Below are 59,951 nucleotides of genomic sequence, written 5' to 3'. Positions count from 1 at the left end.
TCCCCTTTGTTTCTTCCAATTATAGTTAAAATATCCTAAAGGCAAAGTATATTGTTATCTAATCACTCAAAGTATTGCTTTAACTCTGAAAGTCCAACCTTCAGTTTGGAAGGACAGTTCTGTGCAACAGTCTTTCTGGCATTTGTGTGATGGTGTGATGAATCTTTCTTGCATTTTGAAGGTCTTTCAAAGGTTTCAAAGGTCCAGTAGAGTAAAAGCATACCTGGTTTCTGTGGACTGTGGCTGCTTTTTCAATCCAATTTTTATATCAGTGTTTTTTAAGACTTATCGCTTAAAACAAAACAAACAAAAAAACTCAAGGGATGAACCAGTGTTATAGCTGGACATAATAACAAATTAGTCAAGAACCCATCTTAAATTTTATCTTTAGACATTTTGTTACTATATGATTTGGTTGTACTTTCTTTAGTTGAACCTATGAAAAATACCAACGGTAACACAGTTTGACAGGAATAAAATAGTGGTTTTGTACCAATAGGGTGATTTCCAAACAACTATTAGCTGAAACTGGACAAGTGGAGTGCAAAAAAGGGGAAAAGACAGACCTAAAAAAACTATCTGGAATAGATAAACAGTATCTGAAAAATGGAGAAAAAAATCCTGCAAAGGCCCTAAATATGACCTGAGAGATGCAGCTGACCCTCCAGTAGATCCATCTAAATCTACAATGAAGCCTTAGTAGACCAGAAATGATCTAAGTGTGAGGGTGGTTTTCAAGAAGCCATTTTTAAGAAAGGGAAACAGTGAGAAAAGGCTGAGGTATGGCAAATCACAAAAGAGCCAGACTAAAAATCAGTGGTAGCAGGTCTGACGGTGTGATGAATCAAAATGTAACATTTTTGGATCAACACATCAACATGTACGGAGGAGGTCGGGAGAAAGTTACAAGAGTAATTGTCTCCAATCTGTCCCACAGGACGGCTTTGGAAAATGTGATGAAAGGCATAAACTTTAGACCTTTAACTGTATTTTCACAAGTTTTACAGCTTTTGCTACTAATAAAGATCTCCCACGTGATCATTCACATGGCACCAAAGTAATTATGAATGAGATAAACAATTACTTATATATTTCAGGTTTTTACAATGATTCCACAGTAACATAAATAAATAAATGCATAAATAAATAGATAATACATTTTCTGTGAATGACTGTGACTGGGTAGGCTGGTGATGAGCTACCAGAGCTTTTTCTGCAGTTTTAAACATTTATTCATCACAATTTAGGTCCAAAGAGCCATGTTGTTAGATTTCTTTCATTGCTTTATCATTTAGAAAAAAATGAGGCCTCCTGTTAATATTGACATTACAAAATTGGCATGACAGTGATCCCAAACACACTGCCAGTGCAGAAAAACCAAAAACACACAATGGAACGCTATCAGTCATGGATTGGCCTCCCCAGAGCCCGAACCTCAACATTATTGAAGCAGCTGATAGAGAATAGAACACGAGGCAGCCAAGAACCAAAGAAGAGCTTTGGATGTCCTTTAAGAAGCCCGGAGAACTGTTCCTAAACACTACATAAAGAAATTACAAGAAAGCGGCCTAACAAATGTCAGATGGTGACGAAGAATAAAGGTACTAAATATTTACTTTCAAGCTCATTGCAAAGCTCTCTGTATATGCATTTCCATGTATATGTGCACTCTTTTCAATAAATCTCTAAATCTTTTAAAATTTTCTAGCAAAATATGAACAAATGAGGGGTGGTCAAACTTCACAATGCTGTACTTCCATGTACAACACTGCAGCTTTACAGAGATGACATGAATGTCTACAGGATGCACGTGCATGCACTTTCCCCTATTTTCCGTGCTGTAACTGCTCGTGCAGTTATCATTTAATACTCCCTTATCAAGAAGATATTCAGATTTGTCAGCAACATGTGGCTCCTTTTATTATCACCAATCATTGTGAAACAGGCAATCGGCACACTGTAAAAAATATATGCTTTAAACACTTCTGCGGATCAAATGTAGAAAATGTGGAAAGAGAGGTGACGCTCTTCTTACATCCCGGAGGAGCTTCTCTCATCTGTAGTCTGAAGATTTATTGCTGTTTTATTCTTCTATTGGCTATGATTCTAAATTGTTTAATTAATGCATTTATGACACATTTTATGATATCCTGTACTGATGAAATTGGCAACTGCATTAATTCCTTTGGATGACTCCGTTCCTGTATTACATGACACATTGTGCTATATCAGCAGTGTAGTCTTTTAGTATTTTACTGTTGATATCAGTTAGCCAGAACTAAATGAAAGTCTCGGCAGATTTAATTTTTTAATTAATTTATTATTTATTTGTATTATCAGCCTACACTTTCAGATCCAGACTCAGACCCTCCAGGAGGGGGCGACACATTTCCACTCACTCTACTCCAACCTTCATGGTGTAACCAAATTTTATTCAAGCCATAGGATCTGATTTAATAAATATAAATTTACAGTGCATTTTTAAAAAATTATAATATTAGTTATTATATTATGTTTTCTGTTATTTCTGTCTTTCTTTTGGTTGGGAATCACAGGAAAGAGGAGACATGATCCTCAGTACTTTTCTATTATATTACACACAAATAACTTAACTGGTTTATCAGAAAACTGAAGTATGCATCACAAGTTTAGGTCAAATAGTTTCACTGTAAATGCTGCATAGCAGACTTTGACGGATCAATAGATTTGTTGTAAAACTCATCTTAAGTCTGATTTAGATTTTTATGCACTAAATGAGATCTAGTCAGTCCGATTTCATCCGGTCCCTGCAGCGTATTTTCACGCTGATACAAATTTACTACACAGCTCAGGTCTGACCTCTGGTGAGAAACTGTGCGCACTGCATCAGTATGGTGCACACATCCATCGGATGTGAGTCCTGCACAGCCTTGACTGTCTTTGAATGTCCTTCAGCTTTTTTTGTTTGTTTATTTTTGTGTTAAATCTCCCTTTTTCAGGTTTGATTTGCACATATACAGTTTTTAACAGTCATGAAGTATTAGATGATTTCTGGTACCTGCCTAACTACTTACATAAACAGCTGATAAACCTTTGGAAGAAGGGTGGTCAGCAGCATTATCTGTTTGTTTTTATGGTTTTTTCTATGCTTTTCCTGCAGCTTAAATATTTTATTCAGATCACGTGGATGGTGGTGGGATTCCACCGTTGGAGTATTAATGCTTTAATAAATGCCGTATTTTATTTGGGACTTCTGCCGACGGATTAGCTGCATAACTTTCTCAGCACCAGGAGATGCAAGGAAGATTTAGCTCATACTTGTTGATGACATGTGTTTTATCTTTGGTCTTTGACTTTGATCAGTGTAACTTTGTGCTGAACATTGGGGGGGGGGGGGGGGGGGGGGGGGGGGTGTCAAAATCTGTGTCTAAAAAAATAAATAAATCTGGGTAAATTCCAGGTGATTATACATGCAACTGTTTTGCTGGTAATAACTGAAATGAGTAAAGAAAATCAACAGCCTATTTACACAAGATAATTCATAATTTTCTTGGGGGGGGGACCCCCCTGGAAATTACACCCCTGAATTCAGGTGATGCACTGCCTGATTAAGTGGAAAAAAGAGTGACACCCAAGAAGAAGACCTTTCTGATGCACTCAGTGATCTTAAGCGTCTTGCAGAGGTAACAGCAGGATCTCAGGTTCAGGTCTCACGTGTAAAAGCTAAACTATTAAAGATACTATTCAATAACAGTGACAGAAATCTGACCAAAGTGAGACAAATGATGAAGCCCATAAGTCTATTAACTGAGCTTCCTCCTTCTGCTGCTTACATTTCTGACAAAGTGGACCAATGAGCTAATCTTTTCTCTCCGTACAGACAGAATCTCAGACTATCCTGTGAGCAAACATTCTGTGGCACTGTGCTGAGCACTGCACCACATCATTGGCTTTGCACACCCGTCTGGTTAGAGCAGCAGTGATGCTAAAATCCAGTGGAGATCTGCAAGTAATATTTAGATACACGTTAGGATTATACAGTTAAAAGTCCATGTAGATCAACTGAAATATGTAGCAAATCAGCGCTATATTTTTTCTATATCATCTCTTCTGTCATTATGTAGCATGTGCACATATGTATTGTATTCCTGGACCTACCTTATTACTACAGGCCTCTGGACTGTGCTTAAATTGTAAACTGTATAAGCCTCTGTTGTGTTTTCATATCACACACTGCACACCGGTGTATTTTAAATCAAACACTCAATATGTGATCGAAGTGCAGACTTTAACATTTAAACAAAGGTTTTCATTGACTGTTTTGCAACCACAGCCCTTTTCATTCATACTGGCACAAATATGTGAAAGCAAGGGTGATATGCAGAGCAATAGGAACGACATGGTATGATGGCTCATAACATGAAGATATGGGAAAGAGCTGATGATCAGTAAGCAGCAGTCTGGCTTCACGCAGAGAAAGGGCACTACAGATGTGATGTTTCCTTTGAGAGTGTTGGTGCACTGTGTCTGTGGATAAAGAAAGACCTAGTGGGGTGCCAAGAGAGAAAATGTGATACTGTATGAGGAAGCCAGCAATGGCAGAGAAGTGTGTGAGGATGGTGGAGGATATATATGAGGATGGCTAGACATTGTGCAATAGGAGTAACAGATGGGTTCAGGGTGAAGATAGGATTACATCAGGGATCGGCTTTAAACTCCTTCTTGTTCGCAGTGGTGACAGGCAGGTGAACAGGAGAGTGCAGGCAGGGTGGCGTGGGTGGAGACGAGTGTCAGAGGTGATTTGTGACAGAAGGATGGCAGCAAGAGGGAAAGAGAAAGTAGGGAGACCTGTTATGATTCATGGCTTGGAGACAGTGTCACTGACAAAAAGACAGGAGGCCGAGCTGGAGATGGCAGAGTTAAGGTTTTCATTGGGAGTCATAGTTGAGCAGTTTGGAGACAAAGTTAGAGGCAGGGCTGAGGTGGTTTGGACATGTGGCGAGGAAGGATAGTGGATACACTGGACAAAGGATGGAAAAGAGGAAGACCACAGAGAAGATTCATGGATGCAGAGGGTTGGTGTGACAGTTTCTGTATTTATTAACTAAAAAGCTACTCTATTGGATGACTGACTTTGGCCATTATTCGGTTATCCTGCTACTTCTATCAGAAATCTCCTTATCAATAAACTCTACATGTTTGTTTCCACTGGCAGCCATGCATGCCACTACCATAAAATTGCATCCACCACGTTTGACAGATGATGTGATATGCTTCAGATCAGGAGCAGTTTTTCTCCTGCTCCATGCTTTTCTCTTTCCACCATTCTGGTACAAGTTAACCTGGGTTTCATCTCTCCAAATATATATATTTTTTCTACAACTATGTAAGCTTGATTTAAAATCCACTGTGATGGTGGAAATTTAACTGCCCAAAGGGTTATGAATCCAACAGTACACCAGATTTAAGACTATTGGGGAAATCATTATTAAAAGAAATTAGGTAAACAAGTAAAAGCTAGCTGAAACGTCCAAGAATGATGTCCATGTGGGACACTTATTATAAATTCATAAGGTAGGGTCTTTAAAGGATGTTCAAATAAGTTATTAAAAGATAAACATATTGTAGTCTGATGTAGACGAAAAATATTTGTACCCCTGAAAATTATCAAGGTAGCCTATATTGGATTAATTGGTGTACAGTGAAAGAATCAGCTTAAATCTGCTTAATATTATTATCGATATGCGCGGGAAACGTCCAGTATTTCCACTCAAACCACGTGTTTTTTGACAAAAGTAAAAAGGTGTAAAGGGTTAAGGATAATCTCAGCAGCAGATTCAGATTCAGCAGCTTTGCTCTCTGCTCTCAGCAGTCGCGCTCTGCGAGCAGCGCTGGCTCGCTCCGATATTTCAACTCGCTGTGGATTGTGGGAGACGGGGACACTGCCCAGGCTTGTTACCGGAGACCGAGAGGAAAATTTTTCCGCTCCTCTCTCGCATTTGTAAGTAATCCGCCAGCTTCGCGCACAGCCGTGTCAGCTCTGGTGTTGGCGTTTCGTGTCGATCGAGCCGGTCTCCGTTACCCCGGCTGAGACGTTAACGTTGCCATTTCGTGCTTTTTTTTTTCCCTGGCATGGAGGCCGATAGGGAGACCGTGTTGCTGGGGCTGACGGGCAGGAAGGGGAGGGAAGGAGCGGGCAGCTGCCGCCACTCTCGGGTGGAAATAACCCCGGTAGAGCCCGCTGACCCGAGCATTAAAATCGTCCTCGGGTCGTCTGACAGCTCGGTATTTGGCGTTAGTCACGCGCACGGACTGTGGGGGAATTAAACGCACGCGCGCTAGGCATCCGGCGGGCTGTTGACACGCGGAAATAGCTGTCAGTGGCGGTTCAGCCCACCTTACACCTGGTCAGAGTAGAAAAATGCCGCAGATGTTGCGGGAGAAATAAAACGTGCTTGCTGTGTGTTGGTGGGGGGGAAAAAGCTGAAGAGCCGCGGGAAACGGGGGCTTGGACACTGTATCGCGCGCGGAGTGTTTGCGTTGGGAGAAGGGGTTTTTTTGGGGAGGGGTGGCGTGGCCTGTGCTGTGGGCTAATTGATTACCACACAGCTAATTGGTGTCTGCATCTGGTGCAGCAGCATTGATTTCGCTCGCAGTAATCTTTACGTTTCGTAAAGCGGCGGGGTGACTTGCGAAGTTTTTATTGCCTTACCGCGTGCGTATCACGTTTACGTTTGATGAGCGACCTCTCTCGAGATGTCTGGACCGTAAAATGTCACATTTGGGTTGCGCAATTTCCCCATGGTGACATAAAATGAAAGGCTTATTTGGGTCCTCTGCAGTTTCTCATCAAATGGTCAAAAGAGTAGGAGTCCCGAGGGAAAGCGGCATACTGTGTGTACTAAACCCCCCCCCCCCCCCCCCCCCCCCCCTTCTTTAAGAAGCACCCATGACATCAAACTCATTTATGTCTGGAATTTAATGGCTGTTCCACCCAGTCCTTGTTATCTGTGTATTTATTTATAATTTTTACTTTGTAAATCCAAGAAAGGGGCTCCAATCACAGGAAAGTTAAAGCAGGGGTACGTTTTCCTATCAAAGGATTACTCTGTTTATTGGCAGATTGCTTAATAGAGTACTGGGTCTGGTCCACAATGTTTGCAGCAATTTAAGAAGCTGATAAAGATAAATCTTTTTGATATTTGGCTATGGGTATTGGTCTTTTTGTCATGCACAAATTATTGTTTGTAATAAAGGAGATCAGTGTTGTTCAGATTTGTCAATGGATCGTGGCTGATGTGCCCGTGCAGAGCCTGACGCTGGTAGCAGTGACAGCATCATGTCCAGCCGAGGAGGAAAGAAGAAGTCGACCAAGACCTCGCGGTCCACCAAGGCCGGGGTCATCTTCCCCGTGGGGCGTATGCTGCGCTACATCAAGAGGGGATTGCCTAAATACCGCATCGGGGTGGGAGCTCCTGTCTACCTGGCTGCTGTCCTCGAGTATCTTACTGGTGAGATTTATTTTGCAATGGAAGAGAGTGGTTAAATATTAACAGACAGCAACACAAGGACTGACTCCAGAATCAAGACAATAGAACTACCAAATGACTACTTTAAAATCATTTTAGGGGTATGTAAGGGCACTTTAAGAAAGAAAAATCCCTGTGACGAAGCATGCTTTGTTATTTACATATTTGTAAATCTATTGGATAGCAATAGATGGATATCCAATAGAATGCAAAGTGCTGCAGATTAGCTGCTATTAGCGATGGTGATGCTAGAGGATACTGATGAGGAAGCACTGGAAATCTGTTTATTGAGGGATTTCACAGTTCAGAGATCACCCATGTTTGTCCTGATGTTTGCTTCAAATGACATTCGGAGGCACATTTACTCTTTGAAGACCTCATGAAAGTTAATCAGGTTCACTCATACATTCAGCATTCAGGACACAAAGCTGTTTTTTTTTAAAGCACCCTTGATTATTTTTTCTTCTTTTTCTTTTAAAAAAATCCATGTAGCTGAGATTCTGGAGTTGGCAGGTAACGCGGCCAGAGACAATAAAAAAGGCCGTGTGACACCACGACACATCCTGCTGGCCATCGCCAACGATGAGGAGCTGAACCAGGTGAGCTGCTCTATAAATAATGATCCTAACTTCCAGGTGGTGCAGGGCATCATGGACATTGTCTTGGTTTGTCTAATTTCACATTTGCAACTGTTTCAGTTGCTAAAAGGCGTGACCATTGCAGCAGGTGGAGTCCTGCCCAACATCCATCCAGAGCTGCTGGCCAAGAAGAGAGGCGCCAAGGGGAAACTGGAGACGCCTGTCTCACCTGCCCCCGAGAAGAAACCCAAGTCGGTCAAGAAAACGACAGCTAAGAAACTGAGTGGGAAAAAGGCAGGAGGCAAGGCTAAGGTATGCCTTAATGTGAACAAGACTGATGCCTTTAAGAGCGACTGTGACTGAATTTAACTGTTTGAAGTGTATCATTAGTCGTTACTGCGCTTAATTGTCGGGCATGTCTCAAAATCAGTCCAGACTATTGGGTTGTTTTTTTTTTTTTTTTAAAAAGCATCCATACTGACCATAGCGGCAGATGCTAGACGCTCCACTGCTGATTGCAGGGAAGCTATTCCTGTCCAAAGTGCTTGCAGCTCTCCTGCTGATAGCTGTGGAGCTGCACCACTTCACAAACACACGTTTGACCCATTGTGGCTGTAAGAGAGGAAATACACCCTCTTTACACAAACCAAGCAAATTGAGACTAATCAAATTTGGAAAGACAAGTAGGAGCAGAAAACCCCCAGCCTTCAACAAAACATACACAATGTTTAAGCAAACCTTTTTGCCCCAGTTATGTCTGGAGTGGATTTAACACTTCTGGAGCTTAAGTTTGGAACAAAATAATTTGCATTCAGGTAACATCAGGAAATTATTATTAAAAATTGAGATTTCATCCTTTTCCACATTGTAGGAAAATAAAACGGGAACTAATGGCACTGCAGGATTTACTGTTTTAACTTTCAGAAATATATGCAACTGAAGGCACAAAACTGAGGCAAGATATTATTAAAAACTGCAGCTTTAACACAGAGGCAGTAGCTGACCTCTGACCCTCCCATGGTGGGGGCATTATTGCTGCAGTGTCACATGTCAACATGTATTCTGTGTCCTCAACAGAAACAGGGTGAGGTGAGCAAGGCGGCGTCAGCAGACAGCACTACAGAGGGATCTCCATCTGACAGCTTCACCGTGCTCTCCACCAAGAGCCTTTTCCTGGGTCAAAAGGTCAGTCCTCTGTCAATTCAGACATGCACTAACCTCAACACAGGTCACTGCTAATTATACAGAGTCGAGTTCAAGTTTTAGATGGTGATTCATGAGGCTTACGAAGAAAGTCTACACAAATCTTTTATAGATGCAGTAAAACATACGTAGAGCCATACGTTGGATATTAAAGGCTGGTGAGGGTTTTAAGGGGACTCTATTGTGCTAAAAAGCAATGCTGAGGTCAGCGTTTAATAACTTTTCATTTAAAGGATGGACAGCTTGAGATAATGTTTTTCTTATTTCAGTTGTGAGTTTTCTTCTGTTTTCAATGTGACCTGTGTTTCTTTAGCAACCAAATGCTCTGTGTGTACAACTCAAATCAGATAAGAAGCAGAAAAGAATCCTTCATGCGCTGCCACAGGGTCTCTCAGGCTCTTGGTAGACTCAATAGACTACAAACTGTTGCCTCCATATTACATCCGACTGTTTTTATTCAGTCTTTTATCTGTGCTGCTCCCTCATGACTGAACTAGATCTAACACGGGAAATCTGACAAAGATGATTTGATAACATCGAAGCCATTCAGTTGGTGTCTTAAAAGGAAGTTTAAGTTTCTGTTTAATATAAGTTTCCTCACACTGAACATTGTGATAGTTTTGTTGTAACTCACGTGAAGGTCTAATAGGCTTAAATTGGAGTATAGATAGATAGTTAGATAGATAAAGATATGAATGACAGAGATATTTTGTGATCCGTTAGCTCCCATTGCTTTGGTCCTGCTGAGCATTAAAAACTGCTTTTTAACCCTTTGGCTGAGCTGAAACCTGAAAGTAAGTTTGCAACAAGTCATAATCAGAATTCCTTCAAAAGATTTTTTTTTTTCAGAATATACTTCAAGAGCATAAGACTGTCATCAGATCAGATGCTCATGAAAATCACTGGAGGTTTAAAAAAAAACACATAAAAGGCACTGAAGTGACACTGTATTAGAGAATGAATGACTCAAGAATGATGCAAGAAGTGCCACCGGTTCCCTTTTTATTAATTTCACACATTGAGAATTGAAGATAACTGCTGATTTAATATGAATCTGACCCTTATTCTTACCCTTTGTGCTAACTTTTTTTTCTTTGATGTGTAGACAAATATTTGAATGAACAGCATTCCTGTTTGTCAACACCAGTCTGACTTTTTTCACCTTTCACTAAATGTTTTGGTACTTTATCACAAATTAAACACACAATGGTAATGACATAACAACATCTGGACACTTTACTTGTATTAGACAGTAGTAGCAGTTAGACCACCACCACACAGAATCACCGATATGAGGCAGGGTGGATCCATGCTTTAGTTTTTAGGCCTAATGTCACAGCAGAAATCAGGACTTATGAGACCAGGCAACGTTTTTCTAGATTCATGTTGTCCAGTTTTGGTGAGCCAGTTCAAACTGAAGCTTCAGTTTCCTGTTTGTAGCTGACAGGAGGGGCACCTGGTGTGGTCTTCTGCTGCTGTAGCCCATCTACTTCAAGGTTTGATGTGTTGTGCATTCAGAGATGCTCTTCTGCGTACCCTAAGTTGTAACAAAAGGGTGTATCTGAGTTACTGTTGCCTTTGTATCAGCTTAAAGCAGTCTTCTCTGACCTGGCTCACTTGATATTTCTTCTTTTTTGGCTATTCTCTGTAAATCCTTGTGCAGGAAAATCCTGGTAGACCTGGAAGTCAGCCACGCCATATTCAGTACCCCTTTTAAATCAGCTGTCTTTCAACCATTCTGATGCTCAGTTTGAATGTCGGCAGGTCATTTTGACCATATCTACATGTGCAGAACAGGTTTACCCAACAAAGTGTCCACTAAGTGTACTCATTTTTATTTTGCAAATTCTTGAATCATAAAATATGTTCTTACACTGTTTTAATGCAAAAAAAAACAAAAAAAAAACGCATTGGGAGAAGTAATTTACTTTAAGGTTTCACCTCAGGCCTCAGTCACACAGACTTGGAACCAGTCAGCAACAATCTGGCAACAACCGGTTGCGAAGGAAAAATGCGCCAGGGAGTTGCTTCTCTGTCCCGGTGTGACCGAGGGTTTAGCTTTCACCTGGCAGTTGGCAGCTCTGCATGCTTTGTTCTGCCCTGCGTATGTTGATGCTAATATGTCATTTCATTCTAATTAACTTGACATTTTCTTGCTAGTGAATTAGAATTGATTCTGCCCTGATTTAGCTGCCGTCTTCTGCTACCGCTGGTACTTTAAAAGCATAATGACTCTTGGCACCGTGCTTGTGAATCTTTTATGAGCTGTAACAATGAACAAAGAACAATGAAGTGCTTGCATTCCTTGATGATGCATGTAGTGTACTGTAGTGTTTTAGTGAAGGATTAAAAAAATGATTAGATGCTGAAAATATTAAAAGCTTTCAGCTTTTCATTTGCGGATTGGAAATATTATACTCGGCAGCAGCAGAGTATTAGTGCTTGATTGTGTAGCTGACCAAAGATTACAGCAGCAGTTATCATCAGTGGATGATAATTAATCAGATGAATGCAATAAACCTCCCACTGACTATGATAATGAAGTCATTAATAGAAAATCTAGTCTTTTATTCTGTGTGTTTTTTAAGATTCAATTGTTGTAACTGCTATCGTTCTTTCTGATCTTCTTGGCTTCTGTTTTTCTTTGGCACAATCTGGGCGTTTATCATCAACTCTGACTTTCAAATGCTTGTTGCTGAAATATAGTGTCTGGGGAATAGCAGATGACTATTGAATCTTAAGCTGAGAGGTGCTTTTACTGGATGTCTGTTTGAAATGATAAACATTCAGAGGAATACCTTGACATTTTCAATTCTTTTTCTTGAAACTGTTGGTCCTGCTGCCATGAAATAAAACTTTAAAATCAAGTCAACAAAGAAGCAAATTTATCTTTTCCAGTTAATGCAGCAGGATTCTCCTTTGTACTCTACAAAGATTATTGCAGGACATGTAGGAGTTGGAAACCTTGTGGGACACCACGGGACATCCTACTAATATAAGCTTGTTTTAAAATGCGTTCAATAAAAAGAAGTCATTGCATTTAGATGTAGAATACCATAGGCTGCATCCCCTCTGGACAATATACAGTTGCAAATGAAAGCACTTTATCATGTCATTTAAAGGACCAGTGTGCTTATAGTTGGCTTTCAACTAGATACGGTAACATTCAGCTTTAAAGTAGTGTTTAATAAATGCATATAAGGTTTGCAAACTAAATCATTTTCAGGGAGTTTTCAGGTGTTTTCTTGCATGCCCTGTGCAAAATTGGCTTTGAATCTAAATTTAGGAAACAAAGTGCACTGTGTCCATTTCTGTAATTCACCAGAAAGTCAAGGTATCCCTACTGAGCTGCAGTGTTACTCTGGTTTTAATGGCTTTGCTTCCTGACCTCTTCCTTCTTGTCCACCTCCTCCTTGGCATGCCTGCTCCCCCCCTTTGCTCTCCGCCTCGCAGCTCAACCTCATCCACAGCGAGGTCAGTAACTTGGCTGGCTTTGACGTGGAGGGGGTCATCAACCCCACCAATGCTGAACTTGAACTTAAAGATGATCTAGGTGAGCTCCTCAACTCCCTGCCCTCCTTCCTTCACCCCCTCTCGTCCGCGTGGGCTTAGATATTCAAAATCATTGAAGGTTCAACAGTACAGCTTCTTCTAACTTAAATCCTTACTGGGTTAAAAAATATCAAAGTTTCAAGCTTCTTAGAGGGCCTTTTTCCACCCGTTCCATTCTTTCACACTGTGAGCAGCTCGGTTCAGATGGTGGACAGTGGAAGAGATATTTTAGGTTTCGGTTTAACAGAAGGTGAAAATCAGGTTTTTAAAATGCAATTTGTAGCACAACCAGTCTGTAGTTTCGACATTAATTGTATTAAACTGTGATTTCTAATCAGCAGGTATTTGAGATGCATTTTTATCTACATTTTCTGTTCCTTAAGACATTTCTATGCTGACGCTACTGCAAAAAGGCTTTAGTTATGTTCACCCATGGCCATTGGGGGAAAATCAGAAAAGATTTTTATCATTGTTTCCTCTGGGTTGATTGCTTTGAGGTGGCAGGTGGTCCTCTGCAGCAGTTGCACTGTTCAGCTGTCATTCAAAGACAGAGGTTCTTTAGTGCTGTAGCTCTCCAAAAAGGTGATTCTGTTCATCTGGACGTAGCGTTTTGTGGGTGAATCCAAGTGACTTTAGGCTGAATGACGAAACGTTTCTCCCACTAAACGCTACGTCCAGATGAACAGAATCAACTTTTTGGAGATTTCCTTCCCTGGATGATTGAGAATGCATCGAGACGTTTAGTGCTGTAGCTAAAACTTCCCTGCCATAAGATTTGTATGACATCAGCTGTTCGTCTTTGGTTTGGGGCAAATTAATACTTCAATAGTTTGTTTTTCTGCTGACATTAGGTCAACAGTTTCAGAGAAACTTAAGTAACACTGCCTCTTTTCTGCTACATGGAGAAAATGGTTTCTCCTGTGTCTCCCTCATACATGCACTAAAGAGAACTGTGGGGTAAACTAGCATTTAAAAGTAGATACACTCACAATGCACTGAAATGAAACAAGTGCACACAAATTGGGGAAATAAAATAAAATTAATAATCTAATTTTGTTTATTGGTTTCATGGGGAGACACACCGTTTGTGGCAGCAGTCTGAAAACACTGAAGTAATGAAATTTTCTAAATTATATGTAAATGAAATATAACATTATAATTGTATAATGTTCTATTTAATAGAAATAGAAGATCAGATATATTAAAGCTTAGTAAACGCCAAATGTTAGATTAGATCTTTTTTGGGGTGTGGGTTTAAATAACTGCGTCTTGTTTTTATTTATGCTTATAATCTATTTGGTTAATGCTCCTGTAAACGTTCCTTAGTAGACTTATTCGATGCTTGCTGGATGGTCAGCTCCTTGGAAGTAACAGAACTGCTCACAGTGTGAATAAACTATGAGATGCTTTGATTCTTAAAGTAGCCGTTCCTGCTCTTTGACTCGTGAATATAAGAGCAGAAAGGTGGAAATTTTCCTTCAAATCAATAGAAAAGCATGGATAAAATGCCGCTTCTAGGAGAAGAAAGCGATTTCTGTGGAGACTTTCAAGGATTTTCTCAAAGCTCCTCAGAGCAGCGATCCTGCTTGCTCCTCCTGTTGTGTAAATGTGTTGCGGTTCATTCCAGGTTGTCCTCCTTTCAAAGGGCTGCAGGACCTTTTGTAATGCTTGAAGATCAGTGTAGTGCACTGAAGTAGAGCGAGAGAAAACCCGACACGAGCCTCATTTAGGCGCTCACTTCAGCCTGACTGTGAGGTTGTTCACCTGGAGTGCGATCATAACATTCAGGACTCGGGATGACACAGTTGGACGGAATAAATTCTGCTGCTGGAAAACTGTAGGAATAAAAATATTTTGGGGTGTGGTTATATGCCCTGACGATTACACGCTTTTGGATTATTTACTCTATTCTTGTTTTATTTTAAGCAAATCTAGCCAACTGTGCAGTCCTGCTTCCTGATTACATACTGTAACATGACCTACCATTCCCTCAGTTGCCTCCTTGTTCCCTGTGATGTCCTCAGCCAATAAGGAGCGTGCTCACTTTCTCTTTTCTTCTTCTCTTTCATTCATTTATTTCTTTTCTTTTTGCCATCTTATTGCTCCTGGTCACTCACTGTGTTTTTTACCACCATGTTTGTTTGCCTGTCGTTGTTGTTGTCTGTAGTTGCAAGTTGTCCAAGCCGACATTTCCATCGTGGAGAGCGACGCTGTCGTTCACCCGACCAACTCCTCCCTCTATACAGGTGGTGAAGTAGGTAAAGGAACCACTGACACTGCAGACACCACGACTGCCTGTCTGCTCTCCCTCTGCATATCCAGATGGTCAGCGCTGCAGTCTGTGGGCAAACATCACAGCAGCAGCACAGTTTTTATTCTTTAATGAAGCGCTTTTTAGACCACGACCAAGGTCCCTGCTGTTCTTACTGTAAAAGCATAACCACAGAATATATGATCAGAATTGCTCGATGGTTAAAAATTGAAAAGGGAGGAAAAACCATCCTTCATTATCAGTGAAAAATTAACTTGCAGAGGCTTGAAAAGTGCAAGTAAAGGCTTTAAGATTAGTGCAATGAGGTACTTGTGGGTAACTGCCAAGATCTGAAAGTTGGCCGCCAAAAAAATGTTCTGCATTCACACGCGATGTTTTCCACAAACCGAAGCCAGTAGGCAAACAAAATGTGGACACTCAACTCAATTGGTTCATGTAAATTTTGGTTTTCATCTCGACTCAGAATGTTTCGAAACTGGTTCCCGCTCGTTCTCATTCGCAAAGCAGTGTAACTGTAGTTAGCTGGGTGACCTCGAACTCCCACGTCAGCACCAGGGGTCGAAGCGCTGACACTGTGTGAGGTTTATATGTGGATGAAAAGCTGGACTGCCACATACTTCTGTGACAGCTTTTCAGAGATGTATCTGGAGCGTAGCGTGTTATAAGCTTTTTGTAAGCGTGTTCAACAAGCTTTCAGAGTCATATCATATCTTCTGCCTAAATTATTCCTCCTGCTTTGTGAGTCTGGCTCCTTGCCACAAAATCTTAAATCAGACTGCATTAAACGTTCATGGTCTCGGCTAACTTTCAAATCTTTGCCAGTTTATTATCACATCATCCAGGTATTATTTCCAGCTGGCCTGCAGAATGTGTAACAATTAACCTGGGTAGCGCATATTTTTGTGCTGTGCTCTCTCCAACAACCTTTTGTAGTTATTCCCACCAAAGACAATGTACACAATGTTTATGCTTCTCCTAGTGATTCTCTTAGTCCAAGCATCAAGTAATGCATACACACACTTTCTCAGTGTGATCCTAACACAGTGCTGCTGCTTGTTGTTGCTTTGTTCCACTCGACTGAAACGCAGACAGTCTGGGACTCGCTTCATTTCCTGTGACATTTAACCTCTCTGACTGTGCTGTCAGTTCAGACGGTTAGAAAGAGAGAAAATGTCTAAGACGCTGTTTCCTGAAGCTTCATATTAAAACCCGTCAGGGTTGATTTGTGGCAATTTGGATTAATGACTGAACAAATATTAACTAGCTCTTTACCTATGAGGACCATCACCCTTTGTCTGCTTTTCTTGTAATGACTGTTAAATGATTTCAGGGGCTTTTCTTTAAAATGCTGACTTTTACTCTTACTTCCAGACCTTGATTTTTACCCCCCCCCCCCTGCCTGTTTTTAATATTGTTGCAGCCAGAGCATTCATTTGTCTGCTTCTGGTGACGTTAAATTGCCTCCCCTCTTCTCTCTTTAGCTCTGAGTGCATTTTAAAGTGGTATAAATGTCGTCAGTGAGACATGAATACACATGAAATCAAGTATCCTAGTTAAACTTAAATTGCTAGGACTATTTTACTTTAAGTCCATTCATCAGTGCTGCAAAGCTTTTACATTGTTAACTATAATATTCGCTCACCCACTTTTTTTGTTGCTATTTTGAGAGTGAAAGAAAATACTCTCCTCACTGTATATAAGCCACTATGGAAGGACAGAGGGAAGTAATTACAGACTGAAGCTTTAATACATTAGTTTAACTCTCAGAATGAGTCATTCTGAAAATGGCAGCTTTGAATCCTTACACTTCATTTATGAGACTTTCCCAGACTCTTAAAATTAAAGTAACAGGAACATGTATGTTTGATTATAAATGTGAGTGCAGAGATTCAGAGAGAGGCCGGGGGAAATGATTGACAGCATCATTGTCTGTTGTGTGTCTGCCTGCCTGTCTGTCTGCATGATCACCAGTCAGCTCTCTTCTTGCTTGCTGTTTTTCTCGCTGCAGTATGTGAGGATGCATTCACCTCAGTCCTCTCTCCCCTCGCAGGCTCTGCTCTGGAGAAAAAGGGGGGTAAAGAGTTCGCCGATGCAGTGCAAGAGCTGAAGAAGAAAAACGGCCCTCTGGAGGTGGCTGGTGGTAAGTGCACAGAGGATTATTTTTATTTATATTTTAGACACAGAAAGTAGAGGTTATATCAGGAGGCCTGAAAGATCTTGCTCGGACTTGGCTGTGGTACTGTAAATAAGACATTAAATCATTCTATCACCATTATTTTAACACCACATACAGATAAACATGTGGAAATGATAAAAATTTGGCAGAATGTTTTTGTTTTGTTTTTTTTCTTTCAAATAAACGCTGGTGTATTTTAGTGATATAAAAAGATAAATCGCCATAAACACAGGGGTATAAAAACCTGCTACATGATGCTAGGCTGGCAACACAGGTGAACTGAAACATCATCGTCACTGAGTAAGAGGAGTATCAGCTGAACAAGGGGAAATGATATATTTTACTTAGAAATAAATACAAGATCCAAATCCAGAAATTTAAAACTAAATGCCTGCTCAATGATGGAATATCCAGATAATCCTAGTGAGTTGTTTTTTTGTTTTTTTTGTTTTTTAATCATTTTTTTAGACATTTTCAGGCTCGATAAATCCTCTGAAGAGTGACAAGAACTCCTATAATTTCTGGTAATGATTATGAGACCATGTGATGAGCGAGCAGGTTCAGAGTTTAGTTTTCTTTGGAGTCTGAAAAAGTTGCTGATTGGATGAGGTCTACTGCTGTAACCTGCCTACACTAACCTTATCCTCCAATCACATCAGAGTGCTCCTCTCACTGTCTTCTTGTTACTGGCTTGTACAGTAACAAATAAGCATGTGCTTCTTTAAACTTTTAAACTACTCGATTAAAAATTAGAGGAACACTTTTTAATAAGGCTGTGGCATCAAGTCATTTAAAAATCTGGGCTATTGATCTGGTCAGATAAATGGCAGAGAGGTTTGTTGCTGTTTTGGTGTTAACAAGAAATTAACTACAGGTGCACCACCTGTGGGCAGGCGAGGACATGGACACCCAAATTTGTGAATGCAATAACTTGAGAACAAAGCAATGTAGGAATTTTAAATTCCTACCATAGGTGCTGCCACTAGTGTTAGTGTCACTACTGATATCATGAGGTGATACCTGGACCCTACAGAGGTGGCACAAGTAGTCCAACTCCTGATACATCAAAGGGTGCCTTTTCCAGAAGGTTTGCTGCACCTCCCAGCACAGAGAAGCAACAGAGAACGTTGTGCTGCCTGTAACATTCAGCATGACTGGTTTGCTGACGGGTCAATGATAGTCGAGGGACGCACAGGCTTCTACGGGCTAGGCGACGGCACCCTGACTGCTGTTAGGGGACCTATCCGATGCTGTCAGATTGCACCTCAGACTGTCCGGCTCCAGATCCCCCAGGACTGTATCCATGACATTGTCTCGTTAGAAGCACGCCCTGATGTTGTCAAACATGCAAACAAACACGTGGGTCCATCTCCATGTCTGTAGAAGTCAGTGATTGGTCCATCCATACAGTAAAATTGACTAACCTGCCAAAATATTTTTTTTCACTTTGATTTTCGGTGTGTCTTTGAACTCAGGCCCCTGTAGGTTGACAATTTTGATTTCCATAATCAAAGTGGCATCCACTTATTCACTGAACACACACAGTTCATGATGTCAGTTGAGAAATCCAGCATGATTATTCAGTTATTTTCTTTACCCTGACGTCTTGTGTGTTTTCAAAGTCTTCCTTTTATTTAGGAATAAACAATCTCTGGCTTTCACACACACTGTGATGAAAAACCAAAACTGTCCATAAAATAAAAATGAATTTTGCCACCTCACAGGATTAGCTTAACATTTTAAGTGCTCAATAACAACTCCCACCTTTTCGTTCTCACTTCTTTTCGAAGTGTATTGTAACTGTTCCTGGGTCCTTTTTAACAATGTTAACAAGTTTATTGTAATTTGGTATCCAGAAACATTCTTGATCAGTGTTGTTTCTAGATTATTTTTTTGTAAAATTTTTTTTTAATCTTTTTAATGAAACATTTGGTTTGCTGGAAAGGAAGTATGAGCGTAACACTAAGATGCGCTGAAACTGCCTCTTTTTAAAAATTACTTTAACATTCACACACTGCATCAGATTTTTCCACACTTTGATCTGATTACATGATTGAAAGGGGTTGGAAAAGTGCATATTGATCCACTCGAGCACCACCCAGCTCGTATGACAGTGATGTCAGCGTGTCTCATAAATCTCTCATCTCGCACACCATGCAGAGCAGGGCAGGGTCTTTTTGGCCTTCCAGCTTAAGAAAATGACACTGCAGCCAGGATTAGCTCTTTGGACATGGAAGCCTAGATTTTACACACTTGGACTAATTCATTCTTTACTTAAAAGCTCAGTGTTGAACTTGAAACCGTGAATCCAGGAACTTTTTTTTTTCCTTTTGGTCATGACTGTGATCAAAGACATTTAGCACTGGCACATCGCATCTGTTCTTGGCGACTTTAGTCTGCAGCTACAGGGATTGGCCTTCAGAGAGCAATATTATTTTAGTCCTTAAAGAATATTTTATCTTTCAGTCTGTTCGCTCTTAGTGCCTCTCTTATTCTTTCTCCATCTGTCTCTGGTTCTTTCGCTTTATCTCTCTCATTATTCATCACTCACACTCACTTTTTCAAATGCTGCCCACCTTCAGCCAAGTTCGCTCAGTATCCTAATCCTGCTTTCTATGCGGAGCTCGTAAATAGATAACCAGGTGACTGAACACCAAGCCAGCAGCGCCTGACGGGGATTCTGGGATCGGCCCTGTGGTCACGCTGACCACACCTGCCTCAGGACAGCTGTCCAAAAGGTCCTCAGTGATGTCTTTTACCAACATTTTTGTCTCTCTGCAAGCAAAGTTTCACATTTTAAGTCCAGGCAGGTACTAAAGTGAATTATTCAACCCCAGGTTATTCATTTAGTTTAATATTCTGAAATTACGAGTGATTTTTAGGTGGTAATTTCTAAAATTACTGCTGCTGCCTGCATAATAACATAAAAGAAAACGTTAGCTGAGTAAGTAAAAGCTAATTGTTTTATTTATACAGCAAAGCTCAGAGTGCATGAAATTTCCCTTCATTAGTTTTCTGCGAAGCCTGACTTGCTCTGCTGATTATAGAAGATTTTTTAAATGAGCAGCCAAGATTCTGAATTTTGGATTGAATAAACAGCAAAACTGATAATTTTACTGATTTACAGTTAGCTCATTAAATCTGTAACATTTACTGTTCTTAGAGGATAAATCGATTCATTTGTAATACACTCTGCACGAAAAGCAGCAGTGGGTTTATCTATTAACAAGAAGCCAAAACTCGATATGGCTTAATCATCAGTGCCATAAAGCTCCATTGTTGTCCAGCACTATAAAATTGCAGGAATTAACCACACTCTTGCACATGTTCCTGCGTGACTAATGAAGGAACTTGCCACTGCACTTTATTCACAATTAGTCCCACAAACACCATCCTGCTGCTCTAGATGGCCCCATGCAACCCTAAGGCTGGATGGGTCATCCCAGTCCAGCAGAGATGAAACAAATAAGGTCTGAGGGTAAATAAAAAGGTGTTTATGTAATAAAAATATTTAGTGTTTTGTTTTTTGTAATATATGTCAGATGACAGTACATAATGCCAGTCATGTTTCCAGTGGATGCATATAATAATCAACAAAGTTTCATACAGAACTGATGGATGGATTTTGTCTGTAAAATTGAACAAAAATTTAGTTTCATCTTTTCAGGAACCATTTGAATTTTCTCTCTAGCACAAAATGGTTGAGGGATAAGCTAATGTGAAGTGCACGTGGTAAAAGCACATTCTTCTCTCCGAAACATCTGAATTTTGTCTCTAGGAGAAATTAAGACTGACAGACCTGGGGTCAATAAAGGGTTAACATGAGTATCAAAATTTAAATGCACAATATGATTAGCCTGGCCATCGACCAGCAGCTGGCACTGGGTATATATATATATTTTTTTTGTTTGTTTGGTTTTTTTTAGCCTGTAAATGGCAGTATCAGACCCACAGGTACATGCTGGGTTCCTGAAGGTTCTTGTCTCTTGCAGCAATGTGATGGTGTTCATATTTCAGTGGCAGATTGATTAAAAGACAGCGATCATTAGCGTAACCAGATAAGTTCCTTGCACCTAGATGCAGAAAATCCACATAAGTGTTGCAGGGCTGGATTTCATCATCGTTTGATCGGCAGGTTATGCGCAGTGCACAAACACCACCACACACACTTCCTCCCACCCAAACCATAAAACAAATTGGACTCGGCAGGCAGTCATGAAAACCATAATCATCATCGTCCTTCAACTTTACCTCACAACCAGATCACACATGCGGCGTGACTGGCTCTCGCTCAGCTGTGTGAAGTCTCTCCGTCCTCTCTGAGCCATCTGGAAATGAACTCGTCCTCAGCGTTGACTTCGGTCCAGTCACACGTTCGCTGTGGGCTAATAAACTCTGACTGGAGGCTTTTGCACTTCACAGAATCAGAGGCTTTGGCTGAGTTACACTTTTTACAGCTGCTGGGTTTGAGGGAAGACTAAGCTAAATGTTAAACAACAGAGTACAGGCTTCTCTCATTTTTCTTTCTCTTACTTTCACTTCATTCCTTTTTCTTCCCCGTCTTTGCTGTTCTACTTTTCTTTTCCCCCCTTCTTCTCTGCTGTCTGGAGGAACAGCCCACCTCACTGAAATATCCTGGAGATTTTGGAGATTTTCCACTAAGCAGTGATCTTTTAGCACCTTTGGCCTCCAAACAACTTGTAGGTTTTTATTTCTGACAAAACTGAGTGAAAGAAGCTGTGACATTTGACTGTTCTGACTAAATGAATCTCGGGCTGTGTTTCAAAAAACTCATAATTGCAACAAGACTAAAAATGTTGGCATTTTGTGCAAGCATAGTATTTATCCTTACTTGTTTCCCAGTTCTTCTCCGTCTGGTGTCTCGATTTCCTCTCCTCTTTCCTTCATAGTGATTAACCATTCTTTCCTCCCCCTTCTCTCAGCCGTGTTGACCGCTGGCTTTGGCCTGCCTGCTAAGTACGTTATCCACTGTAACAGTCCAGGCTGGGGCTCCGACAAGTGCGAGGAGATGCTGGACAAGACGGTGAAGAACTGCCTCGCTCTGGCAGATGAGAAGAAACTGAAGTCTGTGGCCTTTCCCTCCATCGGGAGTGGAAGGTAAGAAAACACGCAGATGAAAGACGCCTGTAAAAACAAGACACTCTTAGAAAATGTAATGTTATCTGGTCCACATCCTGTATATCACCAGTATGCAGTATGATTATCCACTTAAGGACATTTTTACTTTTACTTTTTTTTTTTTTTGGTCTAAAGCTAAAAGTGTTTTTTTTTTTTTTTTTTTTGTTTTTAAAAAGGGGGATAATATGAACACTTTGGAAACCCAAAAAACTGTACTGAGTTCTCCTGAAATAACATTCCAGCTGGGAGAAACGTCTCAGATCTCCTTTGAGTAGCATTCTTGGATCTTCGGCTATAGAAAATATTGTTCATGCTCATGTTTATGTGCGTACCCATACAGTTTTCCTTCTTTTATTTTGTAACTTAAAATGGGGATTGAGACGAATTCTTTGGCAACAGAGGTGAACACATCCAGCTTGATCCCATAGAAAGCACTGAGAGCAGCACAATGAGGTCATAGACTGTATATAAAAGATGGAGATGACCAACATGACATCCTGACTGTACGTGATGTTGCATTTTAAGCGTTTTTTTTCCCTATAAGGCTGAAATCAAACCCGCTTCTAGTGCCAATCTTCATTTTAGATTTACATACTTGATATTAATTACTCAGAATTACTTTACTGAATATTTGACAATGGTTCAAAGTTCAAACAAAGGTTTGATTGAAAAGGTAACTCTGCATGTTGTAGCATCAAAATTAAGCAATAAAGCAACATTTTCCAAAGTAAAATGCTATGTGGCTTTACATTAGTCAACTTAACACACATTCACATCTGTCTGAGGAGAAATTGGCAAACTTTTTGGTGATCTGCAAACATCTTATGTCTTTACACACTTGTTGTTTTCTTAAACTCTATAAAAGATGAACAGGCCTGCAGAAGTTGACTCCTGCATGGCAATCAGATTGCTTTTTCTGGTCTAAAGCCACATCTTTGCATTTTCATAGAAATAAATGATATTTAATTTTAATGAAGAAATGATAATTATGGCCTCATTTAGAGGAGACTGAGATAAAATAGGTTGTGATTTAATCCAGAGTGTATTCCTTGACCAGTTGCCTATTGGTAGCATGAAATCCTTTGCAAACCTCTGCGATTTCTTTGGTGGTAGTAGTTTACATGGAATATGCTGACTTGTTTGCAACTCAGTCTTTATTTAGCAGGAGTGAAACTCTGAAAAGTGTGGCCCAGGCTGTTCACCTTTTAAAGTGAAAGCTGTGCCTTTTGAAATATGTTTGCTGTAGTAAGGCTGCTGAACGTGAACGTCTTCCAAGTTTCACTATGGCTGGGAAATTAAATTGGCGGATGTTTGCAGACAAGTCGTCATTTTTCCTGCAAACTACAGACAACTGCAGCAATCTGCTAAAGCAATCACATGGAGGTTTTTTTGGTGCTGCACCTTCTTTGCAACAGATTTAACTCAGCTTCACGCAAAAACCTTCAGCATGTACTCCAAACTAGTCAACGTTTATTTTAACCTCGTCGGATGGTCGCACAGTTTAGGCCTGTGTTACTGAGGTCTAAACAAGATAGTTAGCATGAGCTTTAGTTAACCCACACCACCCACTCATCCAAATGTGGCTGCATTCAGTATCTAAAGACCAAAATGCCAACAAGACGACAATTTCAAGACCAGTGGATGATGTTATACTGGCTACGTCTGACTTTTTTAGCTAACGATGTGTAATTAGCCTGCTAAACTTTTTAGCACTTTTACTTTTGTTCTCATTAGCATTTAGCTTGAAACCTTTTTTTTCTCATTTCTTATCTTGATAATCAGAAGCTCAGATTTGATCTTCCCAACCTTTGTTAAGCCACTGGTTGGAAACCAGCGAATAACGGTGGGCAGCCAAAGTTCAGGTTCATGAGGTTTGAACAGCTATAGGAAAAACTTTACCTTGCCATTCACCCTTTTACAGCTTAAAATTGGTGCCTGAGTTGAAAGCAGTAAAACTTGGTTCCAAATTCAATCTATAATATGTGCCTAGTAAATAACTACCTTCATGTGTATCCTTACCACTAACATAATGACAATCTCTGCAGTGTGTGCGTGTGAGACCACATTTCACCAAGTGTGTGCGAACTCTCCCATCAGGAATGGTTTCCCGAAGCAGACGGCAGCCCAGCTGATCCTCAAGGCCATCTCCAGTTATTTTGTGGCCACCATGTCTTCCACCATCAAGACCGTCTACTTCGTGCTGTTTGACAGCGAGAGCATCGGGATCTACGTGCAAGAAATGGCGAAGCTGGAGACGAGCTAAAAGTACGGAATATTCCCCTCCTTGTTTTTACCTGCAAGGAAAGAAGGCGGCGTTTACTAGTGATCGATTAATTTTGAAGAGAAGAAAAAAAGAAAATTTTTTCTTAAGGCTGGGAACTTGTTTTTGCATTAAGTTTGTAAAATTCCTATATTGTTTTTAATTTCCTATTTACTTGTCATCACTGGCACTTAAATGTAGACGTGCACTGTTCATTCTGCGGTCTTTTAACACACAGTGCCACACAAAACAGATTGAACAAGTGAGAACACTCACTCTAAGATTTAATTTTCAGAACATATACGGTTTAAAAAGATGCTATGAGACATTGCTACACCTCAAGTACAAAAGGCTTCCAGAGAAGGCCGATAAATACGGGTTAATGCATGTAAACACAGTACAGTCAATAAAAACAGCTACCCTCATTCTTTCGTGCTTAGTAACACAGGACACTTAATCGTGTGTTGTATTTTTTTGGGTATTAAGTCTACATTTTTGGATAATTTCTGTTGGTATCGCACTGTGTAATGAAAAGCGTAAAGAAAAGTTCCGTTTGGTTTGGTCTTTACGAGATCGGTGTTAAAGACTAAAGGAGTGAGTTTTGTTTTTGTGTTGTGTGTTGCAAATTCCTCTTTTTTTTTTTTTTTTTTTTTTTTGCCTTTGATTCCACAGGCAAAAGATGCTTTCGCAGTGTGCTGCAGATGCCTTCAATTTCCAAAAAAAACCTCAATTGGAAAGAGTTTATTGATATGTCTTGACCCTAATATTAAGAGTTTATACTTGCACCTGGAAAAATGTACATTTACATTGAATAAGTGGAGATTGGAGGTCTTTGCAGAGCAACAATAGGTTATATTGTGTGTTCCTATAAGTGTTTATATAGATGGAGTATTTGTGAAATGTTATAGTAAAATAATGAACTGTAACATAGATTTTTATTTTCTATTTTAATTTTCTGACTGATTCTAAGTGGCACGGTATTTGGAAGGAAAAAAAAATGTAGAAGTGTGTTTGTCTTTGTTAAGCCATAAAACATACAGTATGTACTCATTCAGAGGCTGTCTTGCTGTTGCTTTTGGTTTTTGGTTCTTTCCATTCAGCCACCACCAGATGGCGCCCTATAATCACAAATTGGACTTTCCATCTCAGCCATTTTCTTGTGCAGCAGCAGACCTCTTCACACAGACAGCGGTTGATTTGAGGTTGGATTTGAATTGGGACTATTTGAACGTACATGAGGAACCGGACTGTTTTGCTGCATTTAGACTTTTCAACAGTCTAACTTTTTATGGGAAAAAAAAAAAGTAAGGTGCTTTCTAATAATTGCTACAATTGATGATTGCAAAAGGTCTGTACACACTCCGGTAATAAAATACCTTCAAAAATTCTGAGATCATTTTGTGTTTCATGCAGATCTGTGGGATGCTGCCAGTAACCGTGAGCTTCATGATTAAAAATGCATGTGTGAGCGTGAAGTTTAATTGAAATAGAAGCCTTCGTTGTCCCCTTTGGAAAAGAGTGTGTGTATGCTGGATGTAGTAATAAATCCCTCTCCACTGTTTTAAAGTGAGCATAATTGTAAGTGTTGCAGAACAAATGGCAAAAAGATGACACGCTACATTTATTTGATTTGACTGAGAGCCACAGCGAAAGCCTCACGAATCTCAGCTCATTGAGCATATGCGTGTCTGTGTTCAGGAGGCCCAAACGAGTTTTTTTTTACTGGAAGAAATCCTGAGTAGTTTTCATTTCTCTTTTAATTTAATTTAGGGTCACACGTTTAAGATTGGTTCAAGTTGTGCATGAATCCAAAAGACTTAAAGCAACTGTTTTTGGTTAGGATGAGTTTGTCATCGTTGCTTAACTTTTACTTCCCTACAGATTTTTTCACATGAGCTTCTCGCATATCTCCCATTTTCATCAGTGTAAAATGGAACATAAGGAGGCAAATGTTAAAATAATAATCGTAGAAAACCCAAACTTTTCCAGTTACTTATTGCAATTCAAGTTGTTCGAGTCCAATCAATAGCTTAAAATGGTACAAAGGTATGGTTAAAAAAAAAAAAAAGTTAAGGTTACTCAAAACTGAAAGATAATGTACATTTCAGAATTATACAAAAAGGCCTTTTTCAGGGAACACAATTTAAAGCTGGAGGTTAATCAAGCCTTGACAGCTGGTGCTACCAATTCTTACAGGTGTTGCAACTTCTCTGGATTACTTATAACCCCCTCTGTCTGCATGAAAGCAGTGTTGGAAAACACTGCGGTACCATACCCCCGTGAGCATCAGTTGCACCACATTGTACTGCAGAAAGTAGTGTGTTGCTACAAAAATGGTAAGAAAAGGGCAAATAACAATGGAGGAGAGACAGACCATCGTAACACTTAAAAATGTCGATCTTTCCTATAGAGAAATTTGAAGGAAAGTCGAGGTGTCTGTGAGTACAGCTTCCTTCACCGTTAAAAGGCACTCAGAAAATGGGGTAAACTGTCACAGGAGGAGGTCTGGCAGACCCAAAGCCACGACTGAATCAGAGGACAAGTTTCTGAGAGTTAACAGCTTGCATGATAGGTGACTCACAGGACAACAGCTTTAAGCACGTGGTAAGCAAGTCTCAGTTTCAACTGTGAAGAGAAGACTTCGAGCTGCATGTTTGACAGGACGAGTTGCAGCAAGAAAGCCACTGCTAAGATGTCAGAATAAGACAAATGAAACACTGCCACTGGACTGCTGAAGACTGGAAGAGGTATTATGAACTGAGGAATCTAAATTTGAAATTGTTACGCAGGATCTTTGCACGCTGTTGAGTAGGTGAAAGGATGGCTCCACAGTGTGTGGCATCCACTGTCAAACCTGGACGAGGACGTATGATGGATCCAGGGTCGGTGACTTGAATAGACTGAGAGGCACTCTGAACCAAACTACTACTAGAGGGCTACCACAGCATCCTGCAACGCCATCCAATTCCATCTGATATGCACCTAATTGATCAGGGGTTCATCCTACTGCAGGATAATGACCCAGAACATACGTCTAAGCTTTGCCAGAACTACCTCAGGAAAAAAGAACAAGATGGTAAGCTTGAAAACATGGAGTGGCCAGAACAGTCTCCAGACTTAAACCCCATCGTTCATCATTGGGATGAACTGGACAGAAGAGTGAAAGCAAAGCGACCTACAAGTGCCACACATTCAGATCATCTACCTCCATCTCACCCTACACCTACCATCCCCTTCTATCACACTAACCCTCTCCATGTCCTCCTTCACTACATCCATGGACCTTCTCTGTAGTCGTCTTCTTCCCCTATCCCTGCTCTTCATTGCCCTGCATGTCCAAACCATCTTAGCTCAACCTGAGCTGGCCCTCTGAAATACTCATTTGGTATTTTGAGCAAAAAGCCTCTATGCATAATTATGATGCACCATCATTTTTAAAGTAGTGTGTGTTTTCTGCCGACTCATTCAACAAGTACAAAACATTTGGAGTCATTTAGAGTTGTGTTACTTGGCACGTGGTGAACAGGTTTAATATTCACTCTACTTTTTAAACTCATTTTTTCTCATCTGTTTTTCTCATCTCCTGACTCTACTGCTCAAGGTCTCTTCCTATTAAAGAGGAGAGTTTGTTTACAGGGGACTGTCATATAGTTGATGTTCTCACTCTTATATTAAAAGCTCTTTATAACAAATTCATTAAAACGCCTTGAGATGACTGTTATTTTAATCTGGTACTATATAAATAAAATTTCAATTAAATTCAATTAAATTGAAGTTATGTTCTCAACTGATTTCAGCCACCAGGTGCTATCTTGTCTCTAGCTTGTTTGGTGTTGGGCATGTAGAGCAGGTAAAATCAAAAATTAGCTGAAAGATGAAAATAAGGAAACTGGGATATTGTACCACCATGTGATCCATTGTTGATCTACAAATGTTGCCGGTACAGTAGTAATAATATATTTGCAACATAAAATTCATTAAAATTGCTGGTAAAAAATTGTGGTATGTCTCAGTCATACTATAGTGAAAACAAGACGACAACTTCCTTGTACCTAGGAAAAATCGGTGGTTGCTCAGTGATCTCACTGAGTGTTTTTCACACGACTCCAAGTGGTTGCAGTGACCAACTGGTTGCCCAGAGTTTGAGCGTGCAACACCCCCAACAATTGTGGCCAGACTGGGAATGGCTGCAATCACTCTCAGACAGATTGGTTAGGGTTTGGAAATAATTTGGGTCTACGTGATAAACACAGACAGATTGCCAACACAGTGTAATCAATCTGAGTCAGTATGGGCTGAGCAGCTTGTCTGTGATGTGTGTCTTTGCAATACGGGACTCAACAACTTGTGGTTTTCTGGTTATATTCCTGCATGAAAGCAACGTTGCAGATTGTCTATGAGTTTAAAGTTGAATCGATAGTTTCTATAGTAACTGTTTCACTATTTGTGAAGGAATCTCTGAATTTCAAATCTGTGAGCCTCAGGCTGGAGTCTGAATGTCAATAGTTAATGTTAATTTTTGTATGCTAAACAGCAAAAGATTTGTGATTTTAGCTGGTTTATCTCAGTTAATGGCTGTATTATCGCAAACAGACTGCATATAAATGCCAACTTGACTCCATTCTGTTGCAAATTCAGTTTTATTGCAATTGTAACTCTGTTTTGATGCCCAAGTTGCTTTGAAGACAGCAGCTGATGGTGATTGACTACAGACCTGGTACCTGTCACTAAAGCAACCTTGTCATAGGCAACATTGCTCACAGTTGCAGTAATTTGGTTGCGCTGGCGTGTCCAACCACTGGCTTCCCTCGTATGATTATACCATTAGGCCTCAATGGCATAGGCCTGGAGACCAGTTGGTGGCAGTCTGGCAACCACAGGAAAAATTGGCATTCCCCGATTGAATGGTTGCTGTCCCAAGGTAAAGCTGGCTGACGTGAGGCATACGGTTCTGTACCGAAAACCGCTGTGTGATTGCTTTGGAAGACACAGACTGGTCTACCAACACTTGCCAATGGTTCTATAAGCAGAGAAACTGTAAGAGAAAAAAGATGTGACACAAAATTGACACAAAGGTCAAAATTGTGCCTCAGTGCTTCAGCCAACACATGTCAACACATTACATTAGGCGAGCGTCCTCTGTGTCAAGTTTATGTCATGCTTTTCAACCTCATCTGTATATTATCTGTGAATCAGACTTCTCAAACCAACTGTATACTTGTGTCCCCCCTCTTATTTACATTTAAATCAGGCTAGGTTTAATAGTTTTTGGATCATTTCAGTCATTTTAATGTCTGTCTTATTTACTGAGGAAAATTGCTCCAACAAAATCAAACAGGCTGTCTTTTTTCAGTGATTTTCCCAGCTCTCAGTAATCATATTGTTACTTCAGATAGAAATGATGAAGAAAAACTGTAAAAACAGTTACACTAAACCTGAAGTCTTTGAAGGTATAAAAAAACATGAAATAAACATTCTATATTTGGTGCACCATGCAGGAAAAGGTGAGCCGGCTGGTTATTGGATAGAGCCCAGGCCTTGGTCCTGTCCTGGGGCTACATGCTGGTAGGGAACAGGGAAGACCATGGAAGTCAGATGGGGGTCAGTTTCCCAGCCATCCAGGGAGGCCGGGACCTGAGACCTCCTCTGAGGGCGCCCATCTGATGCCTAATCCCCAGGAAATACAGGCAGGTTTCAACCCCCTTCCAACCCCTCCCATCTCTTTTCCTCCATCTCACCATCCATCCCTCCATCCAACCCCGCTTCAGCTCGCAGGCAGAAAAGCCCCATAAATTCAAAGCATCTGTACGGGCAAGGGCCAATCCGATGGTCGCCTTTCCCAGAGCCCGCGCAGATGAAATTTTATTCTTTGCACGAAAAAATTACAGGGGGAGGGGGGGGGAAGGAAAAACAGAAAATAAAGTAAAGCAAACAGTGAGGAAAGATCAAGGAGTAGAAAGATGAGGGGTAAGAGGCTGGTCATCAGAGATCTGCCCCGCTTTTCATTGTATTCATAAGACGAGAGCAATATTATGTTCTTTATAGCCATGAGTCCTGACTGGAGCCTAATAACAGCAACAGTCTGGTTCCAACTGCTACTGGTTTTGGACATCGAAGTGTACGTGTTGGCACCGAGATGAGTTGAACACAAGAAAGAGTCATTAATAGAGGGTCAAAGAAAAGGCTAACAAGTGTGTTAAAGGTGTTATCACTTTGATTATTTCATAAAACTGAAATCAAAGAGGAAGAAAATGTTATATTTCTATTCTTTTAATAAAAACAGTTTCCATTAATTGGCCACTTTCGGACTCTGCAAATTGCAGGATGTTCTAAAAAGCTAACATATGTAGCTTACAACACAAACACCCCTACATACAGATCATTCAGTGGCATAAAAAACATAAAACCTCCAAATAAAGAACTTCATCAGCAGCATTTATTGGTAAACTACTCTGGCTTCTTTCTGATGTCATTGTCACTATCTTCTACAGTTTTTTACATTTCAGCTGCAACCTCCTGCTCCCCCCCCCCCCCCCCCCCCCCAAATGAAACAAAACTGTACATTAACATAAACTTAAAGAAAAATTATTATGACTATTTTTAAAAAGCATGTTCAGTTTGGTCACTTTTCCAGTGTAAATACACAGCTTACGTTTTCATGGTGCCTCTCAGAGCTCCAAGGACATTTTGAAAAAACCTGTGTACCAGACTGCTTCTCATGTTTGAATAAGTTAATAAAAACCTCCTAAACCCTCTGCGGTGCAACTGGTTTTTAAGTCGAGCAGGAAATAAAGCCTCTGTGAAGTATATTTGTGAGCATGGTTGGTGTTTTGTGCTTCTCTGAGACGGTTTAACAGTAGCCTTTGGTTGTTTTTTGGTCAAGCTGGGGTTTCATGTGGTCGAGGACAAAAGCACGGCGAGAAATGTGATAATTTCCAAGAACTCAAGAGATGGATTTACACATGAGCAAAAAAATATTGCATCTGACCTCATGTGACCCAAGTGGGTTATTTTGGGAAAACCATGGAATCTGGGCTTAAAGCAGACCTAACAAAAGACTCACTTTGAATCACTTCCTGTATACTGTAAATTTTAAACTCTTTGGAGGAGCGGATGGTCCCAGTTTGACCACATAAAGACAACAGGAATTGTGTCCAAAAATGACAAACTTTAGTGTCTAAAGAGCTCTATTTTCACATGCTTTCTTCTACTCCCTGGCATCATAGCAACAGGGGTGAATTTCATCTAAGATAAAACTAAACTTTGGTTTCTAACAGTTACGGTAGTTTTAAAATAAAAAGTTGTTTTAATACAATAAGGTTGTAGACCATGTAAAACATTAGCTGAATCGTCCAGCAAGAATTTGTGTCCAATCATGTGAAAAACCCCATGTACACACCATGACTGATTAGTTTGCAGAACCACTTTCAGCAGCAATAACTTGACATAATCGTTTTCTGTATGACTTTATGAGCCTGTCACATCATTGTGAAGGAATCTTGGCTAAATTTTCTTTCTTTTTAATGTTGCTTCAGTTCATTCAGTTCTCTTAAGCTCCTTCGATCTGAACCTTGATTGGGACATCGGAGCGCTATGATTTTTTTCCTTTGCAGTCTTTTTGTTGTAGATTTGCTGCTGTGCTTGGGATCGTCGTTTTTTTTGCATGACCAAGTTTTGGTCAAGCTTTAGCTGTTTGTCAAACGACCTCACATTTGACTCTAGAATACTTTGGTATACAGACGGCTCAGTGAGAGCTAGGTGCCCAAATAATCACCTGTCCATTGCTTTGCTTGACAGCTGGTATAAGGTGTTTGTGCTGATAGGCTTTGCTTGGCTTTGACAAAAGGTGGGGCACTGTGCTTTATGGCCAAACATCTCCACTTTGGTCATGTTGTCCAAAGGACATTGCTTTAGAGGTCTTGTGGTTTGTTCAGATGTTTGTTTGTTTCTTGCATTTTCTCTGAGTGCTGGACAGTTTGACCTTAGAGTCAGAATTTGCTGGGAAGACTGTAGAATTGTATTAACACACAGCATAACCTCCTTTATGGAGGTGCTCACACTTGTTTGATGATCTGATTTGATTAGCAGCTGTAAAGATGTTTTCACAGGACTGCACAGAGTCCTTTTTTTTTTTTTTTACTGAATATTTAGCAGTATTTGAGTTAAGCATTTGTTTGCTAAACATCCAAAATGTGAAAGTAATTGCAGTTTTGGGGGGTTATAACATGTGACTGCTTTTACTTCTGCATTTTGAAAAAACCCCACTCACTTTACAAAATGTTGATATTGGCTGAAATGCAAAACAAGTATCATTGCCAACCTCTTTAAAGGCCAATTTTGCTTGTTTCACATGATAGTTTTCTAAATTTGTTGTTTTTCTTGCGCTAGCCCCGTCGGTTTGAAGTGAGCTGCGCTCTTTGGGGAAATGGCAGATGTTAGCAATACTGGAATCAGAAGCTGATGGCAGTTGCTGCTGTTTTCTTTTGCCGCCAGGAAAATGCCACCATCAGTCAAATGTGATCAAATCACACCCACACAGTCCTGGAGACGCTGTCCAGCTCTTCTTCTTCTTCTCCTCTATCTAACATACTGCTACAATCTTTCAATATTTAAAAAGTCTCTTTAAACTACACTTAAGGCTACTTCAACTCTATATTTAGTTAAACTGAGCTGTATCGTGTTACACTAAACTCTGTGCTTTTCCTTATCTAGCTTTCTATTCAGAAATAGCCTGTATATATATATACTGTATTAGTATCACATTTAGCTGAAGTTGTTCAGTACTGAATTGCTACAACTATAATAGTATGGTTAAGACTTAAGGATTTATTATGGCAAACACTGGTTCATGTCACAGGCGAGATATGCGCAGTATTATATGAAGTACACTGCCAGACAGGACTAGAGCCAAGCTTTCATTCAACATGACAGTTTTTATATTCATGCTTTCTGTCCACAGAGTCTAGCTTTAACATAGCTGAGATTTAATTTATTAACACTAAACTCTGGTGCGGGTTAGATAAATAAAACACCCAGTTTTCTTGGTTGAGGAAAAGCTTGGGAAAAGGTGAAAGGTGTGGGTCTGTAACCGGGTGAAAATGCTCGCATCCGGAACGAAAGCTGAATGCATCACACATACTTGCGTTCCAGTTTTGTGTGTTTTGTGTTGCAACAGAGCAATAGCAGCAAATTCAATTGTGAGGTAGAGAAACGTCCTCATGTTTTTGCCTTACTTTATAAAAATCTTGTGTGGGTACTCAACTGGATTTAAAATATGCCGCGCTGAATGATCAGGCTGGTATTTCAACAGTTTACTAAAAGGGAGGCTATGCCGAACTCCTGTGACCTACTGTGAGCCTGTGTCCCTTAATCCCATGATCCGCAACCATTAAACAGGGCTAAAGAAGGGATCGCCAACATCTACCAAACATTAGGAGGGAGTGCCATCCTTCCACACATGGTGTCACCTTCAGTACACACAAACAAGTCGATGTGTTTCTCAGTCTGCAGCCTACGATTGTCGGGAAAGAAATTAGTTTGGACAAGCAAGGCTGCTGCCTCTGATGCTTGTCTGCCACCTCGAAAGGGTTAAGTTGGATCCCAGACTGGCCACATCACACTGTTGGACCATTTAGTGCAGGAAACCTGATAGTTTGGTTCCTTTTGATGGCCTGATTCCCAGGCTTAAGAGAATAAATTAAATGCAATCCCAGCCTAGGCCTCAGCTGCAGCAGCAGGGCATACTGATTTAGGATTTTCATCTGGGGAGCTTTTCCTTCTCTTCCTGCTCTCCTTGTCCACAACCCCTCCTCCTCCATCAATCTCCACCTCAGTCAGAAAAATGGTAAATACATTTTAAAATATGGCTTTTTGTGAAAAGCTTCAGTGCAGCTGTCAGTCACTGCAAAGAGTTTAAGAAGGTGAACAGAGGTATGACTGCACAGAGGACAGTGACGGAGATGTGTCCCCAAGTGGCTCAAGAGTCTGAGATTCCAGATATTCAGTCTTTATCCCCAGTGTCTTGTTCCAGGTTGAGGGGCTTTAGTAGAGCCGCCAGTCTTATGGACAAAGGGGAACAGGCCGGTTTTATACGTTTATTCTACCGCTGTGAGTCAATGTCACCCATGACTCTGAACAGCAGAGCAACACGGGGGCTTTGAAGGATGATAAAACAAGAAAAAATAACAGTGGTTGAGATGAGATTTTTAAAACTGCATAAGCTAATATTATAGTGTTTACATCCAGCTGGATTAGAAAGTTTTAACCCTAGTAATAGCATTAATGTGTGTAATATTAATGCATATTTGTTGGTAAAATATTATGAATCAAGTAAGTGTAGTCTAAGTAACACAACACAATTCTGTGTCTGCTTATATGTTTTCTATTTAGATCTGTGGAGGCTGCAGCTTACTGCAGAACATCACTACGTCCCGTTATCTGCAAGGAAGAGTAAATATAGAAGAGGGTATAAAAGCTCTGGCTGACCATACCTGCTGTAATCATCTGTTTTTATCTTTGATATCAAGTAATTCATTTATTGCTTTAATCCATCTATATTTTGTCCTTTATATCTGTGAACCGTGAAACATTATTTCCTCAACAGAGTATCACATACTGACTGACGGCAGCAATAATCCTCGGTTCTTTTGTCAAAAGGGACAAAACTCCCAAAGAGCTGCAGTTTTACAGCTGTGATACTGCATTATGTCAAAGAGAGGGGAAAGAAGTACTCATTTAAATTAAATTTTATTTATATAGCATCAAATCACAACAATGGTCACCTCGAGGTGCTTGATATCGTAAGGTAAAGACCCAACAATAATGCATAGAAAACAATCAACAAGTGGGAACCAAAAACCCTCTTTTAACAGGAAGAAACCTCCAGCAGAACCAGGCTCAGGGAGGGGCATCAGTTATGAGGGGAGGAAGACAAAACACACATTGTGGAAGAAAGTCAGCGATTAATGATAACTAAAGATTAAAGGCAGAGTGGTGTATAAACAGATAGAGAGTGAAGTGTTGAGTGAAGATGAAACACTTGGTGCATTATAGGAAGTCCCAGCAGTCTAGGCCCAGCTCTAACTGTAAGCTTTATCAAAAAGGAGAGTTTTAAGTCTAATCTTAAAAGTAGAGAGGGTGTCTGTGTCCTGAATTCAAACTGGGAGCTGGTTCCACAGAAGCGAGTCCTGAAAGCTGAAGGCTCTTCCTCTCATATGGTCCTAAAAAGACATGTTTGAGACACACTGCAGTCACACATACGTGACTTTCTATACATCCATTACTCCAGGATGTTTTTATGTTAAGAAAAGCAAATCTTTTGCCTGTATTCAGATCTGTGTCTGTCTCTGTGAATGAGACCGACAAGAAAGCTGAATCAAAAACTAGCTTTGGGGTGAGGAATTACAGCGCAGCCCAAGGCATCCATGTTGAATTACAAATTTAAACGAGTCATCAAAAGCCAGCCTAATATGAACGTGTGGACGGAGACGTAGAGTAGGGCTGGCTCTCGGGTTCTTTCTCGCCTTCCTTCTTGCTTATTCCATCCGTCAGCGGCAGACAAACAGACTGTGTGCTGTTCTTGTGTGATACACGAGCAGCTGTGGGTGGCCGCTGTGATGTCTTCATCCACCGTTTGGTGAGCAGTCAAACCGGAACAGAATTTCATTATAGTGGAATAAAGCGAAACCAGTTTTGTCCACCGAGGACATGAAGCCTCTGGGTTTTAGTGCAAAGAATGCTGACCTTGTAGCTCCACTTTCAGTGTTGCTCTGTTGTTTAAAGGGACAGCTTTATAACTTTAGGTTCAATTAAATGCCTTTACTAACTTATTTCGAAGAAAACAAAATGTGCAATAACCTCAGTAAAAATCTTCTGTTTAAGAATTGCGGCTGGATCTTTCAAAATAAACTCTGCTTCACGTTGACATTTGATAACAATCTGAGGATCATAAACTTTATCACTGGCTTAAACGTTAACACACAGCTAGGACAAATCTGTTACCATCATGAGGCTTTCTCTTTACTGCCAGGCAAATTAGCTTAACCTTTCAGTTTTAGCACTAGTCTGAGAAGGACACGCTAATGACGGGGCAATCAGATGTACTCTACAATTTGAACATATTAAACATAATTTCTGAACATTTTTAACATAGTAAAGAACAAATAGTTCCTTCTTAATACCATGCTGGGTTTTTAACAAGACCAAACTATTAATAAGAACTTCAGCACTCACCATGACGTATATAAATTAAAGACAGGTATAAATTAAAGACAAAGGGAGAGAGGGCATTTGCTGTGGCTGCACCCAGACTGTGGAACAGTTTACCTCCTCACGTCAGACTCTCCAAAAGCCTAGAAACTTTTAAAACCGCTCTTAAAACTCACCTCTTTTCATTGGCTTTTAGAAAGGTTTAATTTATTTGTTTTATATATTTTTATTTTATTTTTATCAGCGAGGTGTTATTACGAAATTGTGTTCTATTGTATTTTTATCTGTATTTACTGTACAGCACTTTGGTCAGCCTTGGTTGTTTTTAAATGTGCTCTATAAATAAACTTGACTTGACTTGACTTGATATAATGCATTTATTACGGCGTGGTAGTGGAAAAAACTGACCTGTTTCAGCCTGTGGCTTACCTCAGGTCTGAGGAAATTGCGAGCGTTGAAGTTATAATTAATATTTTGGTATTTTATTGGCTACACACTCATTAGATTGTTTAATTGCTTGGAGTTGGGCATGCGTTTTTTTTCTCCAAGACCAGCCAGCTGACCAATGCCAGATTAACATGAAGGATGAAACATTGCTGTGCAATTTGCAACATGTTGTTAGTAACTAAAAGGTATTAGTTACTATTTAGCACTACAGGAAAGACCTTGTGGGCATGAAAAGCATCACAAGTCCTGAGTTCAAATAAAGACTTTAGCTGCACAAACTGCAACAGTGTCCAAAAGTTCATCCTCTGGGGAGCAAGAATGTCAAAAAACACAAGTCTGGCCACCAAAACCTTCTGGGGGCCATGGATATTCTGGGCTTGGTTATATTGCAGTATAATCAGGCAGAAAATGCTAACATGCTGATAATTTGTTGCTTGGTGCAGTGATGCAAACGTGTTCTCCAGTAGCATGATGTGATTAGCGAGAGTGATGCTGCGCTGAAAATGCAGTGGAAATATTTTTAGAACCTGACGTTTTATGGGTTCTGTTTGTTGAGCGGTTTTAGGCAAAGAGCAAATGAGCGATCACTTTTGAATGGGCTTTCGTTGTGTGTAGGTAAAGGGCTCATTTATTAAGCAAAAGGGGAATTGTATCTGCCAAAATGTAATCTCATCTTGATCTTGATAGTTTGACAAGTGAGAGATGGACAGAACTGAAGTCTTGGGTCTGACAGATCCTGTCTACACTGGGAGTCGACCCCTCAAAAAATTGTATATACTGCCCTCAGTAGCTAAGTCAGCAGGCTAGCCAGTAGGTTTAGGTGCAAGAAGCTTGCCCATTCAACTTAGTGCTTGAGGGGGCAGCAAAAACCTGTTGTTCACCCTGCTATTCACTGTTTGATTAGAAATAATCAAATAAGCATATCAAATAAGTTTGATATGATTGTTCACAGTTCACTGCTTAAGAACTAATCTTACATTTTCTGTAAATTAGTATTTAGTTCTTTTACTATACATTTGCAGAAAAAAAGGATCTTCATTAATATACAAATAATTTACATTAGTTGTACATTTACATACATGCCAGCTTCAAAAGGTCGAACTGAATGAGAATCATTCCAATAGCTAATGAGATACAGTACAGTACAGTATGGTGTGTGTGTGTGTGTGTGTGTGTGTGTGTGTGTGTGTGTGTGTGTGTGTGTGTGTGTGTGTGTGAGACTGCCATCTCCATCTTACTCTAGTGATTAATGAAAAAGCATTGCTGCAGAATCATAGATAAGGTGTTTACATGACAGACAAACATGACAGTGAATTTCTCCTGGGAACAGAACCGCAGGGTCAGGTAATGCATTGCTGGTCAGTTGTAAATAGCTTTTATTGGTCTTTCCAGGGTCTTTAGGGTCATACAGAGGTTATTCACCACTCAACCATCTCCACACACATATTCTCACACGACATATATGCTGACGGGACACACACACACGCGCACAAGCTCTATCTCTTTGTCTGCGGGGTTAATCTGAGGGCCAGATCAAAGGGTCAGGTCCAGAGATAAACTCCGGCCCCGGAGGTTCCAGCTTTCTTCTCTGCGTATATCTGCAAATCATTAAGCTCAGTGTGATTCACTGCAGTTCGAGCGGTGGGATTCTGGGCCAGATAGAGGAGGATTTGTTAGAGCCACTGCTATTGAGCCCACTGCCACTCATGCTGACGTTATTCTGTCGCTCAGCTTTGTGCCCCTGCATGTTCTGAACCAGACGTGCTCAAGACACCCGCAGAGATAAAAGAGTCTTCACCCCTGACAGGAGGGGATCTTGATGTAAACACACCACGCAAATTATACTCTCTCATGGCTTTGTACGAGGGCCCTCCAAGGAGGAATCCTTTTCAAAAGGCCAAATATTCAGCCAGTCGAATGTCTGGAGGCTTTATTGGGCAGAAAATTTTCAATGGGAAGCAAAGGGCTCTGCTTGTTCCTGCTTGACTTGGAATACTCTTCTAACAATGTAGACAGGGGAGGTTGAATGGGTACATGTGTCATCGCTGCTGACACGCTAAATGAAGGGTATCAAAGCATGGGGGTTTGGCATGAAGGGAGGGCCAGAATGAAGAGGGGGGGAAGGAGGCAAAGAGGAGAGGTGCAGGAGAGAAAGCCAAGAAAGAACTGGAGAGGAGAAAAGTGAATGGAGGCTGGGAGGCACCAACAGCTGGGCAGCTTTTCAACAAAGCAGGCCACAAAACACATGCAGCTGCCATTATGATTTTTAAAAAGAGGACTCGCCGCTCTGGCCTCTTTGGTCTCCACATTTCTTCATCACTGCGATGCTTGTGTGGAGGAGGATGCTGGCCTTCGGCTACCTAGGATCCCAACCTTCTTCAGAACAGCAAGAGGGCTCTCACCTCGGTGCTTTGACACCTTCAGAAACAGACAGGTGACACCAGGCCTCCCCTCCCCACCCAAGATGAAGAGGATAGAGAAGGGTGGAGGTAAGATGAGGGTTCACCTCGGGGCGAGCTTTAGCACCATGACTCATGCTCAGCTCCGTGTTGGTGGAAGTGTTGCTTTACCTGTGTCTTAGTGTATATATGATGTATACCTGTCTGTATTCATGCATGCACATGTGGAAGCCTGCACACTTTGAATACACAGGGAGGTGAGTGTGCGTTCGGTGCGTCCGACTGCTCATTCCTGCGATGCAGCACGGTGTGTAACTGGGAGTGAACACAGTGGGAAAAACTGACAGAAAAGTTCTTATACTCAATTAATGCCATAATTGATCATTAAAAGACAAAGAAAATGCATCAGAACTCCTAACTCACACATTTTCTTGCTGACTTTTGTAAAAATCAACAAAGTAAAATCAGCAGAAATCACTGTAAGTGTACACACCAACCAAAAAACTAAATGATATTGTAATTAATGAGCTATAAGTCAAGTGAGCCTAAAATATATGTACGTGCTAACAAAAGCACTACATAAGCAGTATTTTCTTATTAAATTTCCTTTTAATAACAAAGGGATTTAAAAATAATATTTATTCAGTTGTGCTCAAGTGACTTGAAATAATTTTTAAAATAGAACAAAGCCAACATTAAAGGTTTATCTCTTCCAGCTAGAATATTGTCAGAGAGCTGGAGACCATTTGCAGATTTGCATCTATCAGCATTTGGTTGGTGTTAGGCTGGTGTTAATTTCAAACACTGGGTGTGACCCTAAATCCACTGAAGCTGGTCTCAGCCACGCAGGCCCACTGACGCCACTTTCTTCAGCCAACTGATTTCCTGAATCTCCCGAGGCCAGAAGAAAGATGGCAACAGATGGAGGCATGGTGAGAATTGGTGGACAATAGCGTGTTAGCTTTTCACATGCATCACTAGCAGCGAGAACACTTTAATATGGAGTCAACTGTCAAGTGTGTAACTTTTTTAATTATAAAGCAAAAGAAGAAAATGTGTCCCAAAGCATTACATTTTTAAATACTGTCAAAAATAAAATGCCTAGGGATTGTTATTGGACCTCAGATGAACTAGTTTTTCAGTGTCTTCCCAATCAGGAAAAATAGAAGTTTGCACCATTCCCTAAAGATCTCTATGTGCAATATCAGGAAAGAGTGTGTGTGACCCAAATACAAAAATAAATCAGATAAAGATTTTGACACGTTTGCACAAATTTAAGACGTCAGACATCACACATAAATTCATACAAGCAAAATGTTTCAATCCTAAACATCCTGCCTATCAATCTTGCACACACTCACATGGATACATCGGGGACAAATTGGAGTTCAGTGTCTTCGACATGCAGACTGGAGGAGCCAGGGCTCGATCTACCAACCTTCCTGCTGTTATCTGGCCGCTGTTGCCTCATAACAAGAAGTTTCTGGGTTTGAGCTCTCCTGAGGTCTTTGTTTTCCCTGTGTCACCTGGTGTTTGTTTTTTCTTCTTCTCCTGTTTCTATGCTATCTCCCCGAAAGTCCAAAGACACGCATGTTAGGTTAATTGGTAATTCTAAACTGGCTGTAGGTGAAATAAATAAGTAGATATTGTCACCAATGCTTGAAGACGAGTCTCTATGCTACATGATACAATAGAAAGATAAGTTCCCCCCCCCCCGTCAACGGTTCAACGACACCTTTGAGGGGACTGCACCTATCTACGGTTACAGCAATGTAGTTCATTTTCTGAGTGTGTGCTGTAAACTGTAGTTTATTTTTATTTTATTAATTAATTAGTTTATTTTTCAACAGGTGTCTGGATGGTATAAATATATTCATAATTCTTTAGAGGTAAAGAGCAACCGGTCATTATGTGGTTTGAATGGCAGGTAGAATAAAAAGCTACTTCTAGCTCCTCCTTATTCACAGAGGGTTGTCACGGTAAGGACAAATATCTCATTTGGCCGTTTTCCTTTAGACGGATGCACTTCCTGATGGAACCCAAAACAGATACAATCACGTTTGTATCTAAAAACACCTGTCTACAAATCAAAGAACAACCGCTTGTGATCACACAGCAGGCGATGGCTGCTCCTTATACCATTGTAAAAACCACAAAACTATGTGAACACTATTGAAAAAAAAATTACTTGGATCAAAGCGGCTTTGGATTTATTTTCACATGGTTCAAATGAAATTGTCAACAAGATCTGTAATGAGCTTAATCTCCATCTAAAGCAGTTACATCTGGCATCTACAAACAGATATCCAAGAATACTGGCACTAACAGACAACAGCACGTGCACAGATGGAAAATGCAAGTGTAGACATCATAGCTTACACGATCATCCCTCAGGTATCAGTAGGAAACTGTCTGTTTTCGATTTTCCTTTTGGTTTTAGGCCAGTGTTTAAAGATTTTTGTGATTTTTTTTTCCTTTTCTGAATCACTTCTTTTATAAAACATAGCTGGTATAATCATGAACTGCACCAGAACTTCATGGGCACTGTTTCTATCATCTACAACATCATAAATATGCTATTTCTGAAATAGCATATATGAACATTTCCACATAAAATTTCCATTTCATTAGGATTTCAGAGCAATGATGTCCACCCAATCCAAAGCTGATGACACTGGATCACTATTTATGGCCAAGTGTTGCATTCCCATGGCCACTCCAGGTCACATAGCTACACAACACAATTTGTAAGTTGCAATAACAGTTTATAGCTCTACCTATCTGATCTCCAGATCCACATCTTTTGCCAAACAGAATTTCACAATTTCAAAGAAAGTAATTTGCACTAAAATTGAATAAAAACATCCTGTGCCAGTGACCCACGTCTCCATCACAATACACAATCGTGTTTCCAAACACAGAGACAAAACAGACAATCAACCAGTGCCAATCACAAATCTCCAGAGACTGTGCCACAACAAACCGTAACCGAGACATCAGGAAGGATTTACTGCCAATCATTTGACTCGACCACACGATGGATGATTTTCACGCATCTACACTTTGATTATCAGTTTAGATAGAAGGGAGAAGTGCAAATGAGGGGCCATTAGATCAAAATAATGAGTTGAAAAACACAGCCACTCATTAGTTTGGCCCTGCTTTGAATCAGGTTAGGGTCCCAGTATACATTACCTTGGCAAAACCCAGCGTAAACCCTGATAAGATGAAATTATTATTAATAATAATCATAATTATTTATTTATTTGTTTATTTTTCAACAGATGTCTGGATGGTATAAATATATTCATTATTTCTCAGAGTTAAGGAGCAATAGTTATATTTGTAATAATTTACCTTAATGCTTTACAGAATCTGGAACCGGTCATTATGTGGTTTGAACGACAGGTAGAATAAAAAGCTACTTCTAGCTCCTCCTTATTCACAGAGGGTTGTCACGGCAGGGACACATATTTCATTTGGCCGTTTTTTAAGCCGGATGCACTTCCTGATGGAACCCAAAACAGATACATCACGTTTGTATCTAAAAACACCTGTCTACAAATCAAAGAACAACCGCTTGTGATCACACAACAAATCGTAACCGAGACATCAGGGAGGATTTACTGACAATCACTTGACTCGACCACACGATGGATGATTTTCACGCAAGCCGCGCCAAACACTGCTTCTTACATATCTGCACTACGGATCTGTGCGAAAAATAATCATAAATAATAAATGACCCAGAGGGTACAAAATGTTTTTACAGCACAGAACATCTAAGGATTAGTCAGGACGTGTCAGCTCATTGATTCTTAGATGTCCTGGGATGCATTTGGTTTCACATAAACGACCACCATGACACATAATGGCAGTGAGTAGTGTTGAATTTGGAGGAATTAAATCATCCCAGTGAGTACAAGTCTGTATCTGACTGAAAAAAGAAATGAAATAAATACAAATGCCACACATTTTCTTAACTGTTCATTTGATTACAGTCTTGGGGAGGCTACAGTCTAAAGACTCAGAAAGCTTTGAAGCAGGTGAAGAGGCTAAAAAACACAAGCGCACGCTGCATGCAGTCAAATTAAAATCTTGGAGGCCAAAAATACACACGCCTTAACAGATTTTAGCCTCTTTAATGCAATTGAAAAATGTCATATATCATAATGTATTTCTACATATACATGGCTTATTTAAGCATGAACAATATAATGAGTAACTTAAATTTCTGGCCACTTTTTAAGGCCTAATTTGTCAACAAAAAAAGAAGTTGAGACTGAGATATCTTCAAATGTGTTTGATCGCATAATGTTTTTCATCCTTCTGCTCTGAGATGTCAGGGGCTGCAACTTAGACTCTACAAACCAATTATGTTAGTAATTGTATCAAAAGAAAACCCTCCAACATCTATGGTGCAAACCTGTGCCATAGATATCTCAGCCCCTTTACACAACATGTACCACTGTGAGATAAGAAAACGACCCTGGAGACAGATTATGTCTGAGAAAATCTTTTCAGGGAAGATGGACAGGTGGAGCCAACCTGGTGGTCTTCAGCCTGGATGCTTTACGAGACACTCTGAATCACAAAGACTTTGGTCTGGGCATGAAAAGTGCATGTTTAGATGCATGTACCTCTGTGTTTATTGTCACACAGGTGTTTTGAGTCTTTATATATTTATATGCTGGGTTTTCATGCTTTTTCAGGCCACACATGTACACCTTTATCTGTGTGTTTTGGGTGTCAGGGTCTCGACACTTTAAGCTTCTGCTTTTTGTACCTTCAGGATCTGAGGCCTTAACCCATCCTATGCACACACAGCATGCACACAGACACACACACCACAGAGGGTGTACAGGAGTCAAACAGCAGCCCTGGGTGTCATCTATCACCTCTCAGAGTTCAAAGTCCAGCAGGACAATGGAGCTCAATTAGGAGCTTACAGGGGGATCTGGGCCTTTTGCTGCCAGGTTAACAAATACTGACAGGGGAGCACACTCGAAATCTCTCTGTGCCTGTATTTCTTTCATTTAATGCCTGCCTTTCTGTCTGCTTTCTATTATATGTAAAATCGACATTGTTTAACAGGAAATAAAGGCTGTTAGACGACTTCCACAGACTGTACAAGGATGACTGTACAAGATTGACAAGGATGAAGAGTCTTCACTATTTACCATTATCATCATTTCAAAGTCTATTACCTTATTGTGGAGTGTAAATGAATTTATTTTGAGTTTTAACAAAATAAATTGAGGTAACAAGTGTTTTGGTACTTTTCTTCTATTTTGTATTGATTTGTCGATAAAGCTTCAAAATGACAATAAATATCCAGTTCCCACAGCCCCACATTTGAATACCCATACCCTATAATAGTACATTTTTGAGATACCCCATTTGCAAAACAGAGAAGTGCAGTAAATCCTCATATTTAGGAAGCTCGTAGAAGTTAATACGTTTTTTCTGTCACACACACACACACACACACACACACACACACACACACACACACACACACACACACACACACACACACACACACACACACACACGGAGAGAGAGAGAGAGAGAGAGAGAGAGAGAGAGAGAAACCTCCTCCACCCATTAAGCACATTGTCCATGGTGTCCCCACTGTCGGCATCCCAGTCATTGTGTGCGTCCACTGTAACTGGAGACCAGTCTAGACTGGCTGGCTACTACCTCTAATCCTCAGAAACATTCAGCTGAATCAATCTGAAACCAGAGAGCTGCCGTCACCCCTGTTAGCAGCCCAACAACACAAACACCCATTGTGAGGACAAACATACAAATAACAGACATCTACCAGCAGACAGGTCCTCATAATGCAACACCACGACTAGCCTGATGTACTGGTTTAAGTGGTGGTGGCACAACTAGCCGCAGATATGTTGGTTACTTTAATAAAGCAGCAGTAGCATGGAGTGAAGCAGGGATGTAGTACACATTTAACTGCAAGTTTCAACTAAAGCGCTTTTACCAAACTGATGCTTCACAAAACATGGTTTTAAATGTACTTGAATTTATCCGTTAGGCCATCAATTTAATTGAAAATACACCAGCAGCTGCTGAATTAATAACAGTTCATTGAGTAGTTCTCAAGTTCTAAACATCCACCACACTTTAATTGATCTTTGTGCACGACGAGCTGAAAATCAGTAAGCTAAACTGTATGTGGGGCTTTCAGAAGAAACTGGGAATATATTAACATAAACAAACACATGAGAGGAACTACTGAACAGGTTCTGTTGACTTATGGGCCACAATGATGCGGTCAGGGTTTATACAAAAATGTCTGTGGCACTCAGGAATGTGGTGTGGAAGAACCGGGCAGATTGTACTATGTCGGATACTTGTAACAAATGATTTTGTCTCTTCAAAGCAGAATGTAATAATGAGATGCAATGAGCAGCAGAATGGGACAAAAATGTTGATGAGCAGAGACACATGGTGACGAGGCGACAGGTGACCAGAGAAAATGTCGGCGATGGCCACATCTGTAGACCTCAGATCATCTTTACGTCCACGCTCTGGCTCATTCCACAGCGTGACACTGAGGGATGATTGTGAAATGACACTCCCTCACAGCCATATAACTAACACATGTCATTTGTCTTTAGATTTTTTTTCGGGGGGAAGATCATTTATGTGTAACCAAACCTCTGAGCAACATGCTGAAATACCTAGAAAAGGAAGACTTTGAAGGTGAATAAGTAAAATGACAACATATCTTCTATTGTTTTTTTTAAAAAAAACCTACGCAGTGCATTGTCCATCTTAAACAGTAGTGATCCTATCACAACTCTGATAATTCTGATACCATCTTTTTTCCAGAAGTTTAACTTTCAAGGTCTTTAAAATAGGCCGGTAACCAAATGGGTTTAAAGGTCTTCAAAAGTGGTGCAGAGATTAGCACTGTTGCCTCACAGCCTAAAAGCCTGGGTTTGAATCCTCTGTGTGGAGTGTGCATGTTCTCCCTCAGACTATGGATTTTCTCGAGGCACTCTGGTTTCCTCCCACAGTTCAAAGACATGCCTATTTGGTTAACTGATGATTCTGGCTGTTCACAGGTATAAATGTGTGTTTTAAAGTGTTAGCCCTGCAACAGAACGGCAATCCAACCAGAGTATACCTTGTTTTTCATTCTGTGACAACTGGCATAGGCTCCAGCTCCCAACAGTCCAGTGCTCCCAACTATTGCATGAGCATAAGAAAATTGATGGATGGCCTTTAATACATAGGTCTAATCTGGAAAATGCTTCTTTCCAGGGAAGATCTCCTTTTTTGCATAAAAATGATTATAAACCATAATTAATTACATTAGAACATTTAAAATGCTGAACACAGATAAAGGTAACAGTAGAGTTAATTAAATATCATCACCATCTTGGTCATTTTTGTCACTACTTTTTTGAGGGTTAAAAGGTTTTCAGATGAAGTTCAAGTTTTGGCAAAAGAGCATTAAACTCATTAAATTTTCTCAACACAACTGCACAGACGTTGCTTCACTTGACCCCGTCCCCCAAGTAACCGTAGAGGAATACTCCAAAATTTCTACTAAACTCAATAAAGAATCAGGACTCAGAAACACATCGAGTGCACTGTGCAAATCATTCATGCACTAGCATCATACAGTAATCAGACCCTTATTTTCCATTACAAACCTCAATAAAGTTCCATTTAATGTCTCAAAATGTTAAGCTCTGTTCAGACCAAATGCACAGGAAAGTTTCATGTTAAAACAGAGAGCTTATTAATGCACTCAGTCACTCTCAGTCATGGTTAAAAGAAACCATTGTTGCATTAGAAGTGGAAAGCACTAACTTGTTGACCATTTCAACCGCTCTGCCTCAAGTGAGTAGAAATAAACAGTAGATGAAGACGCACAATGGAACGACTCCTTGGCCAGTAATTGTGTAGAGTCATATTTAAATTGGGATTAGAAATTAAATAAGTGAAGCAGAGAAAACAAAGTCATTCTATTTCCTTATTGGTTCTGAATGGACAAAAGTGATAAATCCCATGGCCAACAGATGCCTTTGTGATTTGAAGGTAAACATAGAGTACGCCATTTGCTATAACAACTGATGCCGGAGTACTGTGTCAACAATATTTTTCTAAAATCCCTTACCATGATCCGCACAGTCTACGAAGTCATATGTTATTCTGAGATTGTTCCTGAATCATTTTAAAAGCTTTAACAGGTTAAAATGAACAATTTTAAAAACAGAAACAAGTAAAATGTAGCAAAAATCACATTCATGTTTCCTATTGCCAAATCACGCCATTTTTTTTGTGCAAACCCACCTGCTCTGCAGAGCCGGTAGCAGACATTATAATATCCCGCATCAGCCAGAATACAGTTGGCTTAGTAAAATGATCCTATGGTTTTGTTTGCGAAATGTCTATTTGTTACCAGGCGTAATGTAAACAAACACTGCGGACAGACAGAGAAAGTTTTGTGCTGTGACAAAACCGGCCTGCGTGGAAACCACATCGTCGATCAAATCAAGAGCTCCGGGGCACAAAACCATGTTATATTTCTGAACTGTTTCCAACAAGGAAAGACAAAATTGTTTGATTTTTTAAATCTGATGATGTTTTCCTTCCCAGGAGCGACAAGCAACGCTAACTTTAGTGCTTCTCGCTGCTCACCTAGTGAGAGAGGATCACATTAATGGTGTAAATGGGCGCATGCTACACTGAGTTCGACTTCCCTCTTCTGATGGCCTCTGAGGATTGAGTTGTGTTTATACTATGACACCCTCCCATTTACCCCTCTCGTGTCAGCCAGCGATCCCAGCATACTTTAGCCGAGGACAGCTTGTTTTTCACTGTATAATCTGGGCCAGCAGCGTGACTCCATCTCTCTCTGTGAGGGGAGATGAAAGCGATGAAAGCGTCTGGGTCAGACGTGTATATTTGACTGAGGGGGCAACCACTCAAAGCTGGTCAAGATAAACCAACACTGCCTTTCCTCCCACCCTCTGTCCTCTCTCTTTCAGCCCTCTAACCATCAATTCATCCTTTTCTCATTTCCTCAGACTTGCTCACCCCACCCGTCACCACACCGCACGCTCTCACTATCACTCTAATGAGAAGAAGCTGGGAAATTATGAGTGGCTTCAATTACGGATAAAACAATTTCTGTCTTTAAATTCAGTCTTCATAAACCCCTGTAAAATGTTCAGCTTTCTGCTGAAGGACACGATTCAAAATCCAGGATTAAAAATGGAGCATTATATGCAAAAGAAATGTAGACACATCTTCATGTTACTAGAGGAATCAAGATCAGGTGAGACCCTGTATTCAGAGGGCTGCCATTGAAAAATGCTCATAGATGCCTAACTGCTGACCCAAAAAAGGCAGAGAGTATGTGATGAATAGGGACGACATTTAGGCTTCTCTTCTACTCACAAGGGGGTCACTACATTTTTATTCTGGATACCCTTCCCAACACAACTCCAAAGGGATTTGTGTATCTTCCCAGGATCAAACAGGGATCTTTCACTCATTAGGCAAATGGATAAACCACTACACTGTGGAGCCACTATATGAGGAAAAGGGTTGTTTTTTTTTAAGTGCTTTGAAGTCAGTTGCTAATACTGGTGTTCCACTTCATCTACATGTTACATAGGAAATAGCAGTTGCTGAGGTAAACTCCCTCACAGCTGCTACAGTAACCCATTTGGTGACAACAGTGCAATAGTTTGTCTGTCCACAGACCAACTGAGTTCACACTGAATCTCTCTGCAAGAAGAAGTGGGCATATATATATATATATATATATATATATATATATATATATATATATATATATATATACACATATATATACATATATATATATATGTATAAAAAAAAACACCCAGCACGCCCCTGCGGGCGGTTTATCCTTCAAGCTCGGGTCCTCTACCAGAGGCCTGGGAGCTTGAGGGTCCTGCGCAGTAAGTATCTTAGCTGTTCCCAGGACTGCGCTCTTCTGGACAGAGATCTCCGATGTTATTCCCGGGATCTGCTGGAGCCACTCGCCTAGCTTGGGAGTCACCGCACCTAGTGCTCCGATTACCACGGGGACCACCGTTACCTTCACCCTCCACATCCTCTCGAGCTCTTCTCTGAGCCCTTGGTATTTCTCCAGCTTCTCGTGTTCCTTCTTCCTGATATTGCTGTCATTCGGAACCGCTACATCGATCACTACGGCCGTCTTCTTCTGTTTGTCTACCACCACTATGTCCGGTTGGTTAGCCACCACCATTTTGTCCATCTGTATCTGGAAGTCCCGCAGGATCTTAGCTCGGTCATTCTCCACCACCCTTGGGGGCATCTCCCATTTTGACCTCGGGACTTCCAGATTATACTCGGCACAGATGTTCCTGTACACTATGCCGGCCACTTGGTTATGGCGTTCCATGTATGCCTTGCCTGCTAGCATCTTGCACCCTGCTGTTATGTGCTGGATTGTCTCTGGGGCATCTTTACACAGCCTGCACCTGGGGTCTTGCCTGGTGTGATAGACCCCAGCCTCTATGGATCTTGTGCTCAGAGCTTGTTCTTGTGCTGCCATGATTAGTGCCTCTGTGCTGGCTTTCAGTCCAGCTTTGTCCAGGATTTCTGGATATCAGCCACCTCCTCTATCTGCCGGTGGTACATACCGTGCAGGGGCCTGTCCTTCCATGATGGTTCCTCGTCTCCCTCCTCTTTCTTGGGTTTCTGCTGCCTGAGGTATTCACTGAGCACTCGGTCAGTTGGGGCCATCTTCCCAATGTATTCTTGGATGTTCGTTGTCTCATCCTGGACTGTGGTGCTGACACTCACCAGTCCCCGGCCCCCTTCCTTCCACTTAGCGTACAGCCTCAGGGTGCTGGACTTGGGGTGAAACCCTCCATGCATGGTAAGGAGCTTTCTTGTCTTTATGTCAGTGGCTTCTATCTCCTCCTTTGGCCAGCCTATTACCCCAGCAGGGTACCTGATCACGGGCAGGGCGTACGTGTTGATGGCCCGGATCTTGTTCTTACCATTCAGCTGACTCCTCAGGACTTGCCTGACCCTCTGCAGGTACTTGGTGGTTGCAGCTTTTCTAGCGGCCTCTTCATGGTTCCCATTCACCTGCAGGATCCCCAGGTACTTGTAACTGTCCTCTATGTCTGCAATGTTGCCTTCTGGTAGTTCAATCCCCTCAGTTCTGACTACCTTCCCTCTCTTTGTTACCATCCGACTACACTTCTCCAGTCCGAACGACATTCCAATGTCATTGCTGTATAGCCTGGTAGTGTGGATCAGTGAATCGATGTCTCGTTCACTCTTGGCATACAGCTTGATGTCATCCATGTACAGGAGGTGGCTGACAACTGCTCCGTTCCGTAGTCGGTATCCGTAGCCAGTCTTGTTAATGATCTCACTGAGGAGGTTCAGGCCTATGCAGAACAGCAGTGGGGACAGAGCATCTCCTTGGTAGATCCCGCACTTGATGGTGACTTGTGCTATGGGCTTGGAGTTGGCCTCTAGTGTTGTACGCCACATCCCCATTGAGTTCCTGATGAAGGCTCTTAGGGTCCCATTGATCTTGTATAATTCTAAGCATTCCAGTATCCAGTTGTGGGGCATTGAGTCATAGGCCTTCTTGTAATCAATCCAGGCAGTGCACAGGTTGGTCAGTCTGGTCTTGCAGTCTCAGCTGACTGTTCTGTCTACCAGTAGCTGGTGTTTTGCGCCTCTGGTATTCTTGCCAATCCCTTTCTGTGTCCCGCTCATGTATTGACCCATGTGCCTGTTCATCTTAGCCGATATGATGCCTGACAGGAGCTTCCATGTAGTACTGAGGCAGGTTATTGGTCGGTAGTTGGAGGGGACCGGTCCCTTCTTGGGGATCAGGACCGTCCGACCTTCGGTTAGCCATTCCGGGTGTCTCTCGTTAACTAGCAGCTGGTTCATGCCAGACGCTCGTGGAGTGCAGTCAGCTTCTTTAGCCAGTAGGGCCCTGGTGCTGTCCAACTCTTCATACTGGAGACCCTTTCTTGGATATCTGCCACTGTCCTCAGGGAGGTCGCTGTGGTCTGCCCTCAGATCCACTAGCCACTGAGCATTGCCGTTATGGGTTGTGTCCTTCTCCCATATGCTCTTCCAGTATTGCTCCGTCTCCAGCCTTGGTGGTGCTGTTCTCTTATTATTATTGTTCCCTTGCCACTGAGAGTACACCTTTGCTGGTTCTGTGGAGAACAGCTGGTTTATTCTCCTGCCTTCTATCTCTCTGGTGTACCTCCTCAAGCGGCTGGCCAAGGCTATGAGTCTTTGCTTGGCAGTTTCCAAGGCCTCAGGTAAGGACAGCTTGCTGTATTTCTTATTATTCATGTAGCCCCTTCCGCCGGGGTTACTTGCGTAGTAGCATTCCAACAACGCCCTGTTTTCGTCTCTTGCCCACCGATGCCTTCTTGTTCCAGTAGCCCACTTTTCGTCAGGGTGCCCTGGTTCCTCAACACCTGACGCGGACCTTGTTGATCCGGGCGACGTCCGAGCCAGCATGCCTTCATATTTACAAACACATAAGTTAAGAAGAACAAGCTGATAAGAGATGATCGACACCGTGTCACACTACACTGTATCTGTCTGTGTGTGGCGTGAGTGTTGTTGTATTTGCATCTGTATTAATCAGCAGATGCCTCATATTCCTGTACGCCCAGTGCTACCATAACACAAAACAGACCGTTGCAGTTAGTTTCATAAACACTGAACAGAAGAATAAAGAGGACTCTGTGTCTCTATCCCCAACCTCTTCAGCGCCCCCTGCACAACGCGATCTCATGACTTTGAAGCTAAAGACAAATAAACAATCTATTTAGAAAACAGCACCAGCACCACTTACTGTATAAATTGAGCATAATGAGCATAAGCCATGACAACCTGCAGGCAGAAATGGATCACCATCAGTCAGGATGTGGCTCAGAAGCTGATAAACAGCAAGGGTAAACACCGACTCTTTTGTTCCTCACTATATCATTGAAACATGTAAAACTGAACCTGAAGTGTTTCAGTGTATGAAACACAAGATTTGTCCCACTGCTAAAACTTTTGGCCATGACTCTGCCATCAACATCTTTATCATGGTTAGACGTGGTGAGCAAAATAAAATCAGCAAGATGAGTAATTTTCATAATTTCATCATATGGAAAGTTTTGCAGTGACTCCCAGCCATTCACCAAGTGACGTGTTCTCTCATAATACTCTCTTACTATATATACATATATATATATATATATAAAAGATTGGAGTGTATACACACATACAGCAGAGGTCTGGGTCAAACACAGTTAAAGAGAACAAGCTGATAAGAGATGATCGACACCCTGTCACACTACACTGTATCTGTCTGTGTGTGGTGTGTGTGTTGCTGCATTTGCATCTGTATTATTTAGCAGATACCTCATATATCTGTGGCCTGGTGTTACCATAACACAAAACAGACCGTTGCAGTTAGTTTCCTAAACACTGAACAGAAGAATAAAGAGGACTCTGTGTCGCTATCCCCCAACCTCTTCAACTCCCCCTGCACAACGTGATTTCTGAAAGGCTTTTAAGCTATAAAGACAAATAAACAATCTATTTAGAAACAGCAGCACCACTTACTGTATAAATTGAGAATAATGAGCATAGCCTACGACAACCAAGCTAAAAACCTTTAAGCAGCTACATTGCTTCTGACTGAAAGTATTTGGCTTTTTAAGAATTGATCACACATTCTCAGTCACATTAAGATCTGGGGAGTTTCCATGAATCCAAAATGTTGATTTGTTGATCTCCGAGCCACTTATCACTTTTCCCTTGTCACATAGTGTTGCATCATGCTGGAAAATGCACATAGTCACCAAATTGCTCCCAGATCATCGAAAAAGTTGGTCTTTGATGAAATTTGTGTTGGTTGGACCTGAAAAAGCAGGTGGGCAAGAGAAACCCCCAGAACTCACAAACTGTGATTAACTTGGAGTACGGGTAAGGCAAATATGGATCGCCATCAGTCAAGATGTGGCTCAAAAGCTGATATCCAGCAAAGGTCAACGCTGTAAATACTGACTCTTTTGTTCCTCACAAAATCATAGAAACGTAAAAAAATCTTCAGAATTAAACCTGAAGTGGTGCAACGTCTGAAACACAAGATTTTTGCCAGTACTTTTGGCCATGACTCTTCTTTTCATGATTAGACATGTGGTGGGTAAAATAAACTGCAAACCAGCAAGACGAGCACATTTCATCATCACAGGCTATATGCAAATTTTTGTGTGGACGCCCGCATGCATTTCAGCTTGTCATGACTCGGAGACTTGGGTGCAGCAAATTGAGTAGAAGGGCATTAATTGTACACGAACGAAGTGCAAGCATCATCACTCTAACCTGTTCACAAAGAAAGCACATGGGCTGATGCAGCGGTGTAATGTTTACTGAATGAAAAAGGCTGAATATGTTTAATTTCTCAGGTATTTAGATTAACAACTTAATACCTAGTGTATCATATTTGATACACTGTCTGGGTTTTTTTTTTTATTTGTCAGAAGAATCAATAAACATCCTCACTTTCTGGCAATTATTTCATGGTTCAGGTTTTAAAGAGTTACTGCAATCCACTGTAGTCCAATATTTGCTATATATTTAGTTCCAGATATTTCACTGAAATTGTGACGCAACACTTCAGCCAACAAACACATTAGAGCCTTGCCACAAATTTCCAAGCCTTTGCATAACATGATGAGACATAAACATAGCAAAAGGACCAATGAGAGTCAGTGGGAGAAAGAGTGTGAGCGACCAAAAGGAGGGGTAATCAGAAGAGCTTCAGACCCAAAGAATCCAAAGAGAGGTGCCCCCCCAATCATGCACCAAGCCGACCTCGGCGGGAAATTGCACTGTTTATAATTAATGCTCAATTAAATTTGACATGGTCGCCCCAAAGCCTCTGTAAGGTAACAGATTAGTCTGCACAGCTGGTCCACATTGGCTGTGCTGCAGCAGACTCTAGAGTTACCATGTTAAGGTACATTCCCTTCCTCAATGATAGTATTTATGAGATTTGTTTCATCTCTCTCAGCCAGCCCCTGAATAAGAGAGAGAGAGAGACGGTAACTTCACCATTTGATTATAGCAGAGCAACCACTGACACTTTGTTAGCACACACGCAAACACACACAGGAGGAAATAATCTAGGGAATCCTTCTGCACGTGTGTGTATTAACTTCTTATTAACAACACATGTTATCTGAGGGGAGAAACGATATGTTGACAGTGAAATGCAGCGATGCGAAATCTGTGCTGTTATGCCTTCTGTCTGTGTCACTATGTGCAGATATTTATTTAACAAGGGCTTCGTCCATGTCTAACAAGGTTAGATGTGCTGCTAGGAGGTGGTAAAAGCTCTGGTCTTCTCTCGCAATGTTTGCCGTGCAATTAGGTGAGCAAACAGACGAGACTGATTTGTTTGTTGGATACAAAGATAATAAAGAGAAGAAACTTTTTTTAATGGAGTCTTTAGCTAATGAATTTTGAGCATCAGTATTGTGTACTAATCATTCATCTGCTCCACTTTGCTGTTACATGGTAGCATTTCAGGAATTATCTTTGAGAAACCATCTAGATCACTGTGAAAGAGTTGAGCTTTTACAGGAGATAGGCCAATAGTTAATACACCACATATTCACCAGATAATGATAAAATCCTTTTTCAATGTTTTAGTGTCAAATTTGAATTTTGACCAAAAGCCTGGGGTTCAAATCAGGCCTGGAACTATTTTTAAGTTGGGGTTTTTCTCGTTGTTCGGTTATGTTTCAGAAACAAAGCCACTGGGAAAGATTATGTTTTGGGTTCAAACAGGCAGTTTTACAATAGCAAACACATGTTGGAAAGCTGTTTTAACAGGTTTCCACCATGAAAAATTTTACACAATCTAAAGGTGAAAACTGGAGGTGTAACTAGAGCTCACATGTAACTATGAGCAATTATATGCTGCTTGCACATCACCTGTGATGTCATTATTTGTAGAAAGTTGGGTTCAAGTTTATTAGTATCTGTTTTAGTATCATTGAGGAAATACAAGAGTAAAAAAGTAAAGTAAAAGTGAAATAAAAACAAACAAACGATGAGCATAATGTTTATCTGATATTTAATCTGTAATAAAAATAAAAAAAATCTGGGATTATTAATCCTAACCATATCTCTTTTCAGCTCTATATCTATTTCCTGGAAAGGGAAATAGAACCTAAACTAAATTCTTTTCTTTGTTTACCCCATTTCTTTTTTTAAAAGAACCAAAAAAAATCTTTATTATAATATATGAAAATTTGTCTCATAGTAAAAAAATGTCATAACAGAAATGGTTTTACAAGCAGCTGATCTAAACATTCTTATATAAATGTCGCACATTTGGTGTTTGGTTTGACCTAAAAAGCCAAAACATTAACCCCTCATTGTCACTCATTCTCAAACAGCTTGCCTTCACCTGTGACATTCCTGCTCGTAGTTTTATATGCATACCTGTGTGAGTTCTGTTTGTCGAGCGGTCTTTGGTGTTGTTGACTCTTAGTCAATGTTTACCTCCCCTGCGTTGTGTTGCGACAGGAACTGCAGTGGACACACAGGAGGCCATCGTGATAAACACCTCGGCTGTTAATTTGGGGTTGGGATCTGTGGTAATCGATACTAAGCATTTGTTCACTCGCTGGGTTTGTGTCAGAGGAGAATTTGCATGTGCTGGTTATTGATCAATGTAATGACCTACATGCCAGGAAAAGAGGCCTTTAATCTGTGATCTGTCATGAAAAAATGTGGTTTTGTTTGGAGGTTTATTACATGAAGATCTTTGCTGCTGATACCTCGTGTATGCAGGTGTGTTTGACTCCCCGTTGATGTCTTCTGTCATTAAAGCAGAAAGTGCAACCTGCTCTAATGTTTGGATAGTGATGATGTTCAGTTTGTTTTGTCATGAGAGATACAAAAAACCCTGCATGATCTAAACCGGCAACGAGAGATCAAAGGTTAAATTAAGTTGCGGCTTTGCAACCTGCTAACACGACAGGATCAGTTACCTGTTCATTTTATAGTAACCCTTAAAGGAAAGACAACTACATCTTAGCTGTGAGAATACAGAGAATTTTGGGGATTTGAAATATTGTGCTGCTCTTTTTTTAAATACAATCGAGCCATTTCAAATCTTATAATTATACATTATACCACAGGATTGTTTTCATACTGACGTCACTCTTTGTTGCTTTAGTCAACTCATAACTCTCATAAATCTGAGCAATATGTTGCATGACGGTTCTTGACTTCATTGACCAAACATTTAAAAAGTATGGATAACAGAAAACATTAAACACGGCTCCTTCTGATCGAGGCCAAAAATACATACGAATACAAAGGTTAAAGTTCATATCAGTTGTTTTGTTTCTGGTAGCGTTTGTGTGCGTGTGTGTCATCATTCTGTTGATAGCTCAAAAAGTTTTGAATGAATAATATAATATAAAACTTTGCAGGGAGTGGGGTCATGTTAATTAATTGAAATATGGCTCGAGCCACCGAGGTCATCAAGCTCAACTTGACGATTTATTGGTCGAAAATTGACAAAAAGGCTAATAGCTTAAAAACTGTGATTCTTATAAGTGCGCTATGAATTGTCAACACATTAAAAGTATTGAATTAAGTATAAAGAATTCAAATATCATGTCACAGCTGACCTCTGATCTCTCCTTTAAGGTCAACAGATTTACCTGAAGGATAACCGAGCTATTTAAACTGTTTCTTATTGCCATTGCTTGAATTGACAACATGTAGGTATATGGGGATATACAGGGATTCTAAATACCTCATTACGTTGGACCTCTGACCTCTTCTTCAATGTCAAACAAGGTCAAGCTTTCATTAAATTTTTTTTTAGAATTATAATTTTTTTTTGTATTTGTAACATTTAGGAAATGATACTGGTGTGTGGGGATTCTAAATATCACATTTATGTTCAAATATCATGCCACAGTTGACCTCTGACCTCACTTTTACATCTGCATTTCTTTAAAGTTGACTCCAAAATGTGTTGTTGCTTTTAAAGTATTTTCAAGAGAATGAGCTACCTAGTTAGTTAGAAATATACTGTAGTATATTATAATTATATAATAAACTCAAGCTTTATGTCTAGTTATTTACAAATCAATACCGATAATCCGCATTACCTACGCTTACACAATGTTTGTGCAATCAAAGGAAACCTCTGTCATGTTACACTTTTCTGATTTGTACTGCAATACAAATTTCTTTATGTGCATTTAAAAAGAACAAAGAGTACCAAGCCTTTAAACTATAAGTGATATTTAACCATAAATTCATAGAGCACTTTAGCCTATAAACCCAAAGCACTTTAGACCAAGACACAAGTCATGGTGTTTTTATACATCTAGATGAAATACTTTTATATGTTTTACTATTATGAACTGTTTATGGAGATTACCATAGAACAATAAAATAAGAATAACAGTGTAATAACAACCAAACAGCTTATAGTATTATTTGCTAAAGGTTACACTTTTTATAATACATTACAGTATTTTTACTGTGGCTATAAAAGTTAAAGGATGGCAACACTAGTTTTCATTGTCAGTGTTTTACTGTCATTTAACAGGGACATTTGTTATGGTGTACTTACACACATCTACATTTTTATGGTGTAGTATTTTATTATGTTTACAATTGGGCATTAAAAATCATAACATTTCAAAAACAACTATGTCACTGTGGAAATGAAATGCAACATAATGAGTAAAAAGTTTTACTAAACATCTAAAAAACAAATGGGGTTTGTGTGCGTGCGTGTGTCTGTGTGTGTCCTCAGATCCCTTGTTAAATAATTGTCTTTTGACTGAAAAAGTGACTTATCTTGCCAATAAAACGATACATTATGTTACATTTGTTATCAATGAAAAATGGTTGACACACAAAAAAAGTCTTCTAGTCTAATTAGAAAATAAAGATAATAAAATCTATGAAAAGTTTTACGATTGATAGCTCTAATTGTACTATTTGTCTTCATATGTGTGTACAATTATACTACATGGTTAAATAATGTACACAGACTAAGTTAACAAATCCCAGAGGCCCGGGTTGACATTACCTCAATATTTTGCTCATGCGTCACAGCTTTTGCTGTGAAAGTCAGGTCAAACTGGTCCGTCTGTCAGTCGGACTGCTGTTTTTCCACCCATAACCTGCCCAAGGTGTTAAAATGAAACTGACACATGTGACATGTAAGTATGATGTTTGGCGTCAGTGGGAGGCATGGCTCCGGGGCGTCCGGCTTGTGCGCTGCCTAAAAACTTAGACAGGAGCTCAAGTTATGCCTCATCGTTTGGGACAAGTGTGTGTTAGAAAATCTGCATGTCTGTGCGGTGCAATAAAGTAAAATATGTTTCTTTTAATGAGTATTTAAGGCCTTAAAGCTAGTGTGTCAATCTTGAAGATATGATCTGTGTTTAACGGTCTGTAAGCGACTTGTTTCACTATCTAGAGTCAATGTTACTGACGCTGATGACATGATTACTGATGTCAAGCAGAAAATTTTTTATCATGTTTACTCATTTACCCCAGTGCTTTCAAATGCACAATATCTGCTTTTAAGACACAAACATAATGTACAGCTGAGGAAGGAAATTTTAATTGTTGTTCATTGAATTTTATCAATAAAATTTTTTAAACTAATGTTAGAGCACAGATTGCCAACCTTTACTATCAAAAGAGTCAAAATATCTTTTTGGAGCTGCAAAACATATTTAGGCCTTATAATAAGTAGGTCAGTTAAGTAGGTAAATAACAATTAGCCTTTAATGAACTAGTTTGCAGTGGGCTATTTATGATTATTTGAGACTTTATTTGGTAAAATGACATAAAGTCAACAACAAGAACAATTGTAAAGTGGTGTGAAAACATATTATAGTGTGCTGGCCTTCTTTGACAAGCTATAAAGTTATGTGAAATTAGACAGTCATAGTTAGGGGAACTCAGGATTAGCCATTGCCAGCTATATGTATAAATCCAGGCTAGGTACAACAGTTGAGGTTCATCAAAATTAAGAGGATAAGATGTCAGGTGGTAAGAAAGGGTGAAAACATTTGTTCGATGATCTGAAATACGTAAGATCCGGGGCAAATACTTTTTCACAGCTCTGC

The 59,951-nt window shown here is 40.4% G+C and overlaps 1 protein-coding gene across 5 annotated transcripts; it reads left to right on the top strand.

The window, feature by feature from the left end:
• The first annotated feature begins 5,026 nt into the window (after positions 1–5,026).
• Positions 5,027–26,073, top strand: macroh2a1 (macroH2A.1 histone). 5 transcript variants are annotated; one of them, XM_080307577.1, is made up of 9 exons: positions 5,027–5,054; positions 7,290–7,490; positions 8,001–8,107; positions 8,207–8,398; positions 9,164–9,271; positions 15,009–15,099; positions 17,164–17,253; positions 22,233–22,407; positions 24,526–26,073. In XM_080307577.1, the coding sequence occupies exons 1-9, from the start codon at positions 5,042–5,044 to the stop codon at positions 24,689–24,691; spliced, it is 1,143 nt and encodes a 380-aa protein (XP_080163703.1). In that variant the 5' UTR covers positions 5,027–5,041; the 3' UTR covers positions 24,692–26,073. The 5 variants fall into 5 exon arrangements, with proteins under 5 accessions (XP_080163703.1, XP_080163702.1, XP_026037517.1 ...); XM_080307576.1 differs by lacking the exon at positions 15,009–15,099 and adding an exon at positions 12,743–12,842; XM_026181732.2 differs by lacking the exon at positions 5,027–5,054 and adding an exon at positions 5,839–5,980.
• The last annotated feature ends 33,878 nt before the right edge of the window (positions 26,074–59,951 follow it).

Source organism: Astatotilapia calliptera, chromosome 10 (assembly GCF_964374335.1).
Source record: "Astatotilapia calliptera chromosome 10, fAstCal68.1, whole genome shotgun sequence".
Classification (NCBI taxonomy): Eukaryota; Metazoa; Chordata; class Actinopteri; order Cichliformes; family Cichlidae; genus Astatotilapia; species Astatotilapia calliptera.
The sequence above is the reverse complement of the archived record's forward strand: the minus strand, read 5'-3'. Positions and strand labels throughout refer to the sequence as shown.

What these genes read in the sequence shown, in the direction of transcription:
- macroh2a1 (XM_080307576.1), top strand. An exon ending in ACGATGAGGAGCTGAACCAG is followed by an intron (nt 8,108 to 8,206) that starts GTGAGCTGCTCT and finishes CAACTGTTTCAG; the next exon opens with TTGCTAAAAGGCGTGACCAT. An exon ending in GCCTTTTCCTGGGTCAAAAG is followed by an intron (nt 9,272 to 12,742) that starts GTCAGTCCTCTG and finishes TCCGCCTCGCAG; the next exon opens with CTCAACCTCATCCACAGCGA.